Here is a 69,973-nt window from a genome sequence, read left to right as displayed (position 1 = left end):
TGACGAGGGGGCCACTGGTCCCGAATTTATGATTAAACGCAGATAACGAGTGAAGAATGCAATTCCGGTTTCGGGATATAATGATGACAAAATACTTGTTTGGATAGGCTTGATGATTTCTTGGAAGCACATCATGGCGGAGAAAGAAATGGAAGGGGATGTTGAGTGTCGGAGGAATGGCAAACAAAAGCCATCGGATAAGTCAGAGCGAAGGAGATATTCGAATAATTTCTCTTCCAAAAGCTAAAAAGTGTTTGACTGGAGGCCAGGTACAGTTTCTGGCAGTGACAGCCGAGTTGAAGGAGTGGATGCAGTCAGCGATAGTCTGGCAGGGGCGATCATCGCCAGTGCCGGAAACATTGAGGTTACTATGGTGCAACCTGACAGGCCTTGCCGTGGCCGAAAACAAAACTTGACAATGGTTCCATTCGAAGGTCATGAATCTAGCTCTCTTCATCTGTCCGATCTGTAGAATTATGGATGAGGAGTCCGGACTCTGCACCTTGGTCTTGCCACCGTGACGTTTCGGACAACACTGAAAGAGGAGCAGCAGATGGGATCATGGTTCATGGATTGATGAAGAGACCTGTACCAGCTGTACCAGGCACGAAAGCAGGGACTGAGTGAAAGTAAAGGCAAAACGAGACTGCGGGAGGATACTGAAGCCTTTGGAGCCTCGATTTCGACTGATACTGCCAAGACCTCGCTTAGATCCCCTGAATTCGAATGCCACCAATAGCGAATGACAAGCACGAATAGCACCAACCCTAGAGAAGATATGAAGCCGGAGCTCTGATATCTTACCCCAGGTAATTAGGCCCAGCATTTATCCAGCGAAGCCGCGATCTCAGCCATGAATTTTGAGAGCTCGCGGCCTTCAGCTTCAGTGCGGTCGCGGTTGTTGATAGCGAGGCACTTGCGGACGACGTTGGCGTAGATGGACCCGGTGAGTCTATGTAACATTCTGATTAGAGTTATCGAGTCGCACAAGAGGGGTAGTACTCACCCATCAAGCCTCATAGTCAAGCTCTGAAAGCCCCTCTTCACCCTCTCAAAATCCTCATCCTCGACCTCCACAACACTTGCCAGCGTCTCCCACAGTCCCAGCTCCAAAAGCACACATCCCAAGCTGTACACATCGTGCGCTCTGTTGTAGCGGACTGCTGGTTTCCACCGCTTCTCGGGATGCTGGTAGTAATCCAGCTCGATTTGATCGGGCCGGTGCGAGGGTTGAGTATGATGGTTGTGTGATGGGATACGCAAGAGCCGCTGGCCGTGGTCATCGATGTAGATCGGCACGTCCTCGATGGGGTAGTACGGCTCTGTGATCAATTCCGGCAGAATGGTATCGCCGACACCGACGAATAGTGGTTGCGAGAAGCCGAGGGGCTGGGGAATGCCAGACGCTGGGCCTGGAGGACCGCGAGAGGGAATGTTGGGCGCGGGAAAGAAAAGGATGGTGTTTGAGCGGATGTTTCTGCGTGCGTCAGCGACTTCTAGGTTCTCTACAAGCTCTTTGAGACTAGGCGAACGAGTAGGAGAAGGAAACCTACTTATGCACCCAGCCCACCGAAAACATCAGCCCAACAGCCTCCACCAAATTCTTCGCTAATTTGAACCTGACCCCAAGTTCCAACATCTCTTGCTGCGCCGGGTGTCTCTTCTCGAGCAGCTCCATCAAGCTCACCGGCATCCTCTTCTGACTAATCGCACCGGCAGGCATAATCTGCGGTAAATTCGACCGAATATGCGGTGGGGGTGCAAGGACAAGCCCAAATCTCCTCGCTATAGGATCTTCAACCATGCCATAGCATTTCGGCAGCATCAGCCTCTCTGGCTTGGGGGTGGCGAGCATGAGGGTCTTGATCCTCGTGTCTCGCTCTTGGTCTGGCCCAAGACTGTCGACCCATTCGATGAGAACCACGCGGTTCTCTTTGCGGACTGGGTAATCGAAGAGGAGAGCCATGGTCGCAGAGTTGGATGAGGAGACTGCGTAAGAGGGGTCGAGGCGGAAGTCACGCATCGTGAACTTGTAGGCTGCGTGCTGGCGTTCGAACTTCACTACAGCACTGAACTGGGCTGCCAGGGCCATTTCTTGATAGCGTGACACGTTGTCTCCATCAAGGAGGGTATGGCGCGCTTCGTAGGTGGCTGCTTCTGCGCGGCGATGTAGCTCTGCAAGTTTCAGCTTGCGGATAACTCCGAATTCTCCTTTGAGCATCTTCTCCAATTCGTATTTCGGGCCGTATGTAGCGAGGATCTCGGTGTACTCTTTGATGAGATCGATGAGACCCGTCCATACAGCGTCTTTCTTTCTGAAGATGAATTTGCAGTCTTTGATGAAAGACATGTTCATTTTGCATCGCTCAATAAATGTTCCCTGACTTTCGAGGCTCAGATTCTCGCCTTCTCTCAATCGAAACCTAGACAGGTCTTTTGATTCCTAAGAATATCAGCTTGGTCAGACCAAGATGCGAGTACGTACTCGGTCCGGCCAAAAGCTCGGCTTGATTCCGTATTTGTCCTCCAGAGCATGCGCATCAAACAACGCGAGAGCCATCAACGCCAAATGCCGAAAAACTCGCTTTGCGGCAGCAGGATTGGCTTTGGCATAGTCCTCAAATTTCAAATCGGCATCTCCCTGGTCGTTCATCCATATTTCTCGCCATTGATCATACTTCTGTCACGTGTGTCAGCACATATATTTGGGACCAAAGATCAGTGATGCGTGCGTCTTGTTGAAGCTCTAGCCTCCCAACTGCTAGGTCCAGCGTTCTTGTCGAGTCGAAGACATCCTTGATCATGGTCAGGCCATCTGTTGTTCGTTAATTCGGGTGAAGTGTCGTGGCGATGTAGCGCCGGGACTGACTGACTTTACCTCTGCACAGTGGAAGCATGCCCAAAACGCCCGTGACGATCCCGAACACCTCTGCCATTATAATAAGTAGTTCAATCGAGACCGGGATATCTTCGAAGGTGAAGACGGAGGAACAGAACCTGCAATGGAGAAGATCCTGCAGGTAATATGCTGTCTGATCACGTGGACCAATCACACCTACTGTCGTACAACATTTGGGGTCACCAAAACTAAACAAAAGATGGCGTGGTGAGCCTGAGACATTGGAAACCAAGCAGTGATCTTGAAAGTTTCGGGAGATGAATTGTACCCAGAGCTACGAGACAAGAAGCTCGACATACCCAACAGATCTGGACAAGGTCTGGCTACGTAAAAGCGGGATTGGAAACTGGCAACTTGTTATCGACTTTCATGCTATTTCAGGATTGGAAGATGAAATCTGCAGAGAGTCATACTCAGAGAATTGGACTGGGCGAAGTCGGCCGACATCTGCTGGAATAGGCTCTTGAGGAAATGAAGCGAGAATGCTGCTCCGATGTCAACAAAGACTTCGTGGTTTCGTGCGAGAGCTTTAGGAACATACCCTCGGCCAAAGAAGCAATATGTGTTGAATGCTCGACGGAAGCCGTGAGAAATGCATTCAACTCTCCGTCTCCGACGGCCAAAGGGTGTGATGACCCAGACCAAGCAGTCCTAATGAGATAACATCTGCATCTCCAAAACCCGTTATCCCCGCCCCCTTACGCCCGATCCGATTTTCGCAAATTTGGCAAATATGGACATCGAGACGAACCGTCTCGCTCCAATGCAATACAACCCCGCTCTTCCGTAGAGTGTTTGCCTGCAGAAGATATCCGCGACCATTGAACGGTTAGCTGACCTTCCTAAAACGCTCTCTCCCAAAGACAGTCCAAAGAGGTTGGCACTACCGACTACTCAAATCACCCTTGATCGGTGCTTATAACTGAATACAGTCGGAAAAGAAAACGGTTGGAATGGTTTGAATGATTTTGAATCGTAACTGAAATAATCTGTAGAGCCATTATCGATTACGGAGTCAATCGTCGTCAAAAGACCATCCTGGGCCCGTCGTCCCCGAGCCGTCCCCGCGCCAGCGCCATGCCCGAAAGCCTGTATGAGTAAGCAAATAGGCGAGGGGGGACGAGTGCCTCAATGTCAACGTCAACGTCATGCCGCATTCGAGACGGGGAAAGAGGAAGAGAGAGCGGCAGTCGTAGGAGGAGGAGGAGTAGTAGGAGGAGTAGAGGGAGTAGTAATAGTAGTAGTGGTAGGAGTAGTAGGAGGAGTAGTAGTAGCAGTAGTAATAGTAGTCCGTAATAGTTGTAGTTGTAGTGGTAGTAGTAGGTAGTCGTAGCAGCAGCAGGACTAGTAAATATCTACCTAGCATGAGCATCATTACCGGTACCGGCAGTCCAGTGGCCCAGCACCCAGCACCCAGCACCCAGCACCCACCCCCCACTCCCCACTCCCCACTGCCCACCGCCCACCGCCCACCACCACCCACCCCCACCATGAGCTCATACATGATGCATTGGCGCATCCTGCATCCTGCATCCCCCCATCCTGCGGTGGATAAAAAGCCTCCAGCTTGTCCGTCCCATCTATCCCGTCCTGACAACCCATCCATCCTTTTCTCTCTTTCCCCTCGATTTCCAGGCTCAGACCACGAAACAAAAGAGAAAACAAGAGACGATATCGACGGGTGAACTGTGCATCGACTAGATAGATCTATCTGCTGCCCAAGATGGTCCAACCAATCCCCAAGACGGATTCGCTGGCCGAGATGTTCTCCATGAAGGGGAAGGTCGCTGTCGTGACGGGCGCGTCGGGAGCCAAGGGGATGGGCATTGAAGCTGCTCGAGGACTAGCTGAGATGGTTGGTCTTTTCTTCTTCATCTTCATCCTCAGCGTGATCCTCACCCGGGTCCTCCCATGTCCTTCGATCGATCCAGCGGTCCATCCGTCCATCCGTCCATCCATTGATGTATACTCATACACACAAAACAACAAAGACAACCCCAGACTAATACCTCCCCCACTCTAGGGCGCCAACCTCGCGATAACTTACTCCTCGCGGCCGGAAGGCGGCGAGAAGAACGCCAGGGAGCTCGCCGAGAAATACGGCGTCAAGGTCAAAGCCTACAAGTGCGACGTCGGCAACTGGGAAGAGGTGTCCTCCTTCGTCGCCGAAGTCATTAAGGAGTTCGGCAAGATCGACGCCTTCGTCGCCAATGCCGGCCGTACCGCCGACGCTGGCGTGCTGGACGGGACTGTCGAGGCGTGGAACGAGGTGATCAAGACGGATCTGAACGGAACGTTCCACTGTGCGAAGGCCGTCGGGGCACACTTCAAGGAGCGCGGCTCAGGCTCCTTCGTCATCACGGCGAGCATGAGCGGCCACATTGCCAATTTCCCCCAGGAGCAGACGAGCTACAACGTGGCGAAGGCCGGTTGCATCCACATGGCGCGCAGCTTGGCAAACGAGTGGCGCGGCTTTGCCCGAGTCAACTCCATCAGCCCGGGCTATATCGACACGGGCCTGAGCGATTTCGTGCCCAAGGATACGCAGGATCTGTGGAAGAGTATGATTCCCATGGGGAGGGATGGGGAGGCGAAGGAGTTGAAGGGCGCGTATGTGTATCTCTGCTCGGATGCGAGCACGTACACGACGGGCGCGGATCTGATCATTGATGGCGGCTACTGCGCCAGGTAGACAGATCTGGTATATATCTTCGGCGGGATGTGTAGCTGTGAGAGGATGATATATAGCGAATGAAGAAGATGTAACGCATGTTGTCCTTTGTGTTCGAGTGAATCCACACTTTCTTCAACGCCCTTTCCATCTGCACGTTACATCAGCAGCCAACCCATGCGCAATAAATCCCAACCCTATCCCAGACCCGGGCAACAATAACACCTACCACAGACCTGCCTCCCTCCCACGTTCCGTCCTTCGCATATCCATCTAAACTCACCCCCAAGTCGGCGGCCGAGGCACGTGAGCGGTTTTCGGTGTTGTGAATGCGGGCGGTAAGGATGTATGGACTCTAGATGCGTAGACATCGTGACAAAGTAGACCGCGGATTGAACCTTGCATCAAGTCGCGGGTAGCAATAGCTGCCACAGGTGAAAACCTACTAGTCATTCTATTTCAAAAGCAGAAATGACATAGAGGTTCTATGCGTAAAAATATACGCACGCATACGATCCCGACCGACAAGGGGCTGATGGGATCAGGTAAATCCAGGAGTTTCAGAATATGCCTTGGTATACTTACCCTTATTACACCAACGAGGGTCAGATCATGCTTCGAATCTTTTGATTATGGCTACCATTTCTTCGGAGCACCACCGACAGTTCGGGAGAAGACTGCACTGGCAAGCGGTTCTTGAGCCCTACTCTTCTCCTTCGCCCTGATGCCTATTCTATCCGTCACAGGCGTCGCATCGATAATATTGTCGAAATCATCATCGTCGCCGTTGTCCGAGTCTGGCTCTACCTCCGAATCTTCTTTGAGGGGGACTGGCCGAGAAATTTTCTCGGGTTGCTTCTTTTGTGTGTCCTGGGGATTCGAAAATGGTTTCGCAGCGAGGACTTTACGTCTCAACTCGGCCATCTCCTCCTCCTCGTTCGAGTCGTCTGAAATTTCGAAGGGGTCTCTTTCTGTTTCTGGTTCCGCAGGCTCAATTTTCTCTGGTTTCTTACCCAGGTAGATACCGTCGACCTCGTCCCGACTCTCTTCCATATCCTCGTCCTCGTCATCTTCGTCCTCGTCCTCAGAACTGACTGGTGCGCGATGATTCGAGTTTCCACCCGCCCACATATCTGTCTCGGTCCCATCCTCCCCGTTACCTCTACTATCCGCATACTCTTTCTCTAGTCTCGTCATCCAATGCTCCTCAGCCTTCTTGATCTCCGCCTCGTCCTTGCACGCCGCATATCGCTTCAAAATAGATGAGTTGATCTCCAGGAATGCCTCTCCATACGAGAATGGTGCCAGGATCTGCTCAGCCCAGTCGGGGTGTCCGCAGATGTAGAATGCCGCTGCCAACGCCTCTACGCAGTTCAGTCTCCACGGCTTCCCATAGTTGACACTATTCGCAGCCACCAAGTACGGCAGTAACCTCTCGCACTTCCCTCCAATCTTGGGCCACGGCACCTCCTTGATCCTCGCCCACGAACACTCGACCACTGCAGCGCCGTATGTATCCATCAACTCTCGATCGGCGGGGGAGATGGTCTGCTTTGCATTCGGACTAATGATGACGCCGGAGTGTTTCTGGCCAACGTGAAGCTCGCGCATGAGCCCTTGCCTCATCAACTTCTTGCCCGAGCAGCGCTTGGGGTCGCAATGGCCCAAATCCCAACATGCTGCTTTGAATGAGGGGCGCGATGCGGGATGTCCGTCGTCGTCGCCGTCGCGGCTGGGGCCTTGTCGTCGAGGTGCATTGCTGTATTTCTTGCCGCCTCGCGCCGAGAAGCCATCCTTTTTGTGTCGTACCATCGTGGGATCTGTAAGTTGATGGAGAGGTGATATTGCGTTGTGTTGTGGTGACGATGAGGCTGAAGACTGGATTACCTTCTCTTTGATCCCCAATGTGGCCCGAGCTTCCCCCACCAAGATCTCGTAGAGGGAAGTATACACCTATCCGTACACCTTCACTTACACTTACACCTACAGTTTCACCTCGACTCCGGACCTCTCACTTTTCTGCCCGCCTCACCTTCCTGTCGCCCAGTAGTGGCCATATCCATCCTCAGCCCTCCACATGGAGGCGGCGTCCGCTCGAATGGCGGCCAGAGACCGCTTCAGCGTGATGGGGGACCCAGGCCCCTCGAACCTCCAGCGCTACATCCAGCAGGCCTGCAGTCCCGAGAACTTCGAGCCCAATCTCGCCGTGAATCTCGAGGTGGCCGACCTGATCAACTCCAAAAAGGGCAATGCGCCTCGCGAGGCCGCTGTGGCCATAGTTAACTACGTTAACCACCGCAACCCGAATGTCTCGCTGCTAGCCCTCAACCTGCTGGATATCTGTGTCAAGAACTGCGGATACCCGTTCCATTTGCAGATCAGCACGAAAGAATTTCTGAATGAGCTTGTGAGGAGGTTTCCCGAGAGGCCCCCGATTCGAGCAACGAGGGTGCAGATGAAGATCTTGGAGGCCATCGAGGAGTGGCGGGGCACGATATGCCAGACGTCGCGGTACAAGGAGGACTTGGGCTTCATCCGGGATATGCATAGGCTGCTTAGTTATAAGGGATACGTGTTTCCAGAGGTCAGGAGAGACGATGCTGCGGTCTTGAACCCGAGTGATGTGAGTTGCTGCGTAGTACAGACCGGGCATTAACTAATTGAACTAGAACCTCCGATCTGCAGAAGAAATGGAGGAGGAGGAAAAAGATGCCCAGTCTGCGAAATTGCAGGAGCTGATCCGTCGAGGCGGACCAGAGGATTTGCAGGAAGCCAACCGGTTAATGAAAATTATGGCGGGCTACGACACTCGACAGAAGACCGACTACCGCGCAAAGGCAGCAGAGGAAGTCGGCAAAGTGCAGCAGAAAGCTCGACTTTTGGAAGAGCGTCTCGAGGGATTCCAAGCGGGCGATGTCATGACTGAAGGGGATGTCTTTGAGGAGTTGGCTTCTGCACTTCAGAGCGCACACCCAAAGATCCAAAGAATGTGCGAGGAGGAGTCTGATGACCACGAGGCGGTAGCGAAGTTGTTGGAAATCAACGATAGCATACACCGAACGGTTGAGCGATACAAGCTCATGAAGAAAGGTGATGTGGAGGGCGCAGCCAAGATCGCAAAGGGGACATTGGGCACCAGCACTGGAGTTAGCAAGAACGCTGACAACGAGCTGTCCTTGATCGATTTTGATGGTGATCTAGAGACCAATCAAAGTAGCTCGGCATCTGCGCCGGTACCTTCCCAACCCGGTGGGCTCGAGGATGATTTGCTGGGGCTGTCGATGGGCGAAAGTAGTTTTGGACAAGGTGGTGGAATTTCCCTTGGATTTGGAAGCAACACCGGTAGGTCAATGCTTCGAAGCGATGTTGGCCGATCACTGATTCTTGTAGGCATGCCAGGCCCAGCATTAATGTCTTCAACCTCGGAACACAGCACAGCAAGAGGGCCAACACCTACACGGTCACCAGCCCCCCCTCAAGCACAAGTTAAGCCAGACTACTCTGCATTCTCTGCATTCGGCTCCGCTCAAGCCTCTTCAAAACCGACAACACCACAGCCATCGCTCTTTCAACAACAGCAAGCGCTACAGCAGCAGCAAGCGCTACAGCAGCAGCAAGCTCTACAACAGCAGCACGCTATGCAGCAAATTCAGATATCTCAGCCACAGCCCCCGACCGATCCTTTTGCCGCCCTCGCTTCTCCACGCCAAGAAATTCCCCAACAAGCCAGTCCGTCAATGTTTGATTTCGGAAGCCAACAAACAGCTCCCCCGGCCGCAGCCCCGGCTGCTGCTGATGACGATGAGTGGGCTTTCTCGTCTGCACTTCCCGAAGGTCCTCCATCTTCAAACACAATCCAAGTCAGCAATACAGGTCTCGGCATCTCTCTGTTCGCCACTCGAGAACCACAGACACCATCCGTCATTACAATGTCCGTTACATTCTCCAGTAACTCCGACCATCCAATCTCTGAACTGGAGTTCAAGGCTGCAGTCACGAAGGTAAACATACCACTCACCCAGTTACTTGATGACGGGTAAAGCTAATGAATGGCCTTCAGGGGTACTCGCTTAAGCTTCAACCACAGACCGGACGACACCTACACCCCCGGGAGCAATCTGGCGTGAAGCAAGTCATTTTCCTGAACGGCGTTGAGCAGGGAAAGGGCGATTCGGTAAAGCTGAGGTGGAAGGCTTCGTATAATGTTGGTCCGCAGCCGGTGAATGAACAGGGCGAGATTTCGTCACTAGGGATCGCCTGATGAAAGCGAGATGGTAGTCGAGACAGACGAAATGAAGATGAAGATGAAAAGAATATTTTGACTTTATGGCTCCGGCCTGCAGCACTCTCAGCCACACATTTTTCATATCCATCTTGTTGTCCTCTGGTCTGGTAGTTTATGGGAGGGGGTGGTTTTCTTTCTTTTTTTGGTTGGAGTTCGGAGTTTCAAGTCTAGAAGTGGGAAGTGGGAAGTCGAGCGTTCCTCCTCCGATAGCAAGTAAAATAAAATAAAATGAGTAAAAATAAGCGCAGCGTAGCGTAGCGTGCCGAGCCGAGCCGAGCCGAGCCGAGCCGAGCCGAGCCGAGCCGAGCCGAGCCGAGCCGAGCCCCCTGCGAATTCCTACCTACGACATCTTCCGTACACACGACTTATCATGTCAAACAAAGGTGGTCCTTTCCGTACCGAGTAGAATGAGTACGCGCGTAAGAAATTGGAAGGTAGGGACTATGAGAAGTTGGAATGGAATGGAATGAGAATGAGAATGAGAATGAGAATGAGAAAAAGAATGAGAATAAGAATAGGATGGAATGGAATGGAACGGAATGATTTGTGTCTCCTTTTGGATGACTGACTGACTCGCGTACAGGAACAGGCTAGCAGCTGCTCTGCCGTCGAAGCCTATGGAGGGAGAAGACGGAAATGCTGGCTTGGCTACCTATTTGTTTAGGTGATTGATCTAATCTGATCTAATCTAATCCGATCCGATCCGATCCGATCCGATCAGGGCCCAGCTAACCTATGTGCGCTATCATTTCGTTGCGATTGAATTGAAGTGAATTGAATTATCTCAAAGCCCTACACAAAGCAAGCGAGCAATGTCTAGACGATACCGCACTTGGAAAACTAACATAATCTACCGGAAAGAAAAAAGACAAACAAGAAGGAGAGAGAGAGAGAGAGAGAGAAGCGCTATTTAGTTATGTGTATATATATATGTATATATATACTATTGCCATCCAAATGCCACCGCGAAGAACGTGAATAGATATGTGTTTAAGCAAGCAAGCAAGCAAGCAAGCTGACCTTTCTAGACCCGTTGTGCAAAAAATGAAAAGGAGAAAAGCCCACACACTGGCTTATTGCGATTGCGAGAAGCCAAGCAGAAGAGACGGCGCCGTAGGGATATGTGTGTATGTCTATACCAAACAACCATGAAGAAGAAGAAGCAGAAGAAGAAGAATAAGAACAAAGAAACAGCCAAACTCAAGATCAACACAAAATTCCCTGATGGAGAGTATCCCTAGATTTTACTCTCGGGCTGTTTTCTGCGCCGTTTGCTACGCCGTGCCGCAGAAGAAGAGCCGCCGCAGTCTCCATCTTTGTCGTCGCAGTCGTCGTCGGCGATCGGTCGCTTGCTCGGCCCAGATCGTATTTGCGTCGTCCTCTGGTTGATAGTAGTAGCAGCAGCAGCAGCAGCAGAGGAAGAGCTGGGCGCGGATTTCCGGCCTCGTACGACGCCAGCCTCGTGGTCTGTTTCTGTTGTGACGGACGAGGCGACGGAGACGGTTGGGGAGCTGCTGTGGGGTTTGGAAAACATCTCCCGCTCGGGACCGGAAGAGCAGCCGTCTTCCGAGGAGAGGGAGACTAGGGATGCTTTCTTGGAGTGGCCTTTCTTCCGCGGAGGAAGAAGAGGAGGAGGAGGAGGAGGAGGAGGAGGAGGAGGAGGAGAGGAAGCGTTTGGCTTCTCCTCCGCCGAGGCAAGGAGGAGATCGTGACCGCCGAGACCGTTGGGGACCAGGACTGCCTGGGAGCTTGTTGTGGTGGTCTCTCCCTCGGCTTTCAAGACGGTGCTCGGCACAGCGGGGAGGAGGGTGGCTGGCAGGCGGGCAACGGCATCTGTGGCGAGATCGGTGATCGACGCGCCTCCGAGGATCTTGAGGATCGGCATGTCGACCCCGAGCTCGGTCACGAACCAGGCGCGGAGGTCGACGGCGACGAGGGAGTCGATGCCGAGTTCCAGGAGAACGGATTCGGAAGGGACGGCTGCTTCCGACGAGATCTGTAGTTTGTGTCTGAGCTTCTGGGAGAAGGCCTCTGTTTCGTCGTGGTAAGTACATTTCAAACTTACGGCAGTAGGTAAGTAGGGGAGGAAAACGGACCTGTCACGATGTTCACCACTTCGTCCATATCCGTCGCAACAGCAAGCTGAGATTTCAAAGTCACCGTCGCGGCTTTGGCTTCCGTTGACGTCGCTCCATCGCCACTTTCTATGTAGTGCCAGAACTTCGGGTGAGGATACCACAGAATATCAGGATCCGTTCGCGGGTCTTTCGAGTCCATTCCAGCGTACAAGACGGGGTTGCGGCCGCTACCTGGCCGACCGGCAAGGACTCCCTCCGCGAACATATGATGGACCTCCTTCTCCGAAAGCGGCAGGGTGGCGCCGATGATATCGTTCAGTTCCCGGTTCATGCGGGCAGCGTAGCCCACCCCCTTAACTTCGCCGAGACCGATGAGGGAGCCGGCGAGACCCCGCTTGCGGCGTGATGATACGAGGCTGTTCATGAACATGTTGGCTGCGCAATAGGCGGACTGGCCCGAGTTGCCCATCACGTCTACGGCGGACCCGAAGAGGATGAAGAAGTCCAGATTATCGTGGGGGAAGAGCTCGTCGAGAAAGCGGCTCCCGTCTACCTTTGGCGAGATGACAGTCTTCATCTCCTTGAAAGTCATGTTGGAAAGCAAGGTATCGCTGAGCAACATGGCGGCATTTGCAACACCTGCTATTGGCGGCAACTTAGAGACGATCAGCTTGTGAGTTGACAGCAATGACTCTTTGTAAGTGACGTCCCTGCGATTGTGATTAGTGTCATCCCCGGTCGAATCTGCTCCGGGACTTACATGGCCATCACCTTCACATCTCCGCCCAGTTGAGCCATCTCGTCAAGCCAGCTTTGCTCTATTCCGGGATTCCGGCTGGTGAGTACAATGTGCCTGGCCCCGTGCAGTATCATCCATCGGCAGAGCGATCGGCCTAGGTTGCCTGCCATCCCGACCAAGAGATAGGTTCTGTCGTTCTTGAACCGCATCAAAGATTCGGCGCTCTGGATCCGCACTGGTAGTCTCGAGCAGGTGGTCCAATCCACAATCGTCACGTTCTCAAGCGAAGGAGTGATTCGAGGTAGATCCATCGCGCTGATAACAGTCGGAGAGGCCGCAGACCCGGTAGCTGGTGTCGCCGCATTCGAGTTCGCAAGTGCAATGCTGAGGCTATCAGCAACCCTCCGGAAGGCTTTAGATGGAGAGTAATTCGGAGTCTGGCTGAACAGTTCGGACAGTCTTTGTCGCTGGGTGTGGACTGGAAGCAACGACCCAAGCCTCTGAGCCAGATCCGAGGAGTCGGACTCGGACATATCTACAAACGTAGAGACGTTCATTGGAATCTTTGACTTGATCTCCCGGTCTGAAGAGAACTGATCCAGCTTCAGCCACCCGCTGGTATGGGACAGATGCATTTGTTGTCCTGTCGTGACGAAAAGGGGGTTGATGCCGCTGTGTCTGGATATCCGGTCAATGGCGGAGACGAGCGACCGTTCCGGCTCGAACACCAACAGAGTGCTATTCTTAACGGCCATATCAATGATAGTTTCTGCAGTCATCTCATGCGTGATCGCCATCAACAATGCGGCTTCGTCGCCGGTCCTCACATGCCAAGGCAATGTCCAGCACGCCGGCGTAGTGACCGTCGATGCCAGTGACTGGGTAAAGGCGATGACCTTCATCCCCACGCCTCCCATCTCACCGATGACAAGATATAGGAATCCCGCGTTCTTGACCCTCAGTGCCGTCAACGTAGAGTGCGTGACCTTGACTGAAACGGATTCTCGCGTGGCAGCAGAAAGATCTTCAGGCACAGGCACACATCGTTGCAGCTCGTAAGAGGTTCCAGGATGTGTGACCTCCACGATCGCTTCTTCACAAGCAACCTCTTCCTCAATGACACGCCTGCTAGACATGAGCCGGTTGTTTGCCGCTTCATCTGGGACCACTCGGGTGATCTGTAGGCGGCCGTCTTCGAGCCACAGTTCTGGCTCATTAGACCACATTCGCTTCGGGGCGTAGATATCGTTCTCCCACGTCTCTATCAAGACGATACGGAGGAATACCTCAGCGAGTAGAGATGCGGTCAACTCAGCCGGATGGGCAGCATCCAGGACTTGCAGACGAAGATGTGGCATCTCGTGGACGAGCGTCCGTCCGATTCCAAGCGTCATGTTGGAGTATGGCCTGTCAGACTTGCTGCCGGCTGTCACCCAGAGAAAGGTTCTAGAGATGTTGAGGAGTTCCTTGAAGGATTCCAGACGTTCTGAGGTCAAATCTTCGAACATGGGACTGTCCAGCTCGGCGAGATTCAAAACATGGACCATGGAGAAGTCTTGTAGCTTCGGGCCGTCTTCGAGGGAGTCGAGGGTTTCGATGTTATTGGCCCACGGACCTAGCAGATCCTTGAGACCTATCATCAAGTTTCTCGTCATGTCAGTCTTTCCGCCGACGATGAATATGGTGTCGAGGGGGTCTTGGGATCCAGAATATGCAAGCGGCTTTTGGAGGTGTTGAATCTCATCATCAACAGCAGTCGACACGAAGACGGCGACAGGCTGGTAAACAGACTCGGTCCCGGGAGTGACAGTATCGATGCCTGAGAATCCAGTCCGTAGTAGCAGAGAATCCCACTGCCCAGGGGTAATCAAAGGTGTCAGGTCTCGCCCATCATCCGCGCCAGCCCACCACCCAGGCACGCCACAAAAACTAAACCCGACTCTCGTTGCGCCATTGTCGATGGCCTCAAGAATCAAGAGCTTGCCCCCTGGCTTCAGTAACTTGCGGACATTCGTCATGGTATTGTCGAGGCCTTTCGTGGCGTGGAGTACATTGGATGCGATGACGAGATCATAGTAGTGTTCAGAGAATCCTTGAGTGGCAGGATCTTGTTCAATGTCAAGGGCCTCGTATATTATACGGTCGTGGCCTTTGAATATCTCCCGAGCTTCTTCAAAGAAGCCGACTGATATGTCCGTGAAGGTGTATGACGAGTATTTGTTGTCAAGATGCTTCAGTATGGACCGGGTTACCCCCCCAGTCCCAGCACCTGTCTCGCGTCAGCGCTGCACATTGCAGAAATAGAGGGGAGACAAACCGATTTCGAGAATCTTGATCAGAGGGTATCTGAATGCAACCTGTGCTGCAAGGAGTCCAGCGTACCGGTTGTACTCCAATAACTCCGAGTTCTGATAGTACAAGTCCAACAGGCCGTCTTGCCTCATATGCTCTAGGATCGATGTTTCGCCACGGATGAAGGGGGCCAATTTCGAGCCCACGACGTGCAAAAGTTTGAAATCAACATCCACTTCATACCTATAGACGGTCAGAAGGTGTATATAGTAAGTTTAGGGGGGGGGGCTTGAACGTACTGGTGGGCAGCAACTTGGATATCCTGCCAAGTGTCATCCAGCCACTCTGCGCGACAAGAGGCGTGTTTCCCTGCCCGGGTGTTTTGCACAACATGACTCGCAAAAGCAAGAATTCTTTTGCCATGCCAACTGGTCTCTTCTTGCTCGGTTGCTGTGACACAATCTAGTAATTGCTTCAAATAGTACAGACAGATCTTCTCGAGCACCTCGGCCTTCTGGATCTCAACGGCCGAGAATCCATTACTCCTGTATACAAGAGCGGCATCTGGCTCGGCCGTCCCCCAAACCAGTTCGTGGAATAATAGACGGTCATCGGCGGCGGTGGCGGGCATCAGCGGCTTGACTTCGATTCCTTCAATCTGGCAGATGGCTTTTCGGGTGTCGAGATCGTACAAGTAGACATCGCCACAGAGTGTGTTGGAGAGACTATCAGCGAGATTGGCATCGAAGAGAACATCTTTCGGTCTGCCAGTGACATGGTCTCTCGTCGCCTTGCACGTAGCGGGATTGACTCGAATGTTCTTGATCGCGACGGGGACGTGTAGTGTCCAAAGGCTGCCGTCACCGGGCGTGCCTAGACAGGCAAACAAAGTCTGGATGGCGGAATCGAGAGTTCCAGGATGCATCATCATCGCAGGTTCGGAAAGTGTTGAATTTGAATCCATGATAAAGCCAGTGGATGTATCCAGCTTCTGCTCCAGGAAGGAGATTCCGCGGAAAGGTCCTGTGTAACCATAGCCAACATCGGCCAGGCAGCTGTAGAATGTATTGATATTGACCTCGCGTAGATCATTAATCGCTTTGAGACTCCGCTCTGGAAGTGTGGAATCAGATGGTGGCCCAAGATGCAACATGAGTTTGCCCGAGCAGACGAGGACCAAAGATCCAGCATCCCGGCTCAGACAAGCATGGCAGGTGAAGCCTGCAGTAAGAGCTCGACTCTTCGCAGCATCGGAGGCAATGTTTTTGATACTAAAGAGCGTCTCCACGCCAGCCTCATCGTCGCTGATCGCAATCGCCTGAAGAATATGGAAGTCCTGGATCTCAATCAACTGGACGTTATGATCACGTGCCATGATTTTTGACGCTTCAAGAGCCATGACAAGGTAGCCCGCAGCAGGGAAGATGGTCTGTCCCTGGATCTGATGTCCACGGACCCATGGAATCTCGCTCAATTTCAAGTAGTTCCGCCATTTCAATTCCCCTTCTGCCTGGTCACTCGTGGTGATGCCGAGAAGCTGGTGAGGAGGCTCTGAACGCAAGCGATTCTCTCTGGAACCACGAGACTCAAACCATAATGTGCGTTCATGATCCCACGGATACGAAGGGAGGCCTTGCCGCGGATGGCGAGAAGAGTCGCAGTTAAAGAGGCGCTCGTATTCGGCGGCGTCAAAGGACTTGACACCAAATTGCGCCCACAAGGAGCCCAACGCTTCTGCGAAGGTCTCGAAACCTGACTTCCCCCGATATAGTAGACCGATATATGGAGTTGGATTCTTGCTGGCGGTAGCTTCTTGCAAGGTTTGTAAAGCTGGGCCCTGCAATGCTGGATGGGGGCCGACTTCCAGTGCAAAGTCATACGAGCCACTCGCAACAGACGCAGTGAGAGCCTGGGAGAACAGAACGGACTTGAGCATGTTTTCCATCCAGTACGGTCCTAGCAATGCATCATGAGCGTCCATTGTGTGTCCTTCGTTGACACTCGAGAACCAGGTACAAGCATCATTTGCCCTTGGCAAAAGCTCTATGTTGCAGTCTTTGAGCGCCCCCAGGTATTGGTCTGAGCATGGGATCATGTGGTGTGAATGATAGGCCGTATCAACTTTCAAGACTCGTGCGAAAGTCTCTTGACCCTCGAAGTATAGCTTTGCTTCATTGATTGCATCCGCATCTCCGGAAAGCGTGACACTTGTGGACGAGTTGCTGGCTGCAACGACTATTCTGCCTGTGCATTCTGGGCGGCTACAAAACTTAACACCTTCGTCTCTTGAGATCCCGACAGCCATCATGGCTCCTGGGACACCGGCTCCGGCAAGGTTCGCGTAGAAGCCTCGATAGTATGCAACTTTGATGGCTGCATCGGCGGATATGAACCCTGCGGCATAAGCTGCACCTATTTCGCCAGACGAGTGACCAACTACCCCAGAGAAGTTTATCCCGGCCGCTCTCAAGTGATCGACGAGGATAATCTGAACGGCAGTGCACAACGGCTGGGAGATGGCAGCTTCGGCTACCCGCGACGTTGATGCTGGCGCAGACAACTCGGCTGTCAAAGACCATTTGGGCCGATGTTCAACAGGCAGGCAGCCTAAGATTTCTTCGAGTCTCTTGATTGTTGCCCTTGCAACCGACGATGTCGAGATCAGATCCCAGCCCATGGTGGGCCATTGAGCGCCTTGGCCGGTAAACACGCCAAGAATTCGCTTAGCTCTGGCGGAGGAACGTGAAGACAAGGTTCGGGAATTTCCATTCCTCCTGTTCTCAAGCTCGTCATTCAGCTTTGCGCGCAGTTCAGACGTCGACTGGGCAGTCAGGAAAACTTTGTATGTCAAGACCGATCTTCGCGCGAGAAGCGTCCAGGCTAAGGTATTCAGATTCGTCTCCGGGCAGTCGCTGAGAAACTGCGAATAGTTGGTGAGGAGGGCGCCTAGAGATTTTTCCGACGCCGCAGAGAACGCGAATGGAAGTGCAACCATTGGTACTGGTGCAATCGTCGGAGGAGGTCTCGCTTGTTCAGGGGCGCTTTCAAGGATCACGTGCGCGTTGGTACCACCGAATCCGAAGCTAGAGTTCTAGTTAACCTTTGCCTTGGGATAGAGCGATGGCTGAACAAACCTGTTGACACTTGCTCTTCGCACGTTTCCCGTGTGGGACGGCCACTGCTGTGCCTTGGTTGGAACCTCAAGTCTGTGAATGAAAGGCTCTAAGGCGGGATTAAGCGTCTCGAAGTGGAGGTTTGGTGGAATTATTCCATGTTTAATCTATTTGCACGAGTTAGGTTTTGTCTATAAGCTATTCCGACGAAGTTGGAGCATGCGAGCTTGTGAAGACGTCAAGTCTGTTTTGTACTCATTCGCTTCCGCGTAGCGAGAAAAGCACAGTTCAGAAAGCACACTTACAGCAAGGCATGCCTCAAGCATCCCGGCAATCCCTGCGGCTCCTTCAGAATGTCCAATGACGGTTTTCACACTCCCAATGAACAAAGTTTGCTTTTCGAGGTCTTCGGGTTTCCCAAAGAAGGTATTGTGTATGGCCGTCGCTTCATTCAAGTCACCAACCTTTGTCCCAGTCCCGTGCGCCTGAAAGTATTGAGGTCTGTCTTCCAAACGATCCAGATCAAGGCCAGCCTTGTGATATGTTTGACGAACCAATTTGACTTGAGCAACGGGATTAGGTACAGTGAGACCTGTCGACCTCCCTCCCTGGTTCACACTCGTTTCGCGGATGATGCATTCGATATGGTCGCCATCCGCAATGGCATCGCTTAGTCGTTTCAACATGACAGCGGCGATGCCTTCCCCCCGCGCGTACCCATCTCCATCAACGTCCCACATGCGGGAGCGTCCGTTGGGAGAAAGCATCTTCAACTTACTCTCAGCAATGAACATCCTGGCACTGAGGATGAGATTGGCGCCAGCCGCCACAGCGACCTTGCATTCGCCAGTTCTCAGTTGCTGGACTGCTTGATGTACTGCGACCAGACTAGACGAACACGCACTGTCAATAGTCATCGATGGTCCTGTCCAGTCGAAAAAATACGATACCCGATTCGAGAGAATGCTGCGCGCCGCACCTGTAGCTCCATATGTTGGCAAGGTTTCCATATCCGCGAAGATCAGACCGGAGTAGTCGTCGCACATCAGGCCTACGTAGACTGCTGTCGATGTTCCTCTCATTTCTTCTAGAGTGAGATTTGCAGATTCCATAGCCTCGAAGACAACTTCTAACAGCTGTCGTTGTTGGGGGTCCATTGACTCTGCCTCCGCGGTCGATATATTAAAGAACTGGGAGTCGAACTTGCGGACATCCTCGGAAAGGAAATAGGCTTTTTTCACGTTCGAGGTGCCATGGTGAAAACCGTCGGGGTGGTAGAAGCCGCTGGAGTCGAATCTCTCCGGCGGTATAGGAACAGAGAGGTCCTGAGGTTGGCGGAGGGCCTCCCATAGCTTCCCTGGGGTGTTGGATCCGCCAGGGAACCGACATCCTATGCCAACAACCGCGATAGGCTCGTTGATGTAACTCATATTATGTCCACCGAGTGGCAAACCATGTATCACCCCTTATGTATATATATGTATATATTGGCCCGTCTGACTTTGGGGTCTGGATCTATAGCTGAGGCTCTAGCTGGACGAGGATATAACAAGATGCCGATGAAGATATACAACTCAAGCTATATTGTTGCGCAATAAGTAATGAGAAATGATAAATTCATCCAGAAAGTTCGTGATTGGAAAGCCTGTGATGACTATAGCAAGACGTATTAGACGAACAGAAAGATCTAGAGGATGTGAATGAGCTTAAGATGGGACGATGGGGACCTTCTCCTTCACTCAAAGTACTAGCTGTGGCAAAACACCTGCCAGCCGCGACAAGAAACGAGGAACAGAATCCTGGCCACACGGTCCCCCAAAGTATGTTCATGTTCCAGAGCTCATTCTCTAAGTGAAAAGCAATTCAGAAGAAATCCTAGCCAGATCAGGGAAAAACACATGTCCGGCGTGTGTATTAGGCTGTCCTTGTGCATGAGCCTAAGATGCTATGGCCCCGGTTCCGAAAACAAAGGGTGTCGAGATACTAGAGAGGCAGGTATGTCAACAAGCTCATCTACTACGCAAGTCACTGTTAGTCCCAGTCAAGATCCAGCTCGACGACTTGGGCTTGGCAAATGGAACATTCCCTAAACGATCTCTTGACCATTGGGTGAGAGAAAACGATCACGACCCACCGGTCCCAGCCTCATAAACATACCACGAGGACGGAATTCGCCCACGGTGAGATTAGAACAAAGCTGATTCGAGGACGATCCCTTCGTGAGCGACGTTAGACCCCTCACTAGCGTCGCAATATCCAGCCAGCTGGGCGGTCTCATGGGTCGGAAACAGCCAGAGCGTTACCCGGCCTGGCGTAGTCCGAATTCTCGTAGAATCATCAAGCAATAGTTGATTGATGCTGCGTTAGGGAGGTTTTCGTGTCACCATCAGAGTGGCTGTTACCGATACCGTCTGCAGCCCAGTCTATGCACCAGCTACGGCATTTTCGTTCCAAGAATAATTGCTTGCGCGGGAATGCCCCTATTGCAAGTGTCACGCTCATGGAACCCTATGCTGAGAATGTTCGCAACACGGCAGGGAAGTGACCCGCTTACATGCAGGACAACAATTGTGTAGCGAGTTCCTGAGCGGCGGTATGGAGACGCCGAGACGAGGCTGTGAGCGTGTGTGGTGCGTATGCTCAGGAACCCGAGTTTCAACAAGTTGGGATTCCTCCCAAGAACGTACTTCGCATATGCCGGCGATAGACAGAAGCATATCACGGAGCAAGCACCGCAGCTGGGAATGAAGATCGATGAAATGCCTCTTCTTACTGGACTGGAGATAGTGACGGGATTCTCGGGGATCGTGCGGCCAGCTGGATTGGTTTTCTTCTTCCTCTTCCTCTTCCAGTGCCAGTGCCAGTGCCAGTCCACGTCCACGTCCCCGTCCCGGTCCCAGTCCCACGGCAGGAAGAGGTAGGACATGCGCCACACCGGGACATCTTGGAGGGTCTCTACGTACCGTGGTAGGTCCGTCGGATGCAGTCGGTCCTATGTCGTGTGAAGTCGTCCTCGCGAAGTCGGACTGCACAAGACGAAGATGCACAACTCCATTGGTAGGCAGCTGGGCAGATTCCATGGCGATCCCATCAAACCGGACTTGCGGCCTGAAGTGGAAACGCCCCTTGCGTTGTCGAGGAAGGCAGTGCGCCGTGCCCTTGCCAGCTGTGTAGGGAGTGAATGGATATCTGTCGAGAAGGTGGAAGTGTATTTTGGCTGATGATCATTTCTGATGGATGTTGTTGTTGAGGAAGCGAGAAGTTGAAACTAGCGGTGTGGGCGAGATTCCGTATATAAAATACGTGACTGTAAGCTTATATAGTCACCATTTATCATATACTCGTGATTGAAGACTGAGACGGACTCTAGCGCGCCCCAGATGCAAACTTTTGGAGTTCCTTTGAGGATTTAAGCTCAAATTCCATGCATCGAGATGCCCGCGACGGGCCGTGTGATGGTCGAGGCCACCAGGGGGGACTACCGGTAGAATGCACGTCCCACCTTTGGGGCTACATACCGGGAGACTTCTCAGAGATAAAAGCTTATAAGAATACATGTTATAGTATATACAGTATACACAGTATACACAGTATACACAGTATATACTAGTACTTCTCCCTTCTTCTGTAAAGTGGTCACCTATGCAAGGGCGTCCCTTCGCAAATCTTTTAAACCGCGATCAAGTGCTAGCAACTATTACGACGAATACCGATCAGATAACTTATATTCGGCAGAGAAAAACCCCCTAGACTGAAACTTAAAACGCCTTTGTGGGACTTGGGCATACTCTGTATGTTTATCTGTAAGTACAATAGATTGAACTGAATACGTAATGAAAGGCTGGGAATATGTTCTCTAGTCCGTTCCAAAGTCAATCGCTTGACCGCCATATAGTCTCAATACGAAAAAACTGGGATGAACCCTGACTGGGTCGACTGAACTAGCAGGTGGATTCAGGACTAGTCAGGATATCCTCTCTGGTAAATGTATATCGAACGAAAAGATAACGAGCCTCCCTGAGATCTACAAAAGACATACATGCCTCTATCGAATGATCCAAGCCTAAGCGCTGTTGAAGTGAATACAGCGTGTTGAAGATGCTCGGGTAACTATCAACAAATAACTCGCACATAAAGAATAAACAAGAGAGAGTCCAATCAAGAAAACCCCAATGATAACCCATCTCGAAAACAGTCACAACCTCTCAGTCTAGCCTACCGATCTACCTACACCTTGAGTATTCGAAGAATCATAGAAAATATCAGGCAGTCAACTAGCCATCAACAAATACATACCTGTTACCGAGCCCACATACGAGAAAAAAAAAAAAAAAAAAAAAAAAAAAAAAAAAGCGACAAGGACCTCCAATCAAATCCAAACTCAAATCAAGTCTTCAACTCCCGGACGATCAAACTTCCGAACGACAATCCCCATCCACTTCCCGCATCCCGAAAACGATAATCAACGACGCCGCACGCCTCCAATTCACATATCAAGGAAAAGCGCCTCCACTCATCTCCACGGCCACGCTACGCCACGCCACGCCACGCCACACACACATCAGCGCTCCCGAAGCCGTTGCTTGTCAGATCAATCTCCTCCTGCTGCTGCTGCTGCTGCTGCATGGCTCCTGTCACACAATAGCCCATCCCTCCGAGTCTCGTACAACCTCGCAACGGTCGCAAACATCACTACTACACAACAAGGTGACATGTCTTCGATTTTTCAGAGAAAGAAATCCCGGATTCCCGCCATGATATGACATGACTCGATACTGTATTCCATGTAGTAGTACAAGTACCGCAGCCTCTGACAGCTTTTCATTTCTCCCTCTCCCCCCACCCCCTTTTTAATATGCTTTGCATATACCGGTATACGGCATGTACTCGGTATGTATGTATGTATGTATGTATGTATGTATGCGTGTCAAAGACCCGGAAATAAATTCCAGATGACTAGACTGCATATCCGTAAAAGCACACAATACGACATGTAGGAAACGGAAGCGGGAAAACCCCAATGTCAATCTAAACCTACCGTCTTTGGGATCGCCGATTGTTTCAAGTGTCGCGGAGAGAGGAATCCGCACGAGTGCGATTTTGTCCTTGTTCTCGCGGCTATTTATATTCGGATCGGCTGGTAAGCTGCACTTCGCTTGCAGCGCACCCACCCACCCACAAGTTGCCTCCTCATTGCTACAGCGGTGTACCGGTACATCGACCGTATACACGATCCCTTCTCCCAACTCTGCCATCCCTTTTCTCCTAATTGTCCCATCCCTTCAAAAACCCCAAGAATGAATCGACTACAGCTGACTATTGCCACAGTGATATAGATCATCAACCAGATAGACAAGTACGGTATGCATCTGGTGAATCCAATCCGCGGTCATGGAAGACATGCATAGGTGCATTCTGCATTTGCAATGCAAGAAAGTACGAGAGCCGGGCCTGGGATCATCCGGGATAGGGGTCGATCCCTTTCGCAGCTGCAGGTTGGGTAATCGGCGACGGTATCGGTATCGGTACCTGTGACGGTGACGGTGAGCTGTACTCGGTATCGAGATTGAACGGTAATGCGAATCTTGACATTTCTATGCATATATCTGTATGTCATGCGTACGTATGTATGTATGTGCGTATGTATGTGTATATGTATATATGCGGCTGGCTGGCTGGCTGGCCATCTCGGACAAAGCATGCATGCAGATGGCACGAAGTCGCCGGCCCTTGGGATGGATGGAATTATATGAATATATGGATAGCGAAACGATGCAGGTGCAGGTGCCCGCTGCGGCTGACAGCTGCTACGGCATCCTGCCCTTCTCACACGCATGTAACGTATATTCACATACCTACATATATACCAGCTGGGCTGCAGTGGCCCATAGCATAGCAGAGCATAGCATAGTAAAGCAGCTAGCTAATCGTACCCGTTGCTGGGGCCGGGCAGCATGCAAGACTAACGCTGCTGCTGCTGCGCGCTCTATTCCAAATTCTTCACCCTCCCTCCAATCTCTAAGCTCTCATACCCATACCCATACCCATATCCATACCCATACCTATTCCTATTCCTATTCCCATTCATATTCCTATTCCCTTTCTTCTTTCCTCTATTCAGGAAACTTCTATACCAGCTGACTGCATATTGATATTTGCAGTATTTTTTTTAAAAATCTTTTTTAAGGCAGTAGATTCGGTACCCTCGGGTACCATTGATCAAAACGTTCATATCCCTCCCCCTTCCTCGAGGCTGAAAGCTCAATCAAACATGCAGCTGCATAAATCGCTCCAGACCAGACCAGACCAAACCAAGAACAAACAAGCAGGAAACAAGCCCCCAGGATCAAGCCATCGGTCGTACAATCGACAACCCCGACGGTGCCAATACTGTAGCCAGGAAGAGCACAGAAACCCGTGTCTGGCTAGGTTAAGATATTATCTACCTATGCATACGTGGCCAGCGAGCCCTATTCCTTATGCGTGCCTCGTCCTTGCAACGGCAAGTAAGGTAAAGAAGGCAGTCTTTCAGTGACGTCTATAAACCACCCATGAAGTGAATAGACTAACTGATAAAAAAAAAAAAGATATGGGAGGGAAGGATGGTGGTGAGCGGAAAGAAAGATACACACGAGATTGCGAGGAAGAAAGAGAAAGACATAAACATAGAGCTACCTATATATCCTCAATCCCCCCCCTCCAAGATCCTACCTACCCATCTACCTTTCTTCACCTAACCTAACCTAACCAAACCTAACCAAGCCATCTCTTATGCCAGAATCCAGATCGAGCAAAAAAGTAAACAAACCCAGCTAGAAATCACCCGTGACAATGGACCCAACGCCCAATTCCCGCTTCCCGCTTCCTATCCATATGCCAGCTAGCCTAGCCTCGCGAATCCACACCCTTCCTCGACTCCTTGTCTTCTAACAAAGCTCAAGCTCAAATACAAATACAAATTCAACAATGCAACGCAACAAGCATCATTATATTATGAAGTAACAGTTAACTGATTGCAAGCAAGCAAGCACACATGTATGCACCCATATATTTACTAGCGTTACAGTACATACATACATACATACATACATACATACATACATACATACATACATACATACATACATACATACATATCTGCAAATGCATTGCATCGCATCACATTCCCGTCGCACTCCATCCATACATAATGTCCGTCTTCTTATAAAAGTAAGGGACTGATTGAATGACTAGATATGCCTCGAGTCGCGTCGAGAGTCCGGGAGGGAGGAGAGGCTAGCTAGCTAGCTAGCAAGGAGGGAGAGAAGGAAGGAGAGAGGAGGCTGGGAAATGTCATACCATGTCATGCCGTTCCAGTTCCACAACAGATACATACACACCGCTCTCAGACCCGGATAGCAACAGCGACAGTGACAGCGATTCCCCAGCTCCATTTTCCGTCGTCGTCGTCATCATCATCATCATCATCATCTCCGACCTGAAATCCCTAACCCATCCCCCACCCCAGCCCCAGCCCCAGCCCCAACATCAACATCCCTTCTCTCCCGCTCCCGCTCTCCCTTAGCAGCAGCAGCAGCAGCAGCAGCAGCAGAAGCAGCCCTGTCCCTCTTGCCCCGAATCCGCAACACCGACGCTCGTTCCCTCGCCAGCGCCAAATCGACCGGCTCGGGGTAGTCGCCGAACTCGATGACCCTGGCTCCGAGCCGCACGCCCGCACCCCCGGAGGAGCCATTGCTACCGCCTCGCTGCATCTCTGCACCGCCTTCACCTGGCTGCGGGGAGCAGTGGTAGGGTGGTGGTGGTGGATTTGGTGATGGGTAGGTCGATGAGACTAAGGATGGTAAGTAGGGTGAGTTGTTAGGCAGAGACGGTGGAGCTGAATGGTATGGGATGGTGGGGGGCGAGAACGTGAAGTTTGAGGAGGTGGAGGGTGAGGGTGAGGGTGAGAAGGTCGCGGCGGTAGGGTTGATGGGATGTTTGGGCCCAGGGGGTTGCGGCGATGTCGACGTGTTTAGATTTCTGTAAGCAGGTAGATGTTTGTTAGCCCAACCCAAACATACTTCTTTGCCCGTCTAACTTTCTCTTCAATCATAGGTGCGTGCTCCTGGGAAAAGGGGCAGCCGAGAAATAGACTTACAAGTCCTCGTGTCCCCGATCATCCAACTTCTCAATCAGCGCGGCCCTCGCGGCATCCAAGCGAGGACTCTGATTACCTCGACTCTGGCTCCTACTCGTGCTCCTCTCGCGTCCCTCAGAGTCTAGCAGTCTATGCTGCCTACGACTCAGACTCTTCGCCTCGTCTCTTCGCCTCATTCTTTCGTAAGCCTGGTAGCTAGTTGGCGCAATCCTCGGACTGAACACTGGTAGTCGGGGCTCCGGCTCGGTGGCTGCCACACTGGGTCTCCTTTTCCTTGCCCTCTCCTCTCTTTCCAGGTTCAATTCTAGGGAGCCAGTCGAGCGCGCAGCCACGGATTGCCCCAACGGGTCGCGCGAAATGAGTTGACTTGCATATCCGCCCTCTGCGTTCGAGAGCTCGGGACGGCCGGGGTAATATGCGCCGATCGAGCTCGAGTGCGGACGCTGGACTTGGGCGGCAGAAGAGGAGAGGGAGAGCAGGCTCATCTCGCTTATATCGGAGCGGGAGAGCACCATGGACGCAGGCAGAGGTTCGGACTGAGTTTCGCGTCCAAGAGTATGACAGACGATTGTATGTGGCGAGCTTGATCTTTGAGCTTCAATGGGTGGAAGGCCTTCGGGACGAGGGTAGACGTTTGATGGTAAGGGCTCGGGCCCAAGTGAGAGGTCCTGTTGGTCGTATGTATTGTCTGCTGAGAAGTACTGGGTAGCGGATGAGAAAGCAATGGCTGGTGTGACTGGGTAGGGTGGCATTACTGCTAATGTGGATGGCCGGTCAATGGGAAGCTTTTGCAGGGACTCCACGGCAGAGGTACGAGGCCTCTCCAGCGATGCGGCGCTCTCGCTCTCACTAACGATATCAATTGGATTATTGAGCTCTCTCGTCCCAGAGATCACTTCTCGTGTAGGCCCAGCCACAGCAGCTGCATACGAAGAGAGCCCGGATATGAGGCGACCTCTATTCCGCTTGAGTGACGACGAGCGCCGGACCTGGATCATGCCTCCTCCACCTCTAGCCGGCGGTGGTCTACTCTGATTAATGTGTGCAAGGGATTCTTCGGCACCAGATCGTCCAGATATTCTTCCTCTAGACTGAGTTCTGGACAGACTATCTTGTAAATAACCTTGGGCGTGATCGCGACTCAATCTTGGATCGATTGCATTCACGACACGGTATGCTCCAGCAGTGTCTCGATACCTAGAATTTTCCAAGTTTTTGATTCTTCGATGCAGCGGTAAAGCTTTACCTCGACGCGACCGTCGAGGCCTGACTTCTTCCCACGGGCTTTCGGTGCTGATCGGCTCGGGTGGGATAGTCCTCAGAGAAGGGTGCAATGTCATCGCAACAGATCCTTCGTGATCACTCTCATATCCAGGGTCTTCAGATACCAGGAATGGGAAGTGTGCCTTCTGAGCATCATCGATACGACGAATGTAGTTCGTATCATGCGTCAAGCTTGAGGGTGACTCGTGTTCTGTTGTACCCGTCTCCAACCCCCAAGTCGTGATACCAGAACGACCAGCATCAAGATCCCCTGGTGTCTCGGGGCCCGTATCTGAACAGCTGCTCGCCCGATCAAATATCGACGTCTGGAACAGTTCATTTTTCCCTCCAGCGATGACCTGGGACGATTCCGTAGTCTTGCGATCAATCTCCGCTTTGATGGCGCTCAGCCGCGCGTCCAGCATCTCATCCGCTTCATCCATGATCTCTTTCTGGTCTCTCGAAAGGCGCTTCGGGACATGTCTTGTCAAATGCTCCTTGATCTTGAGACCGTGTATCTCATATAGTCTGTAGTCTTCGACGAGACCTTGATGAGCCTTGCGAGAGATCCTCTCACTCGCCATGTCGTATGAGCCGCAGAATACTCTGACGGCGCGATCAAGCCACACCAGGAGGCTTCCATCTGCGTGGAGAGTGTCGAGGAAGAACCCCTGGACTACACTGTGAAGACGGATAACGTCGACGTTGTCGGAAAGCATATCCCGGCTCCCTTTCGAACTTTGCGATGAGTGGATCTCGGTATCCTGCTCGTTACGGTTGATCAGTGCGAATGTGTTGAGAATCTTGAAAGTGTTGTTCAGCGAGTGGCCCGAGACGGGCTCAAAGGCTTTGACGGGGATATCGAGTACTTTGATGCCAAGCGAGATCATCTCCACTGGGATGTGTTGACTAAAGAAACACAGGATTTGCACGAGATTCAAGGCCTCCTTCGCACCCATACCTTTCAATTGCTCCACGACGGCGATATATGTGCCGAGACCTCGTAACCTAGGCTCTGACGAGTACGTCCGGGCGAACTTTGAAAGCGGCTCATCCGTGGTCTTCAGTCTGCTTGCAACAGCATGAATAACGACAGGCAAAAAGCCCATCGATTGAACGAGCTCCATCGAGAACCTCAAATCATCTTTGGCAAACGGCTCCATCCTCCCCAACTCAAGCAGCAGTAACTTCTGCGCCTCTCTAGCAGATAGAAGCGGTAGCTTGATCAGCTGCGGATTCATGAAATGGTAGTCGCCCATGACTGATTTTTCAGTGGATGTATAGATGAGACTGGTATTCGTGCTGTCCGGGATGAACTTTCTGACAGCAGTGGATTCGGCGAAGTGGATGCCGTCGAGTACCATAAGCCACCCGTGGCGGTTGTTGAGCCACTGTTTGACCATGTTGATAAATTGCTCTGGGTCTCCCGGTGAGCCAGCTTCATCGGTGCTGACGAGATGCTTCAGTGCTGCTCTACGTGCGATATCCCAGAAACCTGCTGCCAGCTCCTTTTCGCTTTTGGCGCGCAGCCAGAAGATGCCGCCGGGAAAGTCGTCTTTGTGGTTGTACACATACTGCCGAGCCAGGTGAGTTTTACCTCCGCCTGGAAGTGACTGCAGCAGGACAGCGGATGTGCCGTCAGCTCGCTTCTTCTTGTCAAAGAGCATTTTGTGCATATGCTCTAGTTCTGATTCTCGGCCGACGAAGAGAGAATTGGGACGGAAGCCTGACGGCTTTATGAAATAGGGGGCCTCTTGCTCTGCGTCATCGGGTGGGATGCTGATGGTGGACTTCGCAATGACCATTGAACTATATACAGAGCCTGGATCTACAAGAAAGAAGAATCAGCCCAGTCCGCCGTAGATGAGATGAGATACACGCCAAAACCACCCCCAGAAATTGCAAATCCTCCGAATAGCACGATCCGCAGCAACTAATTTGCGAATCGGGCTCCCAATGTCGTCACCATAATTCGGAGGACGTCCAACAGACTGCGAGATTCCACGCACAAGAATTTCAAGCTTCTAACCTTCCCTAGGATGGAAGCTGGGTGGTTGGGCGGGATACGGGCTGTACGACCTACCAGGAGTATTTGGGGCACTCGCCTGCAGAGTCCCCGGCAACAGTCCTGACTACCGAATATCAGTTTTCTGGGCAAAGAATCGTGTCAATTTGAGTTTACTCACCATTCTTTGAAGCCGAGCGATCTCATCCTCCCTCTTCTGTCTCCTCAAGAACCTCTCCCCATCCCACATTGTCTGGATGAACTGCGGACACTCCTGCACCCACGACCTCAACGTCACAGAAACATTCGTAAAGCCCGGAGCATTCTTACTCTCGAACTTGCACATCCCCGAATGTGTAGCCTCAATACCAAAGTACTGGACGTCGGGGAGTTGAGGGCTCGCAGCCGACTGGTCGACAATCAGATGTTTGGTGCCCCTTAAATCCGTCGGGTGGCCTTCGTGCACCATACATATCCTCAGACGGTTAGGATACAAATCCAGGAAGCGAAGGTTGATATTCTGCAGGATCTCATTGTTGCTGATCAACGTCTTGACGAGCTGGGAGTGCGTCTCGAAAAGCTTTTTCGGGACGAGGGCATTGACCATGCCTTGGAGTATCAATCCCCACTTGGCGGGATCGGCTCCAGTATGGGGGGTCCCCAGGAAGATGACGCCGAAAGTTGAGACGAAGATTGACCTCAAGTCATCGTCGTGATTGCCTTGAAGATCGAAGGAAAGCTCAAGGGCTCGTTTGACGAGGATGCCGCCGAGACTGTGGGCTACCCATATGATGGGATGCTCTTGGACCTCCTCGCCCTTGCGTTCTAATGCCAAGTTCGCAATGAGGGTTTGAGCGTGTTGGTGGATCATGTCCGAACTATAATTTCTGTCAGCGTTTCTCCATACAAGACATATGTATCTGGACCCCGCCACGCACCTCGGACCACTCTTCTCACTGCCAAATGTGTAGACGTCTGCATTATACCCATAGACCAGTATTCTCGCCTGGTGCGACTTCAGGGAAGCCGGCAGAAGCTGACTTGGCCAGAATACCCCATTCGGAGCGGTCCATGTGTTCCTCGGATTGCCATTCAGGCCATGGACGAGGACTATGTCGACTTTGGCGTCAGGGTGGCAGTACACCTCAGTGACCTCGTAGCGCTTGATATCGTCGAGATTGATTGCGGAGCCCTGCGCGAAGCGATAAGTTTGTGTCCTTTCGTGGTGCGATGGGACGGACACGCTGCTTAAACCTACCATCTTCCTGCTAGTAGTCGTTCTCGGCTGTCGCTTGATCTTGATCCCTCCCTATCGGCTGCACGAACAGACGCAGCTTTATATTTACACACAATAGTTGCCCGGTTTGGCGGATCATGGTTCAAGGTACACAGAGTATACAGCGAGGCCAGCTATGTAAGGGCAGTGTATAGAATGCAGAGGACGTCTGCCTGCTGGCTGAGTCTACCTTAGTACATAGTAGACTTCGGTGTACTGTGTGAGCAGGTGGCACGCGGAAAGCACTCGAATCACACGGGGGAACGTTGCGTACTGATGCGCCACTGAGAGTCACTGTATAGGAAATCCCAGCAACGATGCACCCGGGGGAAGAGGGTGGGAGGCAAAATTCAAGAGGGAGAGGGAGGGCGCGGTGCCGTGGAGTTGAGGGAGTGAGAATGCAGGTCAGCTGCAATTAGGCAGGTGTCTCTAGATACAGGGATCGGCGGCAAGCCACCCGTGCTATATAGCCTATGCAGTATAGGAGCACGGCAGGGTTTCTTACTGGGCGTTGTGGCCTGCAGTGCAGCGCAGTGCAGCCGTCGGAAGAGGTCCGGTATGCAGCCTTGTGCCTTGTGGCTTTGTGGACATCTGCCATCCCATCTCATCCTCGAGTCTGGAGAACTGTTCGGCCAAACTCTGGGCTAAGACATCTATCTCGTGGATGCAGAGGATGGGGCTCAAGCTCAAGTTCATGCGACGCACTTGTATTGCACTTGAGGAACATGTGTTTTTATTGGAAGGCATTTTTTGGACATTTGTCGTAATAGCTTGGGTGCCGGCACTTGCCTTCTCCCTCAGCTGCGCTCTCGTTAATAATGACTCCAATTTTGGGGCCCTTTCTCGCCGCATTCGGCCACCTGGGCAACATATATGTTCAGGGACTCGTGTTGGAACGAGTGCAAGACTTGCTGCCTCGTCTGGAGCAAGACTGGCAGCCTAGTTGGCAGCCGCTGGGGACGTATGGCATTTGCGTGGGTCGTGCGATTTGCAGGCGCCACAGGGGAAATGGGATGAGGGACTGGGCCACGATTCGGAAGATAACAGAAACACGACGATTTGGTGACCGAGATGTGAGAAGAAGCTTTGCAACCGCATTTTGAGTGACACCGAGATCGGTGGAGATGAGGATCCTGTACCAAGGGCGAATTGTGTTCCGCAGTATAAGACTCCAATCACCAGTGAGACATCTGGTCACATGTGTGACTATCACTAAGGTTAGCGACTTTGATCTTGGGACTTGAATGGCAGGGCAAGGGCTGCTGGGCCTAGAGGGCCATTGGATGCCTCCTCGTGTTGTAGACATTCTTGTACTGCAAACAGCGGTACATTCGTATGACGCCCGAGATGGTGTAGAGGCCCATGTGCTGAGGCAGCCGCTATATATGAAGCGAGCATCAAGTTTGTTGTCCGCCCTGAGTTGGAAATGCCCCAAGCAATTCGTATATTCGTTGACAGTCTGTGAACCTCAAGATGGGAGCATCGGCCCCAAGAATTTTGCGGCGCCCATGTATAATAGCATATTGAGAGCAAGGTTCAAGGGAGGCATGGTTTCGTCACCACGTCAGGCCTTCGATAGCATCAAGACGTACTCCCTTGTACTATGTCCAAACTGGATCATGTCCTTGTCCTTCAGCTCCAAATATCGACTAGGCGGGATGTTCTCCTTGTTCAGCAATGTCCCATTCGCAGATTCCAAATCGATCAGGTATGGCCGAACTCTTCCAGTCTTGTCCCCAAATTCGTTCTTCTTCTCAATGTACCTGAATTGAATGACCGCATGTTGTCGACTGACACTCGGATGCTCAGCAGCCATGTCAACAACGGCCACCTCCTTTCCCACCAACCAGCAGCTCCTCAGACTGAGGTTAATTGTCTCCAAAATATCGCTTCCCTTGAAAACAAATAACTTCCACTCGTCCCTCGCAGGTGCTTTCCGTGCTTCGGCCGGCTCATGGTACTTGAGCGCAATCGCCGATCCATCAGCCTGTGTAACCGAATTCGACGCCGCAGCCAACAACCCCGTGGGCTTGAAGTTTGGCAGCTGCTTCTCCACTTCCTCCGCAACGACAACGGCCCCCTCGGTATTCCCACCTGCCTGGAACGACGACGCTTGTGACGGGAGAGGCCCCTTGGCCTTCCGACTAACCTGCGTCGCCGAACCCCCTCTCTCGCCCTTTCCCTCTCCCTCCTTCGCGCTGCGATACGGAGAGCGTTCTCGTGAACTCTTATGCTTCGAGTCCCGTTCCTCGTGGCGCCTCCTGCTCGAAGATTCGCGCGTAGGGCTCCTCGATCGTGATCGTCGTCGCTTGCGATCTCCACCACCTCTCTCCTTGCCGCTTTCTCGCCCACCTTCCCTGTCCGCCATCTCTCTCTCTCTTCTGCGTCTTCTGCGACGTCTTTCCTCTACCGAATCGTAGGAGCCTGACCGTGACCGGCGACGAGGGCGGTCTTCTCTCTCCCGGGGCAGCTCCATACTCTGTTGACCCGGTAGATTCGTTTAGGCCTCGGGTGTCAAGCTGCGACCGAAAGGCGCCTGGTGAGGAGCTTGGGACCGCGTGCTCCTGCGTGTGCGCTTACGTGTAGCGATCTTGCTTGATGCGCGCACGAGACAAGGCAGAGTTGTGGCGAGGGAGGTGATTGTCGTGGCCTTAGGCCACCAGGCTACTACAGGTGGCACAGACCACTTGAGAGGGTATATAGCAGCCTCACGTTGCTCTGAGCTTCCAACAATAACAACCACCTTGCTCTATCATCTTATTTCCTTATATTATCTGTGATCGAGGTGACCCTAGGTGGAAGGTGGTCAGAGGGTCATAGGGTCAGAGGACCATGTCCTATCAAATATTTGCGTGGCGCTTGAATTAGCGCGGCCCGGGCGCGTAAGTAGACGCCTATCACTATCACAGCCGTTAGCTGCCAACATGAAAAGCCGTGTTTGGTTCAAGGCCGGTAAATAAAACCACCCATCTCTAGATCTGACAGAAGTTGTACAGTTTGTACGAATTGTATAGGGTGGCGAGAGGGTTTGTACAGCTTAGCTTGTATAATCGATTTCAAATCTGACCCAAACGCCGAGCATTCCTTAAGTTCTTACAAGTCGGGCCACCAGTTTATACAAAGCTGCCGTTGAAAAAAACGAGTCCTAATTGCTATAAGGAGGTATGCAAGTCTCAATGTGATTAAGCAATGCTGCCGCGCGTCTGTACCTCAAACAAGAATACGCCACGTGACCATCAAGTGCCCATCAGGATGTCCAGCCGACGCGGCTCGATGCAAGATAGAGGTTGCATGCATGCTATTTCATGCTATTTCATGCTTTGATGCGACTCTGGATGCCGAGAGGAGCCAATTCAATTGGTGCTAGTTTTTGAAGGTGTGAGTGAGTCCCGCACCGATATCTCGGGGCCTGCACGTTGCTAGTAATAACTTAAACTTGCTTGAGATCGTATCTATGTAAACATCATCAAGAAATGTTGTGGTAATACTGAAACAACGAGTAGAGAAGGCAGGAAAGGTTCGCACATCAGAGAAAACGAACCGAGTTACTATTACTTTGCCTGGAAATGCTAAGCGACGTTCAGTGATTCGCCTAGAAGTCAACAAAGGGTACCATCCAATCCCGCCCTGACGTTCTGAACTAGGCTTTTCCTCGCGCGCTTCTTATTTCTATCTGAAGTCCCTTAGTTTGAATCTGTAATTTGCTTATGGGCAGACCAAAAATACCAGCAAACTCATGACTTGCCATTGTCGGAAAGTCTCGGCTAGATTTTCCAAGCGCCCCAGCGTCTATACCTGCGTTCGCAGCCACGAACATTCCCGCCGCTTTCCTCTCTATGCCTTCTCTGCAGGATAACCATAGAGCTCCCGTCGTCAATTTCTACATCTCCCCGTGAGCCTTGCGGCCGTGGCGCCAAAACGACGTGACATGAGCGCCGGGCCGCATGAGCCGCGGACCCAAGCGGCTCCAGGGGAACTTCTATGGCATCTCACGCGCGACGACCGATAAGCGACCACTGTCTTAGCCAATTTTCATCTGAGAACTTCGCAGCGTGCTGAAGAAAAGAAAGGATGTTCTCGGTTGAATGGCATAGCTTTTGAAACAGCCCATCGCGTTGGGACGACCAAGTCACGATGCAGGAAATTATGGGTCCCAAGATCATTGTTCTAATCTAAATTATTCATATAGTTTCCCTGATGCGCGCATTCTTGAGTCTGTTTTGTTTCAACCTGCCTCGCGGTCTTCGACTTCAATGGAAATTCCGATGGTTGGAGACGATCCCAGATGAGCTTCAATCAATCATAGGTTCAGTCGATGTACACATGCCCTCTTTGGTCAGACAGCATCTAAATGATCTCAGTCTTTCATTTAGGAAGAGCTTGAAAACTCACTAGAACTAGTTCCAATGAGCTCGCAAAGATCAACACTGAGTTCAATAATGCCTCACGTCGTCACACAGTGGGACTCGGATCATGTATCACCGACAGACCACGATGGGCGGCTCTCCACGGAGCTGGAGAATGCCACCTTGAAGGAATACTTGAGACCCTTTCAGATATATATACGAAGGCCGAGGAGGGCAGGAGGAGCTAGACGGCCAAATTTGAAACTTCTTGCAGCTCGAGAACTAGAGAAGTGGGAATCCAAAGCACCGAGAGTCAAGGGGGAAGCATCAGTTGGTAGAAAGACGCCCTTATCTGCTACCGAATCTCTATTCGAAATGTACTACTCGGACACTTACGGCTCACCAAACTCGTCTGCCTACTCATCCACCGAATCCTCTTTCGTTGCCGAGCTTGAGGATACCGCAATGAATACGACTCGTTCACGCAGCTCTTGCCCACCAAGTTCAAACAAGCAGATATACATATAATTGTCTAGTATAGAGCATAATACTACAAGTCTGAGTGTAAGTGAACTACTCGAGCAGTCCGCCCCATTATCTGACAAGTCCAACTAGGCTCGAGCGGTGATAGATTTCGTAGACGAAACCATCGCTGCGATTGAGTAAATCAACCGACAGCTCCTCTCCCGAGCCGTAGCCGCCGAAGAGGCAGCCAAAGCTTTGATAGAGGAAAACTCCGAACTTCATCTCAAGATAGAGCGCTGTACCTCAAGTTCCTTGTTCCTTCCCTTAGTCAAAGACAATCAGACTAAGTTAGCGATCTATACTGCGCTCTTCTACCTCGCATTCTCTTCCAGGATCGTATATACCCCTCCCATTTTTCATGGGTTATCAAAACTAGCCGCGCTTGCGGAAGGAAATTTTGACGAATATCTCGAGGTGGCTCTTCAGATTCAAAATCTCTTGGTCAAGCGACTAGCGAGCAAGGGGATTGATTTCAAAGGCGACGGCGACCAGACATTAGAAAGCGCGTGATGATCTTAATATAATCTGATGCCAGACTTGGAAATAGTCGGAGGAGCAAACACTTTTATTACAAATACTAATATTCATGCTAATACCTATGGTCTTCGACGTGAATCACCAAGCATGCAGCGCGACGCTTGACGGATCTTTTGGAAGAGGATAAGCTGGAGAAGGCGCAGAAAACTCAAATGAGCGGGAAAAAGATATATACAAAGCAAGGGGTAGGTTGTGTAGCATTGTGAATAAGTCGACATTAATAATAGTGCTTGAATATTTATATCCTATCCACCTTCAGATTACCAGCCCCGACACACTCGTTCGTTCAACCTTACCACGTTATCTTTGAAACTCTTTGGAAACATCATCAGATCCAAAACAACTAACACCTCTTTAATAAAAACCAAAAATCCTTTCAACTTATAACAATGGACGATGTAAGAGGGCAGCAGACGAGCGAGGTCCTGGACTTAGAAGCCGGAGCCGGCGAAGCCCATCACAACCTAGAGCAACCAGATCTTAACACGCCCACCTCTTCTGAGAACGCAACATCATCATCAGCAAGCAATATTGACCAAGGAAGCAAACTGCCAACCGCCCTTCCGCCACAGAGCCGCCACTGTGCGCTTACCGTGGAGGAAATTCGTCGCCATGAAATTTCTCGATCGATAGCCAGCAGCTTCCTCCACAACCTAACCTCCGGCAATATTGACCGCGCGTCAGATGAAGTGGAGGAGATCCGAGGGGTGTGGGTGGCTAGCTTGGAGAAAGCGGGTATTCGCTGTCTCGATAGTGACAGTCTGGTAGGTGCTCTTCTCTTTCTCGAGTACATCATATGGACAGGCACTGACTTTGGGTAGGAAGTGATTACTGGCCGAGTTATCAATAGGTTGGAACACAATCTGGAGCCCTATTACTGTGGTTTGGAGCCTGCTCCGTCCAGGTCAGATGCGGTGTTGTAGAGGGCCGGTGGGGTTTCTCACGATAGGGGATACAGGTCAACTCGGAAGGCTTGTCTTGGGCTGGCTGGGCTCAAGCGGCGAGGTTAGTATTGGGCTTGCTGGAAGTTGGAGCTATATTGGGAGATTGGATATGCTGGCGGCTTACTGTTGTTGAGTACGATAGCCTGTGGAAATTTGAGTTTGACGAGGACCACGTTTGCCACCCACAGCTCTCACGGCGAGCTGTGTCATGCTTTGCGTTGTATACTTGTAGAAATATCGCTGGTGCCTTCCTAACGCAGTATTAACAATAGTAGTATATCAGCTCCACTGATCTCGAATTATCTTCCCTTCTTGCTTCTTGTCCCAAAGCATCAGCATCCCAGATCAAGACAGCTGCCCCGGGATGTTGATAGCATAGATATTTTGGGCACTATTCAAGTAGATTCTAGCAATCTCTGCTTCCTCCCATCGAAAAAAAGCTACGCTGCGTCGTGTCGTAGAAATAAATGAATCAAAACATTCCCTATCCCCGACACACCTCCCCCACCCCTCTCTTTCTGCGTGGTCTAGTCTCTCATTTACAGCACCATATTCACCTCCACCCTCTCCGTATCATATCCTCAAGAATTCAACGATAGCTCCTCAAGCAAACCCACATCCAAAACAAAACCCTGCCGGAATTCCCTCCCTCCCTCACGATCATGACAACACGCAGCCCAGAATCCACAAGAAGCAGAAATCCCAACACGCCCCCAACCACCACCACCACCATGGATGTCGACAACGACGGTATGCTATGCCGTCTCAGAGCCCTGCAGCCTCGAAAGATATTCCCTAAGTGCTATGCTGACATTCATCCATATAATTGATTAGCTCCCCGTTCCGCTCCTCCTTCTCCCAAAGCAGCAGCTGATAATAAAAATGAAAAGGATGCAGAGATGCTAGCAAGTATGGTCTCCGCCATCAGCCTCGATCCAACATCGAGCAAGGCTCAGAGCAGCAGTTTTGGCATGAACGCAGATTCGTATCCGCTGTTTAAGCAGATGGTGAGTAGTAGTCGTTGCACATCCTTTTTTTTTTCTTTTCCCGCCTACCTACTTTTAACGTTGGGCTTGGGCTTGGGGGCTTGGATTTGTGGCTGATTGGCTGACTGGCTGACTTCTCACCAAGTTGTGTTTGATGCAAGCCATCGAGGCGGAAGTCGAGAGTGGGAGGGAGAATAAGGATGGGTCCAGGCTGGCGCAATTCAAGCGGGTTATGAGCCCTCTGCTGCCGGCTGCGGAGGTTGTTATCGATGAGGATCGATGGGTATGTTTGTTTTGTTTGTTTGTTTGTTTGTTTGTTTGTTTGTTTGTCTTCCTGCACTCCCTGCAACTTTATAGTGGATAATGGAATGAGCTTGCTAACATGATAGTCCTTTTAGGGCCTGGTGGTCTCGATGTTTATTAAGATACTGGAAGAGGATCTGGCTACCTATGAGCAAGATATTGGAGCCGGCTTGGATGTGATGGACGAAGGCTCTTAGGGATTGAGGCGTAGATACGAACCTACCTACTCAAGTATTCTAGACCAATATACATGTATGAGCAGCTACTGTGGATTATATGACAGGAGGCTGTTTATTTTGCGATATTCCTGTGATATGGATCAAGTTATCAGTGCGCGGGACCAATATCACTAACTTTTCGCGTTCCTTCCCTCTTGGTTGCCCAGGTGAATCCACCTTCGCATTTCCGAGGTGCTGATTACGGGAAAAGGGCCATCTCCTTGCGAACTAACATCCACTGAAGTGCTTACAACTGCAGTCCCAATTACCATATGCTCGTACTGCTGAGAGCAATACTGGCTAGGCCATACGGAGGTTTTTCATATACTCGAAGATTTGAGAAGAGAAATCCAGACAGCTGAGTATGACCTTCGAAGCAGCGGAAAAGAGTTTGAGAAGCATTGGATATTGGCGAGTGATCTAGTTGGCAGCTAGGATACCATTCAATCAAGAATCTCCAAAGGGGCAAGAAACACAGAGTAGCAAGTGTATCTATCGTGAACCGCAATGCCATCCTCTCTTCGACTCCGAACCCAGTATCGTATGGGAAGCCAGTAGTCAAGCCGAAGGCCGAACTAAAGCTGTCCACGGATCGATCCTTCAGTCTATCCACAAAGTCAGCTGAACTCTTCTGATCTTTTCATCGGGTGCCGGGCCAGACTTACCCTGAGCACAGAAAAGACCATCGCGACCGCTGATCTTGACGCAATGAGTGCCTGGGGCACACTCTCCATACTTGTGGATGACGTAGTCATGGCCGCAGATATGCTACGTTTTGAATTATCAGCCTCGATATCAATCGAGGTGCGGGTGAAGATGCAGGGAGCACGTACGCCAACACGAGGATTGAATGCTCTGCCGCATGTCAATGCACCTTTGAGAATACAAAATTGCATATCTTGGCGGGGTTCGAGCTTGGAAGAGACCTTGGGAGAGACCATAGGAGAGGCAGTGACGAAGCCCAGGAGGACGACGAGAGCTGCGACTAGGGTCGGGGAATGCATGGTTGCGGTATTCGTTCGAGTTTCTTGTTGTTGTTATTGTTGGTGTAACTTAAAAAGTGAGTGAGTTGGGAGGAGGATGTTGTGTTTAGAGGAACAGGTTCAAGTCGGGAGAAGAGGGAGGTGATTTCTTGTAAGTCAACGACGTGGGATGCTGAAGTGAAGCGCTTGTCTAGCGTCGAGTGAAGCTCTCCGAATCACAAAGAAAAGCACAGCCTTGCTACCTCACCTTTATGTTATCGATTTACTTGTGAGTGGAAATATTAGTAGGGACAGAGTCAGCCTCATTCACCCAGTTAGGCACCCAGATCCAATACAAGATTTCAAAAAGGTAACATCGCCATATCTTCCTCCAGGCCCGACTTTTCTTTCACTTATCATCTCTAACCCATATTAGGCCTCAGTTTATTCAATTTATCGGCCGAGTCACCATTTTCAAAAGATAGGAACATCACTTGGAGCCCCTCCTGTAACATACTATTGACGATCGTTAACAATCTTGCAAAGCGATGTAAAGCAGTCATACTCTCCACTACAAACCCAGGTATAAGAATCGCCGCAATGCAGCTTTTTATCTCGAACCAGACTCGCAATATCGGATGAAAAGTACATATAAGCAACGAAAATGAATAGACTCATTGCAAAGTCTCCATTACCTAGCAGGCTAGCAGACTTGCTAGTCGATTCGACCACAGGTTCCACTGGTTCCTAACATGGGAATAGCCAACACGTGACTGACGACGAAGAAGGAGATATTTTCGGCAATAGTATAGCCATATATAAAACAAATTGCTAATGCAGTCTCTATTCTTTGTTTTGAAATGATTCCCAAAACCTAAGCGTAAATACCAAAAAGACCTAAAGACATTCACCACAGCTTCCGGAATCAAGGGCGTTTCCAAAACCCCTTGTATCTCAGCATAGCATAGACAATTTAAATATCCGCTATCTAGCGACTCCGCCAAGTCTATTACTCGCAGAAGATACTAATATCATCTCAAATCCAATCCAACCCAATTCACGTCAGTTATCGGTAGTTAACCGAATCAATGTCAACATCCAGCACATTCATTATGCCAGTCACAAAACAAAGCCAGCCTAGCTCGCAGCCAGAAAACAAAAAAGCAAAACAACATTTCATCTCAATTCCAACAATCCATCCAGGTTTACGAAATACTAAAGCTGATTAGGACTTAATAGTCACGATTTAAAAGTCAATGAATAATCTTACCCCGAGAAACCGAGCGGCGAGCAGGTTCTATGCTGTTAGATCAGGAACGAATGTGCGCAAAAGAAGAGCGGGGGGCTGGCAGTACACGAGAACAACATAGACATCTTGCTACTCCGGCAAGCGACATCTCTTGTATAATATCATACATTAAAATCTGCCTCGCCACCAAGCTCTATTTTCTTTCTCCTTCAAAGTCTCTACCTTCTTGGCATCCCCCGTCCTCTACCCCGCATGACTCTCTGCGCAGCTCCAGGAGGTAGACCTCTCTGAGGGGCCTGCGGCTGTGCACTCTCCTCATTCTTAATAGTCTCATCCACGCTCAAGATCAAACAACTAGCCTCCGTCGCCGCCTGCATAGCATTGATCTTGACCAACGCGGGCTCCCATACGAATGCCCCCAAGTTATCCCGCACTCCCTCGTTATCAAAATCAACCCCGGCCCAGGTATTGCCTTTGCGGTGCTCCACACGCAGCTTGTTCAGGATATCCGTAGCGTCGAAGCCGGCATTGTCACAAAGCTGGCGCGGAATGACCTCGAGGGCTTTGGCGAATGACTTGATAATGGCTTGCTGCTTGTGCGGCACGTTTTTGTCGGCGTAGCGGTGCAGGTATGCCGAGACTTCCATCTCGCAGGCTCCACCACCGGCCACGATTGTGTTATTCTTGATGGCTCGCTTGACGATCATGATGGCGTCGTGTAGGGAGCGCTCGACTTCGGCGATGAACTGCTCGGCGCCACCGCGAAGAACCAGTGTGCATGTCTTGGCCTCAGGGCAGTCCTCGAAAAAGTTGAAGCGCTCGCCTCCAATCTGGCGCTCTTCAAAGGAGCCACAGGTTCCGAGGTGCTCGGCGTGAATGTCAGAGCAGGTCGATTGGATAGAGCCTCCGGTGGCTTGAATGACCCGCTCGAGATCGTCCGAAGAGACACGGCCTGCGCAGAAGATGTCTCGGTCTGCGAAGTACTGAGTCGCCAGATCACCGATCGGGAGTTTTGAGAGGACAACCTTGGCACCAGTCTTGTAGAGAGCCTCCATCTTATTGTAGATAATCTGCCATTCTGCGTCGACGATAGCTTGGTACTCGGAAACTTGCTCGACTCGGACTTCGGCGTTGTCCTTTTCGGACTTGAGCTCGAGCTCAACGTTCAGGCAGACGATTTTGGGATTCTTAAAGGTCTTAGGCTGTTGCTCGAATCCAGCGTAGGAGAAGGTCTTCTTGAATGCCACACCATTGACGAAGAGGGAGTCGGTAAGAGAGCCACCGGGGACCTTCTTCATGCCGATGAGCTTGTCGTTGAGGTCGTCTTGGTCAAGGGACATGACTGCGTCAACCACCACTGTATCGTGTCAGCAAAGCGACGTCGAATCCAGGACGAATGCCTACTCTTCGTGAAGAAGCCAGTATTTCTCTTGATCAGTTTACTGCTCATGGCAGTTCCAGCCAACTTGATCAAGGTCTCTCTCTGGTTGCCCTCACTGGTATTCACAGCAATCTCCCGCACCTTGTTCACAGCCATGGTCGAAGCTCTCCTCAAACCCTTGATGATAGTCTGCGAGCTGACGCCCTGTTCCACATGCTCCTTGATCTCCTTCAGAATCTCGCCTGCCAGCACGACCACGGAGGTGGTTCCATCCCCGACCTCTGCATCCTGGGATCTCGCGATATCGGTCAGAATTCGCGCGGCGGGGTGTACGATCTCGAGAAGCTACACCTGGTCAGTATCCACGTCTGCAGGTACGGCAGTAGATGTACGGACCTTCATGACGGTTGCGCCGTCGTTAGTAATTGTCTGTCTTCCATTTCCATCCACAAGCAACAGATCCCCTCCGTACGGCCCCAGAGTACTCCGTATCGTAGCTTGCACCGCTAAACACGCATTGATATTCGAGATGATCTGTCCCTTCCCTTGCGACGAGTCCGTTCCTGTAGCGCGAGCCCATCAGCATATCTCCCCCAGGCCCAAAAGTATGCCGTGGACTGACCTTCCTTCAGCACAATAATCGTGGGGGTTTGACCGCCGAATGACATGTCTGCGGATCCGTAGAGGCTTCCTTGATGCTATTGACAGGTCGCAGGTATCGAGTCGGTAGTGGGAAGGGGTGATGAATGGTTTGGAGAGGTCTTCGGGGAGCTTCGTTCAGAATAGGGTTGCGATCACTGCCATCTGGAGATTTAAAATTTCGCGTACCTCAACGCGACCAGATCCGCGCTAATACATTGATTGGCACGTGACTCTTTCGAGAACAGAGACCTTACGAGGTAATATAATTCGTAGAATCCCAAGAAACGAGAATGGAATGCATGGATGTGTTGATATGTATTTGCCCGCACGGTCTCTCTGCGGTTTCTGGAGATTTTGTATTGCACTACTTGTGGCTCAAGCGAGTTCTCTTTTCATTCGATAAATCTAGATTCCAGATACTCTCACTTTTTGGCTCGCGATCCGGCCCGCTAGCCTGTCGGAAATATCAACTAAGATGGTATATATAGTCTGCCAGCCAGCCTAGTGATCGCTGGCTCTACTGATAACATTACCATTCTTTCTGTATCCGAAAACAAGTCACCGATTCTGAGCACGTACAGTCCTGGTTACACCACGCCTCAAGCGAGGACGTCAGGCGTGATCGGTCGACCGCCCAAAACCTGTAGTCCAATTCCACGTGTTTGCGCATGCATGTCGATGGCTTTTGGCATTGTGCAGACGAGATATCTGACCTCCAACCGCGATCTTTCGAGGCGCGATCAACAAGATGCAGGCTCCCGAGCAAAAAAAAAAAACGGGAGCAGAATCATTGAAAACTCGCTTGTGACGCCGATTGCTATGCTCCATCATGAGAAAGCAATCGAAATTCCACCCTCGAAAAGATTCTCTGACGGCGATTTTCTATCATGAGTCTCGAGGGTTTCACGCAGAATGAACTGCAGCAGCTCCAAGCCAAAATCGCCCTGCTCAAATCCCTCAACGAGACCCCCACCTTCCCGACCGAGAACCGTCCACCTGAAACGGGCGACGGTGGTCATGACCTACCACCCCGAGTCTTGAGCTTTCACCAGGAGAAAGCACTCGCGGAAGGGTTTGCGTTTCTCGCCAGCACGACCGACGACGCGGGCAAGGTCATTGCCCTTTGCATCGAGGAGGGCCAAGATCGAAAGTCGATGAAGATCGTGTTGGCCGTGAACAATGGCAACATCAGCGAGGTATCGCGAGGCTTCCGAAAGATCGCGGACAGCCTTCAAGCAGTGGCCCGGGAGGGACCAAAGGGTACTGATGATCCCCTGCCTATCTCATCGTACACATGCTTCATCGAGCTAACAAGTATTTCCGAAAAGATGGAACCTGCCAAGCCAATGTCGATACCGTGCTCAGGCAAGCGGTGCGCTTGAACCAGAATCGGATCCTGTGCCGATTGCGATCGCAGCACGGGAGCTCCAGAGCCAGGAACAGCCGACTGAAGGCTGACCGGCCGAAACCCATCGACTCGCTAATGCGTGTGGCATCAAGCACACCGAGAGGCGACGGCATCAACCCAGATCTGTTGAAAGCGTTCCAGCAAGATGTGCACCAGCTACATTCTCTTTTCGTGCGGTTAGAGTGCTTTTCGAAAGCTGACGCGCTCTCAACCAAAGGATCAGATATACTGGTCGAGCTAATCCATGTTTGCAGACGGGTACATAACTCGTGTATCTTGGGAACAGCACTCGAACTTACCGACGAAAATGTCAGCACCAAGCAGTACCTGAGACGCATAGTTGTCAAGTTGGCCCGCTACATCTCTACCACCGCATTCCTGGTCCAGTCAGCTACCCGGCGAACGGTGTTTGCCCACATTCACATATCAGTGGTCAAGGCTCAGGTATTGCGAATGCAGCCCATCCTCCAGCCAGATCGCTTCGTCACCGGATTGTTGAGCGACGTGTACGGATCCGCGCGCGTTCAAAGCCCTCTTTCTAAATTGAGAGCTCGCCTCGGACGTGAGACGCTCAACCACGCAGCTTTCTGCAGCAACGTCTCGTCCAAACCGTTTGTGGTCCATGCCGAAGTCCAGATCGTGGCTCATTACGAGTCGCGAGATGCCGTTCTGCCACCGAGGGTTATTTGCTCGAGCAAGAAGGCCTGCTTCCTCTGCAATCTTTTCATCGGCCTACATGGAAAGTTCTTTACGCCAACCAGCCACGGCCGGGTCTACGACACCTGGACTCTTCCCGCGGAGCAGCCGATCGCGAACGCATCGCAAAGTCACACGTGCAGTGATGAACTGGCGAGGGCATTCCGACGGCTCAGCACTGCGATCGGCGAGATGGTCGCGAAAGAGACCTGGTCACGTGGAACCCGCCACGCCCACCCCAACGAGAGTCTGATTTTCCCTACACCCGTCGCGTCTGAGATAGTCTTGATCCATCCTGTGGCCGACAAGCATCCTGTAGGCGAGATACACCCCGTGGCCGAAGCAATCGTGGACTCGGGATACGAAGGCGAGGAGCAGAAAGCACATTTGCCTCACCCACAGGCCGCACAGCTGGACGTCTCTGCCACCATGTCAACAGCTCCCCTTATCGGTCCCGTACATGATGAAGAAGACCGCGCGGCGCCCTTGCCTACGCCATTCGCGGAACTCAACCGGGCGAAGAAAGCCAGACAACGCACGAGACAGGTACCGTACACCAGGCTGGTCAAAGGAGAGCCTTTCTCGTTTGAACTGTCTCCGAGCTCGCGAATGGCCAAAGCCAGCACACCCCGCCTCCACCTGGCCTTCTCGCATGCTGTCTGGTCCTCGAGGAGCCAGACCTCACTCACGGGTTCTCCACTCATGGATTCCGACCTGGATTCCGAAGATGTCGTTGCTACTTCATGTACGCTGAAGCTGACATGGCTCCCGGACTCGCAGAAGCTGGAGGTGGGATGGCCGGTCGTTGACTTCGGCGTCGTGCCGCCTGGGTCGAAATCAGCACTTGATCGACATGCTGGATCCGGTCACTTTTATATCCGAAAGACATCGGATACGGTGTCTGTGGAAACGGTCTATGAGCTGGAGAACTGACCCGGTCTTCGATCTGCTTGGTGAGCCTTGCACGCATCGTGGACCGGGACGGGGGACGGGGGACGGGGGACGGGACCGTGCGAGTCGTGAGACCTGGCGTGTCTTGCGTTTTGACGAGAAGGAAGTCAGTGAAGCGTGCGTGAATCAATGCGATGAGCACGTGATGAAAAGATGAAAACATACCCACTTGTCCTCTGCCAGATCACCTGACTATCACCTGACTATCACCTGACCACAGCACCAAAACATCTCAGGTCCCAGATCCGACCGTGGATGGCCAAACGACATCCCCAAGATCCGGCCGGCCGTTTGTTTACGAGCGGTTCTCTGCCTCGGCATCTCACATCTGATCCACACTAGGTACTACTGTATGACCCCTATGACCGAATCAATGCTAGTTGCCCCACTCTTCCCCATGGCCGCACCCAATGATACGCGCCGCATTTGGCATTTGGAATCCGACCCTGTGACCCGTGTGGGGAAATCCTGGGGGCGGAGCAGCCGACTCAAGTCCCGTTGGAGTCGGTGGCATGTGGCATGTGAAAGTGTGGGCCTCGCTTTGGTTGGAATCTCATACCGACCGAACACCGACCAGACCGATCACGACCGACTGTTACCAATATTACTTTACCCCCATCGCATCTCCTCTCTCTCTCCCTCTTCCTACTTAAGCCTCTTCCTCCACTCCTCAGCATTTGCATCCGCATTTCATCAGACTAAAGAACCAACGACACCACCACTACCATCACCACCATCATCCCCCCCACCCGAATCGCCACGTCAACACAGCCAACATGGGCAAGACTTTCACCACCGCCGACGTGGCGGCGCACAACAAGCCGAACGATCTGTACATCGTCGTCGACGAGGATGTCTACGATCTCACGGCCTTTTCGGACGAGCATCCAGGTACATCTATCCCTCTCCCTCGCCTCTCCCCCCTCCCCTCCTCCCTGCTACCCATAGATACTAATACGACCAAACTCTGTGCAGGTGGCAAGAAGATCCTCACCCGGGTCGCCGGCAAGGACGCCTCAAAGCAGTTCTGGAAATACCACAACGAGGGCATCCTTAAGAAGTACAAGCCCAAGCTGCAGGTCGGATCGCTCGATACCAAGAAGGCCGAAGCTCCAACCGCCGCCCCCGTCGAGGAGCAGAAGGTCGTGAAGGAGGAGAAGAAGAAGGAGATTGCAAAGCCGCAGGCAGAGAGCGGAACCGTGGTGCCCGTGCCAGCCGTCGAGGAGGTGGAGATTGAGACGTTGGAACCATTCGGAGAGTTGATTCCGTTCGCGGACCCGAGTTGGTACCAGGGCGTAAGTTGCCTGCGGGCGTGCATCAGACTCGCTGCTGCACTGGCAGAGGCTGACTTCAAGCGCAGTTCCACTCTCCCTACTACAACGAAACCCATGCCGCCCTCCGCGAAGAGATCCGCGCATGGGTTACCGAGAAAATTGAGCCCTTCGTGGGCGAGTGGGATGAAGCCAAGAAAGTCCCCGACGAGATCTACAAGGAGATGGGCACCCGCGGATATCTGGCCGGGCTCTTGGGGATGAACTACCTGGGCGACTACACGGGCAACCGGATCAAGAGCGTGCCTCCCGAGAAGTGGGATCTGTTTCACGAGATGCTGATCACGGACGAGCTGTCGCGCTGCGGCTCGGGAGGCTTTGTGTGGAACGTGATCGGCGGCTTTGGCATCGGAGGTCCGCCTATGGTTAAGTTTGGAAAGCCCGAGCTGGTCAAGCGCATCTTGCCGGGTATCTTGAATGGTGACAAGCGCATCTGCCTGGCTATCACGGAGCCGGATGCGGGTAGTGACGTCGCGAATCTGGGATGCGAGGCCGTTCTATCGGAAGACGGCAAGCACTATATTGTTAACGGCGAGAAGAAGTGGATCACGAACGGCGTCTGGTGCGATTATTTCACCACGGCGGTTCGGACTGGTACTAAGGAGAGCGGAATGAATGGCGTCTCGGTGCTGCTGATCGAGCGCGACTTCGGTGGAGTCTCGACACGGAGGATGGATTGCCAAGGTGTGTGGTCGTCTGGAACGACGTACGTTACTTTCGAGGACGTTAAGGTTCCCGTGGAGAACTTGATTGGCAAGGAGAACCAGGGATTCAAAGGTATGTTGCTCTCTTCCCAGGCTCTCTTCGCACGCACCTATGCTAACCTTCGGACAATAGTCATCATGACCAACTTCAACCACGAACGTATCGGCATTATCATCCAGTGCGTCCGCTTCTCCCGTGTTTGCTACGAGGAGTCCGTCAAATATGCCCACAAGCGCCGCACGTTTGGCAAGAAGCTCATCGAGCATCCCGTCATACGCCTGAAACTCGCACACATGGCTCGCCAAATTGAAGCGACTCAATCCTGGATGGAAGCTATTATTCACCAAGTTAGTCATATGCCAGAGGATCTCGCCATGTTGCGACTGGGAGGACCCATCGCCGGCTTGAAAGCCCAGGCGACGGTGACGTTTGAGTACTGTGCACGAGAGGCTAGTCAGATTTTCGGAGGATTGAGTTATTCCAGGGGCGGCCAAGGGGGCAAGGTGGAGAGATTGTATCGGGATGTCAGGGCTTATGCGATCCCTGGAGGAAGCGAGGAGATCATGCTGGACCTGAGCATCAGGCAGAGTTTAAGAGTGGGTAAGATTATGGGCATGAAGCTGTAAGCGATAGGATGTGTTTGCAATAACTATCGGGCTTGGATAATAAAGGTTTGGTGAAAAGACATGAAGATGAATGTGTAAATATACTTTCGATCCCGCCGAAGCAGAGCAGATAAGAGCCTGTTTGGCTCGCAGACCTCGTATATCTTTTGATTGTCTTATGCATTCTAACGTTATAATAAGTGCTCAGATGCAAATTTGGTGTATAATATTAAGGACCAATAGCTGAATATCTTAAAGGCAGGTAGGGGTTCATTTAAGCGATCCTCTGATCTTCTTAACAGTACATCCACCTCGGGAAGGGCGAACGCAAGTTCGCCCTTCCCGAGATGATTTTATTTTGCGCGTAAAAAATTAAAAAAAAAATCGCTTTGTATCGGGGCGACGCTTTTAATACTATTTAAAGTCACGCCGAGGCGCTAGAATAATCACGTGACCTTTTTTTCTTAATTAAATTTTTTTTTTCGAAAAAATATTTTCGACTTTAATAATTATTTAACGTTTTTATATTATCACGTGATATTTTTTAAATAACGAAAACTTTTTAAGATTCTTTTCTTATTTAATAAAGCAATAATAATTATAAAAAGAATATTTAAAGCTTATTATTTTCTACTCAGTTAATAGATAATATATTTAACGTTAAGTTTTTTGTTATCGCTTTTCTCGAAATAAGCGATTTTAAAAGCTATTATTTATTAAATCACGTAGGAACTTGTTTAATAAGTAGCTAGTACTTAGTTTTATACGTTACGTAAACCTAATTTTTTTTTTATAAAAGCGCTTTTATTAAATAAAAATAATACGATATTTTGCGTGCTTTTTTCGTATCGCCCTTCGGCCCCTTCCCGAGATACGCGATTTTGAAAGCTATTATTCATTAAATCACGTAAGAACTTCTTTCTTAAATAGCTACGACTTGGTTTTATACGTCACGTAAGAAAAAGTATTTATTTTATAAGAGCGTTTTAATTAAATAAAAATAATACGATATTTTGCGTGCTTTTTTAATGTCGCCCTTCCCGAGATAAGCGATTTTGAAAGCTATTATTTATTAAATCACGTAGGAACTTCTTTAATAAGTAGCTAATACTTAGTTCTATACGTTACGTGAGAAAGAATATTTATTTTATATAGCGTTTTAATGAAATTAAAATAATACGATATTTTGCGTGCTTTTTTCGTGTCGCCCTTCTCGAGATACGCGATTTTGAAAGCTATTATTCATTAAATCACGTAAGAACTTCTTTCTTAAATAGCTAAGACTTGGTTTTATACGTCACGTAAGAAAAAGTATTTATTTTATAAAAGCGTTTTAATTAAATAAAAATAATACGATATTTTGCGTGCTTTTTTAGTATCGCCCTTCCCGAGATAAGCGATTTTGAAAGCTATTATTTATTAAATCACGTAAGACTTGTTTAAGAAGTAGCTAATACTTAGTTTTATACGTTACGTCAGAAAAAGTATTTATTTTATAAAAGCGTTTTAATTAAATAAAAATAATACGATATTTCGCGTGCTTTTTTCGTGTCGCCCTTCCCGAGATACGCGATTTTGAAAGCTATTATTCATTAAATCACGTAAGACTTGTTTTATAAGCAGTTCATACTTAGTCCTATACGGCACGCGAGAAAGAATATTTATTTTATAAAAGCATTTTAATTAAATAAAAATAATACGATAATTCGCGTGCTTTTTTAATGTCGCCCATCTCGAGATACGCGATTTAAAAAGCTATTAAATATTAAATCACGTAACAACTTATTTAATAAGTAGCTAGTACTTAGTTCTATACGTTACGTAAGAAAGAATATTTATTTTATAAAAGCGTTTTAATGAAATTTAAATAATACGATATTTTGCGTGCTTTTTTCGTATCGCCCTTCCCGAGATACGCGATTTTAAAAGCTATTATTCATTAAATCACGTGGGACTTGTTTTATAAGCAGTTAGTACTAAGTCTTATACGTCACGTAAAAAAGAATATTTATTTTATAAAAGCGTTTTAATGAAATGAAATTAATACGATATTTTACGTGCTTTTTTCGTATCGCCCTTCCCGAGATACGCGATTTTAAAAGCTATTATTCATCATATCACGTAAGACTTGTTTGATAAGCAGTTAATATTTAGTTCTATACGTCACGTAAAAAAAAGTATTTATTTTATAAAAGCGTTTTAATTAAATAAAAATAATACGATATTTTGCGTGCTTTTTTCGTGTCGCCCTTCCCGAGATACGCGATTTTGAAAGCTATTATTCATTAAATCACGTAGGACTTGTTTTATAAGCAGTTCATACTTAGTCTTATACGGCACGCGAGAAAGAATATTTATTTTATAAAAGCGTTTTAATTAAATAAAAATAATACGATATCTCGCGTGCTTTTTTAGTATCGCCCTTTCCGAGATACGCGATTTAAAAAGCTATTATTTATTAAATCACGTAAGAACTTATTTAATAAGTAGCTAGTACTTAGTTCTATACGTTACGTAAGAAAGAATATTTATTTTATAAAAGCGTTTTAATGGAATTTAAATAATACGATATTTTACGTGCTTTTTTCGTATCGCCCTTCCCGAGATACGCGATTTTAAAAGCTATTATTCATTAAATCACGTAGGACTTGTTTTATAAGTAGCTAGTACTTAATTCTATACGTTACGTAAGAAAGAATATTTATTTTATAAAAGCGTTTTAATGAAATTTAAATAATACGATATTTTACGTGCTTTTTTCGTATCGCCCTTCTCGAGATACGCGATTTTAAAAGCTATTATTCATCATATCACGTGAGACTTGTTTAATAAGCAGCTAATACATAGTTCTATACGTTACGTGAAAAAAAATATTTATTTTATAAAAGCGTTTTTATTAAAAAAAATAATACGATATTTTGCGTGCTTTTCTAATATCGCCCTTCCCGAGATACGCGATTTTAAAAGCTATTATTTATTAAATCACGTAAGACTTGTATAAGAAGTAGCTAATACTTAGTTTTATACGTTACGTCAAAAAAAGTATTTATTTTATAAAAGCGTTTTTATTAAAAAAAATAATACGATATTTTGCGTACTTTTTTTGTGACGACCTTAAGCGATTACCTAAAGGAACTCACGGGAGCGCGGAGGTTCACATAGGAGCTCAAGGGAATCTCAAAGTAATGACTTAGAATCAACAACTACCGAGTGTAAAGGTCGAAGGTAGCTGAGGTCTATATATACGAAGGTAAAAGCGCCAAGGACTCGTGAACCATGGTTCATAAATCAAAAGCGAGGAATAAGAGAATACGAAGAATACGAAGGAAAAAAGGAGGGGAGTAGCTTAGCGCATGTAAGGTGCGTCCAAGAGACCTAGCGTGTCGTCACATTTTTAATGTCGCTCTTCCCGAGATACGCGATTTTGAAAGTTATTATATATCAAATCACGTAAGACTTGTATAATAAGTAGCTAATATATAGTTCTATACGTCACGTGAAAAAAAGTCTTTATTTTATCTAAGCGTTTTAATTAAATAAAAATAATACGATATTTTGCGTGCTTTTTTAGTATCGCCTTTCTCGAGATAAGTAATTTTAAAAGCTATTATTCATCAAATCGCGTAGGACTTGTATGATAAGTAACTAATATATATTTCTATACGTCACGTGAAAAAAAGTCCTTATTTTATAAAAGCGTTTTAATTAAATGAAAATAATACGATATTTTGCGTGCTTTTTTCGTGTCGCTCTTCTCGAAATACGCGATTTTGAAAGCTATTATTAATCAAATCACGTAAGACCTTCTTTTAAAAAGAGCTAGTACTTGGTTCTATACGTCACGTGAAAAAATTTTTTTTTTATAAAAGAAATCAAATAAAAAAAAGGTTACGATATCTTTTATATCTTCATAATAGCGAGTCTTTCGAAATAATAAATAAAATAAAGAATTATTAATAGAATCAAGAACGGTTTTCTAAATCTGCTTCCAAATTTAATAATAATATTATATTAAACTTTTAAAGTAATAGATTTTTTATTGAAAAACTAAAAAAGCTTTCGTATATATATAGAAATATATATTACGTTATTATACGATTCTTTTAATAGAATTCTTTAAAATGTAAAAAAATCGTAATCCTTTTCCATTTTTCATAATATAAATTGAAAACCTTATAATTTTAAATAAATTTTTCATACGGTAAAATTTTAATGTTCTTCGAAATATTAAGCTTTTTACTAACTTAGCTAATTCAAAGTAAGCATATAAGCTGCTCCATAAGGTGAGGGCCCCATAAGGTTTTCCTCCCCATTCCCCCCATAAGGTCTTAGCCGATAAAGGACTTTTTTTTTTAAACCTTATAAAAAGGATTTTTTTAAGTCAAATTCCTTACGAAAGATAAGGAAACCTTATAAGTTTAAAGTAAGACAGCTAAAAATAATATATATGAAGCCGTTAAAAATAAAACAAATTTACGAATATTTATTAATTTTACTTAATTATTATATTTATTTATTATATTTATTAATCACATATATTATATTTTATAATTACATTACATTATATTATAATAAATTAAAATTATTAAATAAAACTTCTAGTCATGATTTCCCGCAATTTCTTAATTAACGTTATATCTTTGTTTTAAATCGTTATTCGTTTAGCGTAAATAGCACATAAGTTCGTTATTAAAAGTGATTAGTAAATCGATTAATAAATAAATATATAAGTACTTACTTTCAAACTCTCTTACGAAGAATGCTTTTAAAGCTTCTTATAAACATTTTAAAGCACCGCTTTGAAATTTAAAGTTTTGTTTAAAATCGTAAGTGATCTCTCGAATAAAACGCTAAAAAAGAGTCTTTTTAATAAGAAGCTCGATGCTTTTTTAATATCGTCGGATCTTTTTTAACGCAATAGTTATATAAATCAGTAATTATACTTGAGAATCAATTTATTAATTGATTAAACTTACTTTCTAGCTTATAACGACGACGCTTTCGTTAGCTTAAACCTTTTTTTTTCGTAATAATTGCAAACTTCTTAAGATACTTGCTTTTTTTAAATTTTTAACGAAAAAAAGTTTTAGCTGCTGAAAGTAATTTGCTAGTTGATAAAACGAAGCGAGCAGCTCTAGCCGTCGAAAGTGATTTTTTAGCTCTTTTATATTAAGAAAAAGGAATATCATTTTCATTTAAGTTTTTTTTATTATCGCTTTGCTTTTCTTTATTTGTATCATTATAAAGCATCGTCTTCGTCGCGGTTTTTGTAGCTATAGTTAAGCCCGGGATAATAAAAGACCTTTTAAAAGCTTTTTGCGCGAAAGCTTTTTTAATGCGATTGCTAGTAAAAGCAAAAAAAGGTTTAGCAATTGCAGAAAAATTGTTTTTAACACTTAAGTCGTAAAACGGATCTTCGTTTTAAAGCTAAGCTAGTACACTCGCTTAACTCGTCGATTATTGTATTGCTTTTAAAGCAGTTTTAAAACAATTAACGAACGAAAGAAAAAAGTTTAAAAAGATTAAACTTATTAAAAGCTATTAGTACTTATGCTAGTATTATTAAAAACGATGCTTTTGTTTATTTCGGATTGAATAGCCGAAGTAAATTTAATTGCGTTTGCTAAAGAAAAATTTAATTAATAAATATTTATTAATTATAAATTAAAAACATTACCGAATCGAAGTCTAAGAGATGATAAGTGCTAGTTTGTATTTGCGCGAAAGTTTGTTAATATTTAAAAAGCGTTACTTAAAATAATAAAAATTAATAATTATTAATTAATAAAGTAATTAATACTTATTAGCTTGACCTTAAGAAATTCAGCGAAAAAAGGACGAAGATAAATCGGTTTTTTATTATAGACTTGCAATACCGCGCAAGGTTTTAAGAATTTTTATAATTGCTTATCAATTATTTGCAATTGATTTATTAATTAATTTATTAATTAAATATTAATCGGATAGCTATTAAGTTATAATAGCGCGGCGCTTAATAAAAGTAGAGTTAAAAATTTTTATAAATGCTTATTAGCTATTTGCAATTGATTTATTAATCAATTTACTAATCAAATACTAACCGAATAGCTATCGAGTTATAATAGCGCGGCGCTTAGCAAAAGTAAAGTTTAACGCATCCGTAATTAATTAAGCTTTGCTAAACTAAAAATAAAGATTTGCGCTAAGCAAAGTAATTGAAAAAGTATTAATAGTACTTCGATTAATTAAATATAAACTTACTTTATTTACTTTGCAAATTTAAGTTTTCTTTTTTTACGCTTTCGCCGCGTATTCTATTTGCTTTACTTTCTTATGCTTCGTTCTTATCTGCTTGACCTTTAGCCGCCTGACCTTTAGCCGCTTGACCTTTAGCCGCTTGACCCTTAGCCGCTTAACCTTCAGCCGCTTAACCTTTAATCGCTTGATTTTTAATTGCTTTATTAATTAATTTATTTTAGCTTGCGTTATCTTTTTTAGCCGTAATGCTTAATATATCGATAGAAAAAGGTCGGTCCGACAGCAAAGGTTCGTTTGATAAAAAAGTTATTTAAAAGTATTAGTAAAAGAACTTGATCGCGATAATTTAATTTACGATTAATAAATTGATAATTTTAAATAAGAAAAAGACGACCTTATAAAGCAATGAATAGCGTTGTATTTAAAAGCGTAGCAAATAAAAAAGCGATAATTGTAATTAATTATTAAGTAATAATAAAAAGAAATCAGACTTTACTTTATAAAGTAAAAATTGCGCGAAGCGGCCGCTTTATCTTAACTGCGACCGCCTTATCTTAATTGCGGCTGCTTTATCACCTCGTGAATTTATTAACGGCCGCGCTAAAATGTTTTAAAAATAAAATGTACGAGTTTACTTTTAACTTTAACACTTTTATTTTATTACCTTTAATTTTACTTTAAATAATTACTCTTAACGTTTAGCTTTTTTATAATACTATTTAATATAGCCGCTTATTAGCTTGATTCGATAGAAAGTATTATTGCAAATATAAATCAGCTTGATTTAATAAAAAGGATTGAAAAATCTATAATAAAAATTATTTTTTTATTTATTAATCTATTTATTAATTAAAAACGTCTTTTTTAAAATGCGGCCGATACGACGGCAATCGTAGCGGCAAGCAATCCGGTGCTAAGAAACCTTGGCAAGCGTAAAGTAAGTATCTTTTTTACGTAGTATTTTAACTTTTATTAATTTATTAATTTTTCTTAAAAAAAAAGGCTAAAGAGAAGCTAATTATCAACTAATCTTTATACGATAAAAGCTAATATTCGTACAGCAAAGCTGAAACAAAATCTTTAAGCAAATGAGCTTCGAAAAGCTAAAAGACGAGATTAAGCGGCCGTTAATCAGCTTTTTACAATTTAAAAACAAACTTTAAAATATTCTTAAGCATTAAAAGCTGAAAAGAAAACTCGATAAGCCGAAATGCAAAAGAATCTTATAAATGAACGGTACTTTTTTTTTCTTTAATTTATTAAGCAATTTACTAATCGATTTTAAAAAAAATCGAAGCATCTACGCGAATAATCTTGCTATGCAAGCCGCTTCTTTTACAATTAGATTTAATAATAGAAAATACTTAAATAGCGATTAAGTTGATAAAGCATTTAATTTAAACGAAAAGGTTTATAAAGAATTTAATTTGCGAAAAAACGAAAAAAAAAATAATAATATACTTCGCGATAGATACGTTTCGATTACCGATAAAAAGATAGAAAAAGTCACTCGGCAATTAACACGTCAACACGCATAAGTAAGCTTTTATTTTATTTAAATATTTATATTTTGCTAATAATATAAAGTTACGCTATATAATAACCGTTTAGCAATTTCGTCGCTATTAGCAAAGTATAGCGCGGTCTTTATTAATAAAATGCCGAGCTGTTAATTTAAAAAGTGAGGAAGCTTTTCTTAAATTAATAGCTTAAGACTTAGCAAGCACGGTTTTAAAACGAATTAAATAAAAATTCATTCTATTATGCTTTTAATCAACTAAATTAATATTATAACTTTTAATCTTTATTTAATTAAGCTTTCTTACGTTTACTTTTCTTTTAATAAAAAAAAGTATTAGCGAGTTAAAATTAAAGCAAATACCGATAAGATTAAATACGAATTACCGGGTTTAGCCGCTTAGTAAAATATAAAAAGATTCGAAAAGAATGCTAAATTTAAAAAAGCTAATTACGATCTTATTTTATTTCAACGCGTTATGCAATTGATTTAGAAAAAGGACGAGCTAACTCCGGAGTTGTTTTACGGCGTTAAAAATAGGCTGCTCCATGGGGTGGGGGCCCCATGGGGTTCTCCTCCTCATTCCTCTTATAGGGTCTTGGCCGATAAGGGACTTTTTTTTTTAAACCTTATAAAAAGGATTTTTTTAAGTCAAATTCCTTACGAAGGATAAGGAAACCCTATAGGTTTAAAGTAGGATAGCTAAAAATAATATATATAAAGCCGTTAAAAATAAAACAAATTTACGAATATTTATTAATTTTACTTAATTATTATATTTATTTATTATATTTATTAATCACATATGTTATACTTTACAATTACATTGCATTACATTATAATAAATTAAAATTATTAAACAAAACTTTTAATTATGATTTCTTGTAATTTCTTAACTAACGCTATATCTTTGTTTTAAATCGTTACTCGTTTAACGTAAATAGCATATAAGTTCGTTATTAAAAGTGATTAATAAATCGATTAGTAAATCGATTAGTAAATCGATTAGTAAATAAATATATAAGTACTTACTTTCAAACTCTCTTACGAAGAATGCTTTTAAAGCTTTTTATAAACATTTTAAAGCACCGCTTTGAAATTTAAAGTCTTGTTTAAAATCGTAAGTGATCTCTCGAACAAGACGCTAAAAGAGAGTCTTTTTAATAAGAAGCTCGGTGCTTTTTTAATATCGTCGGATTTCTTTTAACGCAATAGCTATATAAATCAATAATTGTACTTAAAAATCAATTTATTAATTGATTAAACTTACTTCTTAGCTTATAGCGACGGCGCTTTCGTTAGCTTAGATCTTCTTTTTTCGCAATAACTGCAAACTTCTTAAGATACTTGCTTTTTTTGGATTTTTAACGAGAAAAAGTTTTAGCTGCTAAAAGTGATTTGCTAACTAATAAAACGAAGCGAGCAGCTCTAGCCGTCGAAAGTGATTTTTTAGCTCTTTTATATTAAAAGAAAGAAATATTATTTTCACTTAAGTTTTCTTTATTATCGCCTTGCTTTTTTTTATTTATATTATTATAAAGCATCGTCTTCGTCGCGGTTTTTATAGCTATAATTAAGCCCGAGATAATAAAAGACCTTTTAAAAGCTTTTTGCGCGAAAGCTTTTTTAATACGATTGCTAATAAAAGCAAAAGAAGGTTTAGCAGCTGCAAAAGAATTGTTTCTAACATTTAAGTCGTAAGACGGATCTTCGTTTTAAAGCTAAGCTGATGCATTCGCTTAGCTCGTCGATTATTATATTGCTTTTAAAGCAATTTTAAAACAATTAGCGAACGAAAGAAAAAGGTTTAAAAAAATTAAACTTATTAAAAGCTGTTAGTATTTATACTAGTATTATTAAAAACGATGCTTTTATTTATTTCGAATTAAATAGCCGGAGTAAATCTAATTGCGTTTGCTAAAGAAAAATTTAATTAATAAATATTTATTAATTATAAATTAAAAACATTACCGGATCGAAGTCTAAGAAATGATAAGTGCTAGTTTATATTTGCGCAAGAGTTTATTAATGTTTAAAAAGCGTTACTTAAAATAATAGAAATTAGCAATTATTAATTAATAAAGTAATTAATACTTATTAGCTTGACCTTAAGAAATTCGGCGAGAAAAAGACGAAGATAAATCGGTTTTTTATTATAAACTTGCAATACCGCGCGAAGTTTTAAAATTTTTTATAAATGCTTATTAGCTATTTGCAATTGATTTACTAATTAATTTACTAATCAAATATTAACCGAATAGCTATCGAGTTATAATAGCGCGGCGCTTAGCAAAAGTAAAGTCAAGAATTTTTATAAATGCTTATTAGCTATTTGCAATTAATTTACTAATCAATTTATTAATCAAATACTAACCGGATAGCTATCGAGTTATAATAGCGCAGCGCTTAGCAAAAGTAAAGTCTAGCGCATCCGTAACTAATTAAGCTTTGCTAAATTAAAGATAAGGATTTGCGCTAAGCAAAGTAACTGAAAAAGTATTAATAGTATTCCGATTAATTAAATATAAACTTACTTTATTTACTTTGCAAATTTAAGTTTTCTTTTTCTACGCTTTCGCCGCATATTATATTTGCTTTACTTTTTTATGCTTCGTCTTTATTTGCTTAACCTTTAGCCGCTTGACCTTTAGCCGCTTGACCTTTAGCCGCTTGACCTTTAATCGCTTAATTCTTAATTGCTTTATTAATTAACTTATCTTAACTTGCGTTATCTCTTTTAGCCGTAATGCTTAATATATCGATAAAAAGAAGTCGGTTCGAAAGCAAAGGTTCGTTTAATAAAAAAGCTATTTAAAAGTATTAATAAAAGGACTTGATCGCGATAATCTAGTTTACGATTAATAAATTAATAATTTTAAATAAGAAAAAGACGACTTTATAAAGCAATAAATAGCGTTGTATTTAAAAGCGTAGCAAATAAAAAAGCGATAATTGTAATTAATTAATAAGTAATAATAAAAAGAAATCAAACTTTATTTTATAAAGTAAAAATTGCGCGAAGCGGCCGCTTTATCTTAGCTGCGGCCGCCTTATCTTAGCTGCGGCTGCTTTATCACCTCGTGAATTTATTAGCGGCCGCGCTAAGATGTTTTAAAAATAAAATATACGAGTTCACTTTTAATTTTAATATTTTTATTTTATTACTTTTGATTTTACTTTAAACAATTACTCTTAACGTTTAGCTTTTTTATAATACTATTTAATATAACCGCTTATCAGCTTGATTCGATAAAAGGTATTATTGCAAATACAAATCAGCTTAATTTAATAAAAAGGATTGAAAAATCTATAATAAGAATCATTTTCTTATTTATTAATCTATTTACTAATTAAAAACGTCTTTCTTAAAATGCGGCCGATACGACGGCAATCGTAGCGGCAAGCAATCCGGTGCTAAAAAACTTTAGCAAGCGCAAAGTAAATATCTTTTTTACGTAGTATTTTAAGTTTTATTAATTTATTAATTTTTTTTTAAAAAAAAAAGCTAAAAAAAAGCTAATTATTAACCAATCTTTATACGATAAAAGCTAATGCTCGTATAGCAAAGCTGAAATAAGATCTTTAAGCAGATGAGCTTCGAAAAGCTAAAAGACGAAATCAAGCGGCCGCTAATCAGCTTTTTGCAATTCAAAAATAAACCTTAGAATATTTTTAAGTATTAAAAGTTAAAAAGAAAACTCGATAAGCCGAAATGCGAAAAAATCTTATAAATAAATAATACTTTTTCTTTTCTTTAATTTATTAAGTAATTTATTAATCGATTTTAAAAAGAATTAAAGCATTCACGCGGATAATCTTGCTATGCAAGCCGCTTCTTTTACAATTAAATTTAATAATAGAAAATACTTGAATAGCGATTAGATTAATAAAGCATTCAATTTAAACGAAAAGGTTTATAAAGAATTTAATTTGCGAAAAAACGAAAAAGAAAATAATAATATACTTCGCGATAAATACGTCTCGATTACCGATAAAAAGATAAAAAAGGTCACTCGGCAATTAATACGTTAGCACGTATAAGTAAGCTTTTATTTTATTTAAATATTTATATTTTGCTAATAATATAAAGTTACGCTATATAATAACCGTTTAGCAATTTCGTCGCTATTAGCAAAGTGTAGCGCGGTCTTTGTTAATAAAGTGCCCAGCTGCTAATTTAAAAAGTAAAAAAGCTTTCCTTGAATTAATAGCTTAAGACTTAATAAGCACGGTTTTAAAACGAACTAAGTAAGAATTTATTCTATTATGCTTTTAATTAATTGAATTAATATTATAACTTTTAGTCTTTATTTAATTAAGCTTTTTTACGTCTACTTTTCCTTTAATAAAAAGAAGTATTAGCGAGCTAAAATTAAAGCAAATACCGATGAGATTGAATACGAATTGCCGGGTCTAGCCGCTTAATAGAATATAAAAAGATTCGAAAAGAATGCTGAATTTAAAAAAGCTGATTGCGATTTTATTTTATTTCAACGCGTTATGCAATTGATTTGGAAAAAGAACGAGCTAGCTCCGGAATTGTTTTACGGCGTTAAAGATAGCGATACGAAATTGAAATCATTCTTAAACTCAATGCTTAAGTTTATATAAAATAGAATTTACGATTAATTATAAATTTTGTATTTTATAAAAATACTTTTATTTATTTTATTTATTAATTATATTTATTAATAATACTTATTAATTATATTTACTTATTATATTTACTAATTATATTTACTAATTATATTTACTAATTATATTTACTAATTATATTTACTAATTATATTTATTAATTATATTTATTAATTATATTTACTAATCACATTTACTAATCGTCGGTTTCTTGTATAACGATACGCTAAGTCTCTTAAACGCACCTTATATGCGTTAAGCTACTTTCCTTTTTTTTTCTTTCGTATTTTTCGTATTTTTTTATTCCTTGCTTTTGACTTATAAACTATAGTTTACGAGTTTTTAGCGCTTTTACTTTTGTATATATAGACCTTAGCTACTTTCGACCTTTACATTCGATAATTATTGATTTTAAATTATTACTTTAAGATTTTCTTAAGCTTTTATATAAACTTTCGCGCTTTCGTAAGTTCTTTTAAGTAATCGCTTAAAGTCGTTATATCTTGAAGTTTTAAATTAAAAGAATTGATCGATTTGCTGTATTTAAAATCGATATAAATATATTAATAAATTATTTTAATATTTACATTTATAAATTATATTTAAAGTTAATTATATATATATTTTATTTAATATAATAACGATTTTAAAACTATTTATATAAACTTATCTATTAATTTATAATAATGAAATTCAAAAGGCTTTCGCAAGCTATCGAATTTATTACTTTCCTTTTTTGCGATACCTTTCTTTTGTATATAAAAAGTCTTTTGTTCGCTAATAATACTAATTCTATAATATCCGTCGTTATATTCGTTTTTATTAATCTATTTAATAAATAGCTTAATTTTATAGCCGTTATTTAAAAATCGCTTAACTCGATATTCGTTTATTTTAATTAACTAGCTACGATTACGCTTTTCTTCGTTTAGCATTTCTATTATATACCGAGCGTTTCGACCGTTCGTTCGTTTAATAAAAAAAGAATAATAAGTTTTATTATTTATTGTAAACACCCTGCCTGATGGGGTACTTGCTATGGCCATTAAGGCTATATTAGACGGACCCATCTTTTATAAGAGGGCACACATCTTCTAGTTAGAACAATCAACGAGCTTTCTACCCACCTTTTTTAACATTTCTTTTGTAAGACTATGAAGTCTAGCCTTAAAGCTAGGCTTTTGTATAATACATCTTTTTAAGTGCTTTTATATTAGTGACTTACGCAAGGATTTAAACTTTTAGTCTTTGTCTTTATATAGCTTATTATAATCGCTTGATTCGCAATCAAGTTGATCTTCGTTTATTATTCAGCACTTCACTTTACAATTATAATATCAAAACAATTAAAACTCTATTCTCGATAAGTTCGGATACCGAAACGCCGAAATAGCCGAAGTGCAATATTTCGGCTCTTCGGTAAAAACTCTTTTTTATTATTAATAAAAAAGAATTTTCATTTATTAGTGAAAATATCTTTCCGTACTTTAGTTCTTATTTTGAATTAAAGCAATTGATATAGTCCGGAGTTGTTAACGAAGCTAATCAATTGATTTTTAAGTTTTTTATAGTTTTGATTTTAATTATTAATTTACTTTTGCAAAAGATCTATTCTTTTTAATTTCGGATCGAGAATACTTTACGAAAATCGCTTATTTTACTCGTGAACTCGGTTCACGAGTTAAAATCAAATAATTTAAAAACCTTTTATCAACTCGATCTTTCTTAATATATATATATATCTGATCTTTAGAATACCGAAAACCTTTTTAAGATTTTTAATATCGAAGTCAGCGCAAAATCACTTTCTCTTTCGTTAAAATCCTTTGAATTTATTGAATCTCTTAATCGTATTTTTATAAGCTTCGGACTATCTTTATTCTACTTCGACTTTTAACTTGAACTTTTACCGCTACTTTTATCGGAAACACTTGCTTCGGAAATGCTTTTTAAAATAAACACCGGTCTTAAGATTTATATCACTCTTTTTCCTCTTGCTCTTTTTATCTTTTTATTAAGCCTTGCGCTAGTTATAATCGACCTTGTTATCTTTTACGCTTTTATGATTACTCGCATGCTATTGCTAAGTGCTTTAAGAGCTCTTTGCTTTAATAATGCTAATATTATCGACTTTATCGAGAAGTACGAAAAGACTTATAATGACTTTAATATCTTTAAAGACGATCGGTTTATTAAGCTCTTCCGTTATTGCGATAACTTTCGTAAGAAAGTCATTAAAAGCTTGCTCGAATAAAAAGCTAAAAAAGATTAAACTGCTTTCGTCAAGGCTTTAAGAGCCGAGTTTCGTAAGAACGATACTTAGCAGATCAAAGACTCGGTCGCTTTCTTGCGGGAATTTGCTATGCAAGAACAGGATATCAACGATTTAAAAAACTATTATCGCACTTTTTCTCGAGTCTTCGAAAGGCTTACTTTTATGCATTTTTTAAGCAAGACCGAACAAAGCCGCTTATTTTTTTTCGGATTGCTCGTCGGAATTCGAAACAAGATAATTAAGTATTGCAAAGTCGACGAACTCGACTTAGACTTTTATGCTGCTTTCGACGACTTCGCTGCATTCGCTTTTAAGACCGACCAAAGTGCTAAGATTATCGAAGCTATAAATCGAGAAAAGTCTTTTTCAGCTAACTTTATTAAAGATATTCGGACTTTAGTTAAAGAACATATTAAACTAGCTAGCGTTCTTGAGTCTGCTAAGAAAGCTTTAGTAATAGTGCCGTTCATTCGTGAACTACGGTTTACGAATGAAAAAGAAGAAATTGATAAAGTAGGTTTTATAATTAAAAAGTTTTTTAACTTGCAGATTAATGTAATCTATAATCGAATTGATTACTTCGAAGATCAAGTCGCTAACTCAACTTCTCGACGCTTTGTTTAATCTTAACTTTAAGTTCGATTCGAAGACCGCGACGAAGCTTTTATTAAGTATACCGCTTAAGATGCTCGGAGTAGAGTCAGTTTCGGAAGTAAGGTTCAGATTGCTGCTATCGGCTACGGATTATAAAGACGAAGAAGAAGAAGAGGTAAAAGATACGGGAATTAGATGCAAGATTGTAGCTTTTGCGAGAACTCCGAGAACACAATTTAAGCTTTTTATTAATACCGGAATAAATGTAAAGCTTTTAAAGATATAGTTAATAAAAGATGTATTTATATCAGTGATTACGGACGCTTTTGCTTAAAGCTTAAGAAGATCGGCGCTTTTATTATTTAAAAGAAGCAAAGAAAGACTTAGTTTAGATTTATCGTTCTAGACGTTCGTAAGACGGAATACAATAACATCTTAAAGAATCGATTTACTAGCGGACCTAAGACTTATAGACATTTGCTCTTTTATCAATAATTAATCTAACAGCTAGCTTAGTACTAGCTCGATCAAAATGCTTAGCAACCAATTAATCAGCTAAAAAAGCTTACTACTATCTTTAAGAGACTAATCGACACTAAGAATATTAACGTTATAAAGTGGATCAACACGCTTAGCTATTTATTTAGCATAAAGGTTGCTTCGGTCGAGATCAACGCTGCCGCAAGAGATAAAGCTAAGAAGTCTTTCTTACTTTCGAAAAGATTTAAGCTTATTAAGATTAAGAAGAATGTCCGATAATAAAAAGAGAAGAACTACGGCACTTTTAAAGCTCGTGCTTCTTAAGAATCGGATACTGCTGTAAAGATAGACTTAAAAGACGGGTTGTTCGATAATATAATTAAAAAAGAGTCTTCTAGACTTTTTAAACTAGCTAAAGCCGACGAAGCTATAAAAGATGTAAAAAGAGAAGTTGAGATCATTTAACGAATGTTAAAAAGAAAGAAGAAGAAGACTTATAGACGAAAGAAGTTCATTAATCTTTACGTTATTATTAAAGCTTAAGAAAAAGTAATAGCAGCGATTATAAAATCGAGAATCGAGGTCTAGATTAAAGACTTGTTCGGACTTAGCTTTCGCTTCGACAAGCTATTAAGCTATTATATTCTAATAGTTCCCGATGTTAAGGAAAACGTAAAAGTCTTTTAAAGTAAGCTTATTCTTGTGAACGCTTTAACTATTAGACGTTTAGGTCGGAATAAAAAAGGCAAGCTAGACTTTTTAGCGACGCAAATTCGCAAATAACTTATCGCTCGCAACTGCTTCGAAGTAGCGATAAAGACTTTAAAAGTTTTTATTAATATCGACGGTATAGTTAAAAGCAGATCCTTTTTTAATAGCGGATTTAAAGTTAACGTAATAAACAAAAAGGTGGCTAAGATAATTAAACTACTTATTATAACGGATCGAGCTTTAATTTATACTACCGTATCCGAAGATCTTTACAACTTTAATAAGTAGATAAACGACGTCGAAATTATTATCGACGGAATTATTAATTACGCTGATTTCTTTATTATTAATAATAGTAATCACGAGGTCATCTTAAGTATGCTTTTCTTTTTAGAATCTTAATTCTCTTTCTCTTACTTCGATAATAGCACGATAAAAGCTTCTTTTTAAAACTACGATCGATTTATTTAAAAACAAATTATTATTGCAAAAGATAAGTCGGACTTGGTCGAAGACTCGGGAAACTAATAGCTAGCATGCAAGCTAAGATAGATGCTAAGCTAAAAAGAAGCTTAAAAAGAAATTCCGCTCGTGAACTATAGTTTACGAGTAGATCGGTATAAAAACAATAAAATTATAAAAAAACAATTCAATTTAATATTAAGCAAAGCTTATTAAAATCAAAAACACTAAAAATATTTGCAATTAAACTCGATAAATCGGAAAACTTTATGTTTATTATCGATAACGACAAAGACTTTTTAAAAAAGAATGTAATAAAGGTTAATACGATGTATAAAAAAAAAGCGAAGAAGGTTAGACCGGTGGATTTAAAAGTGTCGGATAGAAAGATACTTAAAAGAATCGACGATTAGTTTAAGCAAGATAAGAAAGCGAGACTTTTTAAGCTTAAAAGACCTTTTTCGGAATACTTTATTAGCAAGTTTTTAGATTTAAAGGTTGGATCAAGATTGACGAAAGAACGATTCGAAGCACTTACGATTAGCTTTTAAGTCACTTCGGAAGAGAAAGAGCTGCTTTACTAATGCTTTTTAAATCGAAAGGAAGCGATAGCTTAAGATTTTACTTATCTTGGCCAAGTCTGAAAAGAAGTCATGTTACTTTAAAAGATCAAAACGGTGCTTTACGAAGCTTAGCAAAAGAAAACGTTTACCGTGCCGAAGGCTTTGTAAGAAATAGTTATCTTTATGTTAAAAAAACGATTAAAGCAAAGGGTCTTTGAATTATGCTAAAGCTTTTATCGGAACAAGTGGTTTATTATAGCAAAAAAAGAAAAAGGAAAATATAAGCTGATTACTGCTGTAATTAAGATGAACCGTATAACGGTCAAAGACGTTAATGTTGCTTCGAACGTAAACTAGTTTTCGAACGAATTTGTCGGTCTTACGATAGCTATACTTTTAGACTTCTTTTTTAAATACGATCAATTCTTTTTCAATGTTAAGTCTAAAGACATAACAGCTATTCAAACGCTTATTAAACTGCTTCGGATGATTCGGATACTTATAAAAGCAATTAATTCGATTGCTCAATTCGTTAAAGTCATTTACAAGATCTTTATAAATTGCATTCTTAACGTCTGCTTGCTTTATATAGATGACGTAAGAGTTAAAGGATCTCGATCTTTTTATAACTACGAAAAAGTTTTGCTCGGAATACGACGATTCGTTTTAAAACACATTTAAAATATCGATAAAGTGCTCGTAAGGTTTAAAAGAGCTAAGACGACCGTCGGAACGAAGTCTTAATACTATATGCTTAGCTTTAATATCGTTAGATTCGTTACGGATAACGAAAGACGCTACTTTTAAACCGTTAAAATTAAAAAGATATTAGAATAGACTAAGTGCGAAGATGTATCGGAAGCGCGAGCTTTTATTAGGATCGTGGTTTATTATAGAATCTAAATTAAAAACTTTTTTACGATTGCTGCTTTAATTTACGCGACTATAAGAAAAAAGGTCGAATTCGAGTGGTTAGAGCCTTAGCAAGAAGCGATGAGGCTGCTTAAGGAAGCTTTGCTTTTTGCTTTCGCTTTTATTAAGATCGATTATAATAAGGACGGAAAGAAAATTTACTTGACGGTAGACGCTAGTCTTAAAAGATAAAGAGCAGTATTGCAGCAAAAGGATTTCGATAAGAAGCGATACTCTGCCAGGTTCGAGAATAGTCTTTAAAACCTTGCGGAAAGCAAGTACGACGCGATTAAGCGAGAATGCCGCGGTGCTTTAAAAGCTATGAAAAAAATAAAGAGCGAATTATACGGAGTTCATTTTATCTTAAAAACCGACGCCAAAGTATTAGTTGATTAACTTAACGGATTAGCAAGCGACTTGCTTAAAGCTTTCGTTACGAACTAGATTGCGTAAATAAGATTGATAGACTTTAAAGTCAAGCATATCTTTAAGATTAAAAATACGGCAGCGGACGGTCTTTTTAAGAAAGGAAGGAAGCATCTTTTAAATATTAAAGAAAGAGAGAAAGAAGATATTAACGATTAAGTTACTAACGAGCTAAGCATTGTTTTAATATTCTCGGTTAAACGACTCGTGAATTATAGTTCACGGGCCAAAAAGAGAGTTTTAAAGCACGATTACTCGTTCGACTTTGAGCTTATTGCTCAATTCTTTACTACTTTTAAACGCTTTCTTTCGATCAAGACTTACGATTTCTAAAAGTTTAAAAACAAAGCACTCAACTACTTGGTCAAAGATGGTTACTTTTATAAGCGAGCGGACAATTCTTATTCGATCAAGCTAGTTATCGACGGAACTTAAAGACGTTATATTATTATTTCCGACTCTTATCGAGAATCCGGATATAAAAAAGCTGAATCAACTTACTACCGTACGTTAAAACTCTTCTTTTAGAATGGATACTACGAAGATTGCAAGGCTTTCGTTTAAAGCTGTAAGCTTTATTAAAAACGCAAAGCTAGACGAATAAAAAACCTTTTGTACTCGACTTGGCTTACTTAAATATGGTCAAAAGTTAGCTTAAACGTATTACGAATACTTATTACCGATAAAAAGATGACCTGCTTCGTACTAGCTAAAGAAGATCTATTTAAATAGTTAAAAGGACGATTACTTCGATCGGCTAACGCCGAATTTATTGTTAAGTTTCTTTAAAAAGATATCGTTTGCCGCTACGGATTGTTCGAAAGACTGATTATCGATAAGAGACTCGAAAACAAAGCAGTTGCTAAGGTTTTCGCTATTAAGTACGAGATTAAAAAGGTCTAGATCTCGAGCTATAATTTAAAAGCAAATAAAATGATCGAGAAAAGACATAAAGACATCTTAAATAGCTTATCGAAAGTTATAAATAAAAGATTTAAAGATTAAGTTCGCAAATTTAATAAGATGCTTTTTACGGTCCGAACATCGATATACGCACTTATTAAAATTACTTTTTTCTTCTTAAATTACGGACGAGAAGCTAAGCTACTTTTAGAATCACGATAGCTAATCTAAAGGTTATTGCTATAGCAAGAGGTTCGATCTCGCGCTGACTTGCTTGCTATAAGGTTTAAATAATTAGAACTCTAAGACGAAGATATCGACGAGATCATTTTAAAAAAGAAACGCTATCGACTTGCCGTTAAAGCCATTTAAGAACGAGTCAAGGTTTTAAAATCGGAACTTATTAAAGAAAAAGACTTGGTATTGCTTTACGACGTTAAACGCGGCATCGATATATCCGCGGATACTAAATTGGATTACAAGTGGCTAAGACCTTATATCGTCTTTAAGGCTTACGACAAAGGATATTATAAACTCTAGGAAACCGATAAGACTGAGCTTAAAAGCACTTTTGCAGCTAACCGTTTTAAACGATTCTATCGTCGCGATCAAACCTTTTTTCTTTTTGATAAAAACGACGAAAAAGAAAAAGAAAAAGATTCGGACTCTTTAAATAACTCGGACCTTAACGAATACGAGCCTTTCGACGACGGCAAAGGTGAACTATTCAACTTAAAGGTGATCTCGAGACTTAAGTCTACTAATTTCTAAATTATTCTTTTAATACTTTCGAAAGAATAAAAATTAATTTATAAAACTGTTTCTTAGTCTGTTCTTCTACTTTGTTTTTCTTACTTTCTTATCTTTTTTTTGTTTTACACTTATTTTATAAAAAGACGTGCCTTTAATAATTACTCTTTTTATTTTAATAAAGAAAGGTATTTCTTACGTTTGTTCTTTCACTTTTAAACCTGCTTTTTATTGTATTCTTTGTTCTTTCTTTGTTCTTTTCACTTTATTAGCTATTCACTTGTCTTATATAGATTGTTTTTATTGTTTAATTGTTTTTTCATTTGTTTTAAGCTTATACGGTTATTTCTTATTTTTTATTTAAAACTATTCTTTTGTTTTAAGCGTGCTTAACCACGTGTATTCGAAAGTGAACTGCTGTTAAAAAGAATAAGTCTTTTTTATAAATGTATTTATATAAAAAAGCTCTTCTTTTTTTCTTTTTAACATTTTCTTTTTTTATATAATAACAATTATAACAACATTATTATTATTTCTTTTTTACAATTATACAATATTATATTAATATTAACGACTTTAATTATCACTCAGTTAATTATTACTACTATTAGCTTTTATTCCGTTATCTTATGTTTGGCTCGTGAACCGTAGTTTACGAGTCAAATATGCTTTTTAAGTTAACCGCCGCTAAAAGAAAAGCTTTTGTCCGTGATGCACCCTTTAGCTTATTAATAAGCGAAAAGCAAGCCGCTTTAGCCCGATAATCGAGTTTCGAGCTGAAGTTCGAAAGACGAGTCATTAAGACCTTCGATAAGTTCCTTTAGACCTACCGCTAAATAAGCAATTCTAGTCAACTAGCTATGCTTAAAGTAATAACTTTCGATCTTAATAACAAATTGAGTAAAGAAGACGACTTGATCTTGCAATACGATTAGTTTTTGCGAATCGAATGCGCAAGA

At 44.8% G+C, this 69,973-nt stretch overlaps 13 protein-coding genes across 13 annotated transcripts; 6 read left to right on the top strand and 7 right to left on the bottom strand.

Annotated features, from left to right (window-relative positions):
- Positions 1-813: 813 nt before the first annotated feature.
- L3040_003537 (uncharacterized protein) lies at positions 814-3,640 on the bottom strand (the record flags this gene model as incomplete). The annotated part of the gene is made up of 10 exons (XM_066156451.1): positions 814-952; positions 1,007-1,477; positions 1,554-2,443; positions 2,486-2,680; positions 2,733-2,815; positions 2,879-2,997; positions 3,060-3,245; positions 3,313-3,384; positions 3,441-3,550; positions 3,602-3,640. 10 exons carry the CDS (start codon positions 3,638-3,640, stop codon positions 814-816), a joined length of 2,304 nt encoding a protein of 767 aa, XP_066012040.1.
- Positions 3,641-4,622: 982 nt separating this feature from the next.
- Positions 4,623-5,591, top strand: L3040_003536 (uncharacterized protein; the record flags this gene model as incomplete). The annotated part of the gene is made up of 2 exons (XM_007291849.2): positions 4,623-4,754; positions 4,923-5,591. The coding sequence occupies 2 exons, from the start codon at positions 4,623-4,625 to the stop codon at positions 5,589-5,591; spliced, it is 801 nt and encodes a 266-aa protein (XP_007291911.2).
- A 615-nt stretch (positions 5,592-6,206) lies between these two features.
- Positions 6,207-7,382, bottom strand: L3040_003535 (uncharacterized protein; the record flags this gene model as incomplete). The annotated part of the gene is made up of 1 exon (XM_007291848.2): positions 6,207-7,382. The coding sequence occupies one exon, from the start codon at positions 7,380-7,382 to the stop codon at positions 6,207-6,209; it is 1,176 nt and encodes a 391-aa protein (XP_007291910.2).
- A 265-nt stretch (positions 7,383-7,647) lies between these two features.
- L3040_003534 (uncharacterized protein) lies at positions 7,648-9,831 on the top strand (the record flags this gene model as incomplete). The annotated part of the gene is made up of 4 exons (XM_066156450.1): positions 7,648-8,193; positions 8,240-8,912; positions 8,961-9,571; positions 9,631-9,831. The coding sequence occupies 4 exons, from the start codon at positions 7,648-7,650 to the stop codon at positions 9,829-9,831; spliced, it is 2,031 nt and encodes a 676-aa protein (XP_066012039.1).
- Positions 9,832-11,092: 1,261 nt separating this feature from the next.
- Positions 11,093-19,507, bottom strand: L3040_003533 (uncharacterized protein; the record flags this gene model as incomplete). Its single annotated transcript, XM_007291846.2, has 7 exons — positions 11,093-11,886; positions 11,952-12,643; positions 12,694-14,941; positions 14,990-15,207; positions 15,264-18,047; positions 18,099-18,244; positions 18,383-19,507. 7 exons carry the CDS (start codon positions 19,505-19,507, stop codon positions 11,093-11,095), a joined length of 8,007 nt encoding a protein of 2,668 aa, XP_007291908.2.
- Positions 19,508-26,210: 6,703 nt separating this feature from the next.
- On the bottom strand, positions 26,211-30,743 carry L3040_003532 (uncharacterized protein; the record flags this gene model as incomplete). The annotated part of the gene is made up of 5 exons (XM_066156449.1): positions 26,211-29,305; positions 29,561-29,609; positions 29,664-30,360; positions 30,421-30,674; positions 30,741-30,743. 5 exons carry the CDS (start codon positions 30,741-30,743, stop codon positions 26,211-26,213), a joined length of 4,098 nt encoding a protein of 1,365 aa, XP_066012038.1.
- A 1,579-nt stretch (positions 30,744-32,322) lies between these two features.
- Positions 32,323-33,126, bottom strand: L3040_003531 (uncharacterized protein; the record flags this gene model as incomplete). Its single annotated transcript, XM_007291843.1, has 1 exon — positions 32,323-33,126. One exon carries the CDS (start codon positions 33,124-33,126, stop codon positions 32,323-32,325), a length of 804 nt encoding a protein of 267 aa, XP_007291905.1.
- A 3,429-nt stretch (positions 33,127-36,555) lies between these two features.
- L3040_003530 (uncharacterized protein) lies at positions 36,556-37,089 on the top strand (the record flags this gene model as incomplete). Its single annotated transcript, XM_007291841.1, has 2 exons — positions 36,556-36,930; positions 36,988-37,089. The coding sequence occupies 2 exons, from the start codon at positions 36,556-36,558 to the stop codon at positions 37,087-37,089; spliced, it is 477 nt and encodes a 158-aa protein (XP_007291903.1).
- Positions 37,090-37,841: 752 nt separating this feature from the next.
- On the top strand, positions 37,842-38,596 carry L3040_003529 (uncharacterized protein; the record flags this gene model as incomplete). The annotated part of the gene is made up of 4 exons (XM_007291840.2): positions 37,842-37,860; positions 37,945-38,117; positions 38,242-38,379; positions 38,495-38,596. 4 exons carry the CDS (start codon positions 37,842-37,844, stop codon positions 38,594-38,596), a joined length of 432 nt encoding a protein of 143 aa, XP_007291902.2.
- A 621-nt stretch (positions 38,597-39,217) lies between these two features.
- L3040_003528 (uncharacterized protein) lies at positions 39,218-39,621 on the bottom strand (the record flags this gene model as incomplete). Its single annotated transcript, XM_066156448.1, has 2 exons — positions 39,218-39,385; positions 39,451-39,621. 2 exons carry the CDS (start codon positions 39,619-39,621, stop codon positions 39,218-39,220), a joined length of 339 nt encoding a protein of 112 aa, XP_066012037.1.
- Positions 39,622-41,046: 1,425 nt separating this feature from the next.
- Positions 41,047-42,877, bottom strand: L3040_003527 (uncharacterized protein; the record flags this gene model as incomplete). Its single annotated transcript, XM_007291838.1, has 4 exons — positions 41,047-42,185; positions 42,233-42,554; positions 42,606-42,772; positions 42,832-42,877. 4 exons carry the CDS (start codon positions 42,875-42,877, stop codon positions 41,047-41,049), a joined length of 1,674 nt encoding a protein of 557 aa, XP_007291900.1.
- An 861-nt stretch (positions 42,878-43,738) lies between these two features.
- L3040_003526 (uncharacterized protein) lies at positions 43,739-45,888 on the top strand (the record flags this gene model as incomplete). Its single annotated transcript, XM_066156447.1, has 2 exons — positions 43,739-44,111; positions 44,180-45,888. 2 exons carry the CDS (start codon positions 43,739-43,741, stop codon positions 45,886-45,888), a joined length of 2,082 nt encoding a protein of 693 aa, XP_066012036.1.
- Positions 45,889-46,682: 794 nt separating this feature from the next.
- On the top strand, positions 46,683-48,568 carry L3040_003525 (uncharacterized protein; the record flags this gene model as incomplete). The annotated part of the gene is made up of 4 exons (XM_007291836.1): positions 46,683-46,797; positions 46,882-47,201; positions 47,267-48,014; positions 48,075-48,568. 4 exons carry the CDS (start codon positions 46,683-46,685, stop codon positions 48,566-48,568), a joined length of 1,677 nt encoding a protein of 558 aa, XP_007291898.1.
- Between the last annotated feature and the right edge of the window lie 21,405 nt (positions 48,569-69,973).

Source organism: Drepanopeziza brunnea, assembly GCF_022702325.1.
Source record: "Drepanopeziza brunnea f. sp. 'multigermtubi' strain 214-2 chromosome Unknown ctg5, whole genome shotgun sequence".
NCBI classification, from domain to species: domain Eukaryota; kingdom Fungi; phylum Ascomycota; class Leotiomycetes; order Helotiales; family Drepanopezizaceae; genus Drepanopeziza; species Drepanopeziza brunnea.
This window is presented reverse-complemented; position numbering and strand designations above follow the sequence as displayed.